Here is a 72,089-nt window from a genome sequence, read left to right as displayed (position 1 = left end):
TCTCCTGGTGCTTTCAATTGCTTTGAAATTGGCTCCCAAACTTCTCCCGGTGCTTTCAATTGCTTTCAAATTTGAATTATTTGACTTTGACTTCGAAATTGGTTGGTTCCCAAACTTCTCCTGGTGCTTTCAATTGCTTCGAAATTGGTTGGTTCCCAAACTTCTCCTGGTGCTTTCAATTGCTTCGAAATTGGCTCCCAAACTTCTCCTGGTGCTTTCAATTGCTTTGAAATTGGCTCACAAACTTCTCCTGGTGCTTTCAATTGCTTCGAAATTGGTGCTTCCAATTGCTTTGAAGTTGGCTCACTTCTCCTGATGCTTTCAATTGCTTTCCAATTTCATTTGCTTTCCAATTTGACTAATTTGAATTATTTGACTTCGAAATTGGCTCCCAGACTTCTCCTGGTATTGAATTTAATCTCAATTCAATTTGATCTCCATGTCTTCTTTGAATCGGTCCCTAATTTGAATTTGCATCCCATACTACAACTTCAATTGATTTCAATATCTCCATGTCTTCTTTGAATCGGTCCCTAATTTGAATTTGCATCCCATACTACAACTTCAATTGATTTCAATTTCTCTGAAACTGGCTCCCAATTCCTATGAAATCGGCTCCCTCCCAATTTCCACTTGTAATCAGCGCCCAACTCCATCAGATTTAATTAGATTTGGCTTCTCAAATTGTACCTTGTAAAATTGTTGATGATGAGATTTGAACTTGAGCCATTTCACATATTATATCAAGCATCATCCACTTCGTTCATACAACTATTGATTAAATCTCCAATCTTCTTTGATGTACTCCTTTCTTTCCATAGATGCTTGAGTTCCAAGTCAATTTCATGCATTCTTCCAATCTTAATTTTCTTCACGAAAATTCTTCTGGGATATTTCTTTAAGTAGTAGCGACGTGAATATTGTATCATTCATCTTCTTCTTCAATTTGTCATTTTCTCCAGACAAATTCTTGATTTTAGGCTTTATATCTTCTTCTTCTATTTTCATCCATCTTCCTCTGTTTTTCTCTTTTCCAATTTAAATAATTTCCTGATCATGGTCTAAGACTCTACTAGACCTAAGAAATAAAATTGGGGGATCTACAAATACATATTTGGCATATCAAAACCATTACACTTTATTCCTAACAATTTCAATCACAGGCCACGTGAGATTACATGTGAATGTAATAAATAGACTCGGATAACCAATCCTTCTGCAAATTTCCATTGAATCTTGATAAGTTTACACCATATATCTTGCTCCTCCGGTAAAACTCGATGGCAAAATGATACGCTTTCCTTGAGCTGTAGGATCTACTTCACCACGTGTTAACGCATCTGTCAAACATTTATATGATTCACATCGAAGAGACTTTTGATGAGTCCTAATTCTACTTGAGGGTGCGGTGACCACAGGTTTCCACTCTTCCCCTACTCGCCTTCGTAATTCGGTTTTCATAGACGTCAACTGGCCTGTACCTTTTCAACGAAGACTTCGAGGATTCGTCCGCCGACGACGACGTAGAGATTGTTGAGCCTTTACCAGAACCTGTCACCAATCCCTCGAACCCAGCCACTGACATGGCCGACCGTCGCGCTGCTCAACAAGCCCGCCTAAAGTCCCGAGTCTCCTCCTCTTCGGCCAACAAACGCAAACTCCCAACTGGCCCCAACTCTACTCCACCGGCTCTGACTCCACGCCCCAGTGTTTCCCCGGTAAGTGGATGAATGACTACTATTGTTAACCCAGTTGTCGCTAGCTGGACATCGCACTCGTCCACTTCCTTCGGCTCCAAGCGCCCTACGGAGCTGACAAAGGCCCTTCCCGCCAAGAAGATTCGGCTGGGTCTAGATGCCACCACTGACGACGCGGTCGTCAAGGGGAAGTTTCCAGTCTTCGACTGAATGGAGAAGGTCGTCTTCCCAAAGGATCTCCGAGCCATGGAGGAGGCTCTTGCCGACCGCCTGCCGCACCTGCTAGGTAAGCCTTTGCCTTGATTCCTTGTTTACTTGCTTGCATTCGTCAAACGTCGGGTTTCTTTTTACAATCGATCATGGCCTAGACGGAGCAGCGCTCCAAGCTCAAGCCTCTTTAGGCTAATTCCGACTTCCGAAGCCCTGCAGACGATCAAGGTTGATCACGCCAAGGAGTTGGGCGCAATGGACGTGAAGATTGCCCAATTGGAGTCCACTTTGGAGGCCGAACAGAAAAATACCGAGCATCTGATGCTTGAGATGGCGACTGCTCGTCGGGCTGCCTTGATAGAGTACAAAGGGCTGGTCATTTTTCAGGCGGACGAGATGGCAGAGGGTCGGGACCATCTCAAGGAACAGGCGCACGAGTGGTTGGCGACTCTGGAGGGCCAACGATACCTGCTAGATGTTGGGGATGATGACTACGACTCGGGCTCCCAGGACCAGCAACGGGAGATCTACGTTGTTCTGTTGGCTCAAGATCCCAAGTTTGTTCCTGAAGAGAGAGGCATCCCGAATTGGTTGCCTGACTTCGAAAGGAGGCCAGACGTTCTTGCCACCCCCGCACGTCAAAAGGGATCCGAGAACACTGAAAGAGTCACCTTAGAAGACACAGGTGGCATCGAGATCCTGATGGACCCGATATACTTGGGCTCGGCTGCCAACCTCGCTGCCTTAGCGAGATTGGACCGCGCCCCGATTCCTTCTGTCCCCGAGTATGAGCCGAGAGACGACTGTTAACCTGGACGAGGAGGAAGACAAGTCTGCCGCCCTTACACTGAATAGATCGCGACAGGAGCTTGTAGATCCCCCCTACTGGACCAACGGACGGTGGGGCGACTAAATTCCTTCTATCCGATGCTTAACCGGGCTGTCCCTTTTTTCTTTCCTGTTTTTGCCCTCTCCCTTTGTAATATCGATATGGCCCTTTTGAATTAAACGAAGTTGTTTTCTTTTCTTTCGTGCTTCTTGTTAACTGGCCAACGGCCCAACTGACTACCCTCACCCGGACAGACTTCCAAATACACCCTTAGCGGACACGGCTATGCCAACTGTTCGCAGCGGGTCGGTTTACCCTTAGTGATCCTCCCCAAGTTTCGAGGCCGTCGCACTGACTCGGCAAAACCTCCTCCCACCTTTTTAAACCTTAAATAATATCGCTCGGCCGCCCGACTATTCAAACAGCTGGTCGGACACCATACTTAGCTTTCGCCTCGACCATTCGAATGGTTGGTCAGCCACTTAACTTAGCTTTCGCATCAATCATTCGAATTGCATATCAGCCACCTGACTTAGCTTTCGCCTCAACCATTCGAATGGCTGTTTGGCCACCTGACTTAGCTTTCTCCTCGACACTTTGAATGACTGGTCGGCCACCTGACTTAGCTTTCGCCTCGACCATTCGAATAGCTGGTCGGCCACCTGACTTAGCTTTCGCCTCGACTATTCGAATGGCATGTCTGCCACCTAACTTAGTTTTCGCCTCGACCATTCGAATGGCTGGTCGTCCACCTGACTTAGCTTTCGCCTCGACCATTCAAATGGTTGGTCGACCACCTGACTTAGCTTTCGCCTAGAGCATTCGTACGGCTGGTTGTCCACCAAGGGCGGCTTTCACCTAGACCATTCATACAGCTGGTTGTCCACCAAGGTTTGCTTTCGCCCTTCACCGCTTAAAAACGAGGGTGGTCCACCTTGTGGGATTTTCAACCAGACTCCTTGTTGTCACCCGAACATAAACTTTTATTCCTTAGAGCTGGTGAAAGATAACTGACTAGTCGATCTTACAATCACTTGGGAAAAATTACAGGAAAAACTTCTTAAGGTGATGCGAGTTCCACATCCTATCCACTAACCAACCGCTCATGGTTTCCAATCGGTAAGTTCCTGGTCGAACCATGACCGCCACTCGGTAAGGACCTTCCCATTTTATAGCAAACTTTATTCCCTCTAAAGGTCGACTGGCCGTTCGATCCCTGAGAACTAGGTCTCCTTCATGAAACTCTGAAAGTATCGGGGTCTAGCCCGCTTATCCTGATATCTTTTGACAGACAACTTGTACTCGGCCATTCTACGTTGGGCGACATTCCTCCTTTCCACAAGGAAGTTCTTTTCTATCCGTAGACTTTCTTCATTTTCTTCGTTCGAGTATTGGAGTACTCGCTAGCTGGGTTCCAAGACCTCAATTGGCACCTTGGCCTCGAACCCATAGGCCAAGGAAAAGGGTGTTTCCCTGGTTGCTCTTCGTGGAGTCGTTTGGTAGGTCCACAGCACCCGATCCAACTCGTTCACCCAACTTCCTCCTAAATCACTCAATCTTTTGCAAATTCCACATGAGATGGTCCGATTAATGCTCTCCACTTGCCCATTCGTCAGGGAATATGATACTGAGACTTTGGTGTGTCGAATCCAGTATTGTTGGCAAAACATGACAAACGGTCAGCAGTTGAACTGTCGACCATACATAATCGAAACTGTCCCAGCGCTTAGGGTAAGGGTCCTAGCAGATCGATTCCCCATTTTGCAAAGGGGATCGCGGTCGTGATTGGGGTGTAGAAGGAAGCCGATCGAGTTCCTTTTCTAGCGAACGCTTGACAAACTGCACACTTGGCAACTCTTTCGAGGCAATCTCGAACCATATTCGACCAATTGTAGCCATGTATCACCCATTTTTGTGCGAGCGTGTGAGCACCCTAATGTGCCGAGTAAATCGCTTTTATGAGCTTCTTCCATCACTTGTTTGGCCTCTTATGGAAATAGATATTGTAGTAAGGGCCATCCAAAAGACCGCTTATATAGCAACCCTTTAACTATGACATAGGAGGGGGCCTGTCTCCTTATCTTTACCGCTTTCGCTAGATTTTCAGGTAACTCAGCCTTCTCTTTATATTGCCTGATGTCTTCCAGCCATGCAGCCTCCAGACTTGGCTTAGGGTTGGCTTCTCTATCTTTGGCTACGGCCTCGGGCGGTTTGCTGGTAACACTCGGTTGCTTGATTAACTCTTTCCAATAGACTCGAAGCAGGTGGTCGGGAATTCCGACCAATGCCACCTTGGACAAAACATCGGCTTCCAAATTCTAAGATCTAGGCACATGCTCAATCTCATAGGCCTCGAAGTTCGCTAAGAGTCCCTCAGTCGCTTGCTTGTATAGCTTGAGTGCCTCGCCCTTAGTTTCGTAACTTCCCATTAACTGACTTACGACTAAATTGTGTTAACTCCATTACCAATTTCACGAGCCGACCAGAAGAAGTCGGGTTCCTTAGTACTCCTACAAGGGGCTGGTCGGTTGAGACCTGAATGCGGTGGGCCTGGAAGTACAGCACGAGTTTCCTTGCAGTGATCACCAGGGCATACACTACTTTCTCGACCGGCGAGTATCGGATCTCGATTACTTTTAGGGTGCGACTAGCATAATAAATCGGTCGTTGCACCCGGTCCTCTTCACTTACAAGAATCAAACTTACTGCCTTTTGGGAGGCGACCAAATAAAGGAGCAACGCCTCACCCTCCTCAGGTTTGGATAATAATGGTGGGGAGCGCAAATACCATTTCAGGTCGTCGAATGCTGCCTGGCAATCGCCTGTCCATCTGAAGCCTTCACGCATTTTCAGCGCCTCAGATAATGGAAGGGATCGGTTGGTTAACTTAGAAAAGAACTGACTAAGTGCCGCTAGCCGCCCCGTGAGCTGTTTTAGATCCTTAACCGACCTGGGCGGCTGCATATCTATGATAGCTTTTACCTTCTCCAAGTTTGGCTCAATTCCCCGTCGAGTCACCATATAGCCCAAGAATTTTCCACCCTGAACGGCGAATGTACACATCTTCGAGTTTAATCTCAAGTCGTACTTCTTCATCACTTGGAAGCTGCAGCCAGATTGACTGCGTGTTGACCCTCTCCCGTGCTTTTGACCAGCATGTCGTTTACATAAGCAGCCCTGGACTTTCCTAAAAATCCTTGAATAGTCGGGATACCATCCAAGTGTAAGTAGCGCCGGTGTTTTTCAACCCAAACGACATGACTTGGTAACAATAGACTCCATCCGGCGTGATAAATAGGGTCTTTTCTTCGTCGGCTGAATGCATGAAGATTTGATGGTATCCCCAGAAGGCGTCCATGAAGCTCAAAAGGGTGCATCCGGCCGTCTCGTCTACCATCTGGTCGATTCGCGGGAAGGGGAACGGGTCTTTAGGAAAGGCTTTGATAAAGTCTGTATAATTGACACACATTCGCGGTATTGGGTACTAGCACCACGTTGGCCAGCCACTGAGGATATTCGACTTCACGAATGTGCCTGGCTGCCATCAGCATTTCGACTTCCTTCTTCACAAACTCCCTCCTTTCCGTGGGCAGATGTCTTTTCTTCTGCACGACTAGCTTGTAGGCAGGATCAACAACCAATCGGTGGGTGATTATCGCATGGTCAACTCCCGGCATGTCTTCCGGTCGCCAAGCAAAGAGGACTCGGTATTCTCTTAAGACTTATATCACCGCCTTTCTTACTTTTTCAAACAACCCGACTCCAATTCTCACCTGTCTTTCAGGGTGGTCATAGTCGATTTCAACTTCTTCCAACTCGATCGCTGGTTTAGGTAGCTCTATCAATATTTCCTCTTTCTTAGTCCGTCCAGTAATGGTGTGAACTCTTATATCAACTCGGCCGATCCTTCGGCACGCCTGAAGGTAACAGTCGCAGGCCGCCCGCTGGTCGCCCCGTACGACTCCAACTTCCCTCGGGGTTCTTAATTTCATACATAAATGCTGTAAGGAAATCAGCGCACGGAGATCTTCCAATCCGGGCCTCCCGAGTATCATGTTTTGTGAGCAGGAGAGATAGACCACCACAAATTTCATCTCTATCTTCCTAGTATGCGGGCGGGTGCCGAGCTCGACCATCAGTCTCACAGATCCCTCCGACTCAATAGAGTCGCCTATGAACCCGGTCAAGGGGGTTCTGACTAGCTTTAACACATCTGGTCACAAACTTAATTTGTTGAATGCTTCTAAGTACAAGAGGTTTACGTTGCTCCACGTGTCCACTAATACTCGTCGTACCACTATGCCATTCACATCCATAGTTATCACGAGTGCGTCTCGATGAGGGCCAGCTTCCAGGCGTAGATCTTCATCCGTAAATGTGATAGGCTCCCTCGAAATTTTCTTTGAGCTGCCTTCCTGGCTGTAGATTGCACCATGATTATGTTTTCCTCACACAACGCGTGGATTTGTGTAAAAAAAACAAATGGGATGAATCCCGGATCTTATCGTTCTCTCGGGATGACAAATTGGAGAAGCCTCATGTTGTCATTATAGAGAAAGAGGTTTGTGTGTGCTTGAGATAGTGTCATGCATTGATTTTGATTGTTGAAGTAGGATTAAGCAACAACTAACGCAAATTAAAAGAACAATAGAAGGAAAAGGGGTTGAATTGCTAGTGATGATTATGATGCACCTAGAATCATTAGACATAGGAAATGAACATTGCATATGCCAAAGTCTAGGGAGAGAGCTAATTTCCGTTCGTTCTTCAACTACTTGGATTTGACTAAGAGACACTAGAACTCCCCTTTGGGCTCTTGGAGTCTCTTAGACCATTCCTCGAACACCTTGCCTACACTACCTTTCCAACCTAGCCCTCGCGGGTTATTAGGCTAGAAAATGTCAAGGATAGAAGCTTCAAGTGATCTAGCAATCTCTTGCCTAGATCACTTGCTTAGCACAACCCTAGGAGGTGGTCTAGCTCCATAGGATGCTTACAAATCAATCCCTAACAACAAGACTTACAAACATAACAAGTATTCAATCCCAAATTCAAGAATTAAGTCACATAGGCATCATAATCAATCACTTCACAATTCAAACCCTAATTACTCTAGCCATGAAAAGCCATAGAAATCAACATTGGAATCATGAAGTAAAACCCTAATTAAGCAATTGAAATGTAAGAAATAGAAAGTACCAATGTAGATTACAAGTAGATGAAGTCTTGCCAAGATCACTTAATTGGGAGGTTGTTAATCCCCTTCTTCAATTGATATTCAAAAGAAAACTAGAGAGTAATCCTAAAATCTAAGAGTTTGAATGTTTCTCCTATTTCAGGTACACACACTCCTTAGTCAAGTGTGTGTTCGTCCTGTGTAGACGACAATACTTGCCCGACTCTACCCTTGGAGCCAACATCTCTGGTCGCTTGCCCGACCGAAGTGGCGGTGGTGGGGGTAAATTTCCTTAACCTCTTTGACTTCTTGATAGGGAGCCGGTCGGAAGGCATGCGCACCCAGTCTTTCAGGGTTCCTACCCGAGTCGTTCTACACAGCTCGCATCCGGTCGGACCTCTCTCCCCTTGGCTCGTCAACTCGCTGCTTTTGGAGTCTAGATAGGCCTTCCTGTTATCGCTTATGTTTGACTGCATCCTCCTTATTTGCGTGTCGGCTGGCTCGCTAGATGGTTTTAGCGTAAGATTCCAGCTACTCAGTGTGGAGGTTGGTGAACAGTTTGCCCAGCCTAAGCGACTTGATAAACAAAGCTAGGAGCGTTCTATCATCTAGATCCTCAACTGTTTGAGCTTCCTTCTGCCATTTGCTTAAATAGTCCGTTAGTGACTAGGTCATTCCCTACTTTACCCCATCCAGATTTAGGAAGTTCCTCTTGGGTCGGATGTTGGCCGCATAATTCGATAAAAAGAGCTCAGCTAACTCTTGGAAACTTTCAACTGACCGAGCCGGTAGGGCTAGGAACCATCTTGTGCTGAGCTGGTCAACGTAGGGAAGAATGTCCTGCATAACAGGGGTTCCTTTGTGCTGACTACTTGCATTCGAGCTTGGAAGTTGATCAGATGTTCTTTGGGATCACCCGTCCCATCATAAGCACCATGCTCGGGCATCTTAAACTTAGCCGGCACCTTATAAGCCAATATTTCAGGCGTAAAGGGCGAGCGGGTAATAGGCTACGCATGCCTGGCTTCTTTGCCTCTAGTTTCTCTCTCAAATCCCGAACCTCCTGGCGAGATCAGCTACCTCCACTCGGACTCATCCAGGCTCCACTGGAGATTCACCGCTACTATTCAACGTGGAGTGCGATTCTCTGCGCGCCGCCTCTGTGACAACCCAAAAATAATTTTTCTAAATTCTATTTTATAAATTTCAAAATAGCTATTTTCACTCTTCCAAAAATTTTTATTTCGAAAACGGTGTATGAATTAAATATTTTTAACCGAGTTTTTAAATTAATTCAACACCAATAATATCCTATTTCGAAAATCCTAAGTTTCAGGTACATTTATGTACCAAGTTTTGACCCAAAAGGCAATCTGAGTGAAACCTGAACCAAGTATTTTTAACTAGAAACAATTTCTAGAAAATCTATTTTTGACCCCAAGTTATCCAAAATCATTTTTGAGATCTTGGTCCATGATACAAGGTGAACCATGAAATTTTTCTACAAGCTTTGTCTGATCTTTTAAGAAGCAAGCCAAATTACTTCATTGCCCTCAACTAATCATTTGTGATCAACCTAGGGTTTTGCACCCATATAAATAGAACAATAACTCTATGTTTTCTCCTGATCCCTTTCATTTGCCTCTCCACTCTTTGAGCTCTGGAGAAGGAGGAAGAAATCACAGTAAAGAGCATGTTAGTAGATTTCATTGCCTAAAGTGCATAAATGACTCTAAGTAAAGCCTAATATCTATTTCTAAAACCTATATATATTTTGGAAAATCATTATATATTTGCATTGAGAAGATTGCATGATATTTGATTTCCAAAATTTGAGAAAGAGAAGTTGTTGAGAATTATGTACATAAGCTTGCATAAGTTAGAGTTGTTGTATGAGAAAGAAGTTGCATGAGATATATCTATATGCTATCTATTATGAGGAAAATAGTATTGTAACACCCCCGATTTTCACAACTTTTAAAAACCAATCAGAGCTTAAGAAAAGGGATAAAGACTACACAATAAGATAAGACAAAGCAGAAGCTACTTAAATAAATACGGGAGATGTTATGCCACACCTATACATCTATAGGTGCACAGGCTAAGTCTAAACAACACATCCAAGTCAAGCTTATAGAAAACCATGGCTCACAGGCCGAAAGTCTAACAGAAGCAGTCATAGGGAGCTACACTATCTAACAAACGGCTAACGCGCTCTCCAAAGTGCTACTCATAACCTGTAAAGCAACATAAAGATAGGGGATGACACCCAGTCAGCGAACATTGCTGGTAACCCATCAATACGCGTTAAATAGCATATATAGATAGTATAAGTCAAAATCATTTTCGAAACGAAATACAGTATATATCATTTCAAAAGTCGTAGAGAGAAGTCAACTTCAAAGACTCATTTTCACTCTCAAAAGAAAAAGGGGAAATCAACATCCCAAGACAACAACAAGACAAGATTACCAACTGTAACAAATATAACTCGATATGTATTCTACTGATCACAAAGTAGAATACATCAAGACATGCTCATTAGCAAAGATTACACATACACACATTGGCAACTACATGCCACAGTGACAACTACATGCCACAGTGACAACTACATGTCACAAGAACACAGTTCCAAGTTCCAACCTTATGTCATGTTCCAACCTTATGGCTACCCCCGACCTTATCACTAGTTCCAACCGTTACCTCCTAGTGCCACCCTGTACTTCTGAGTCCAACCTTATTTCGCCTAGGACCGTCGTCCCCCACCAATCAGAACCGTATTACCACCGATCTCATAGTACACGAGGGTACTGTAATGTAACAATATTACCACCGATCTCGTGAGCAAAGCTCAAATAACAAACCACCAATCTCAATCATGGCCACACGAGGACCGCATCAGTACCTTGAAGATTAAGGCTCGATAACCATAATCGTGCAGTCAAGGTACAACGATTACATACGTTTTCATCACAGGAATCAATCAATGGATCACAACAAAGATATGAAACCATACTCAACACAAAAGGATTACAATCCGACACCAAACGATGTTCAACACAAGTTGCCAATCTTAATAGGAAAGAACAAACCGCACACACTAGCATTTCAACATCAAACTAGCATGCTTATCAAACGGGTAAACCAAAAGTAGTTCCATAGAACATACAAGACTCATCATAGTCCAACAAATCACAAAGTTGGATACTTAGCACGATTTAAGACACCAAATCCTACATGCATTCCTAACATACCGTTCTAGACATACGAAACATCACGAAGACACTCAAATATCCCAATAAAACAACATCGGGAGGCCAAAACATCAATACCGAGTCAAAAGAATCATGGGGAACAAATCCCCGCAGACAACCAACAGTGTACCCCGCGGGTACAACCACCAACGAGGCACGTACCCCGCGGGTGGGGCGGCGGGTGGAGCTCTGCCCGCCGTTCCGCCCGCGGGTACACCCCTGTACACCAAGATATCCCTTCGGGGATTTTCAACAACAAGTCCAAATTCAAGTCCAAAACACCCAAAATCTCACACAATACAACAATATGACTTGAACCCAAGAAATAGCCAAGTAATGGCATACAAGAACCCTAATAACAAGCTCTAAACATGCATTGCCACAAGACAATGCATCAAATCTCACATTTCATCACAAAAATCACAAGTACAAGCCAAGAAATCATCATATAAGTAAGAAAATAGATTTTGTAAAGCATGGGTTACCTTTGTAGCCTAACACTTCACTTTCTCACTCTTAAAAGCTTCTCCTAAAGCTCTTCTTCAACACCAACTTCATAAACACACCAAAAGACAACAAAGAATCTATTTTTAGAAAAAGACATCTAAAAAGATACTAAAAACACCAAGAGATCAAGGATCTTACCCTCCCCTATGCTCAAGATTAGGAAAGTATGAATCTTGAAAGACAACTTGTAGGATTTAGGATGCCCAAATTTTGGCTTGAAGAAGAAGCTACCAAATTCTTAGAGAGAAGGTAGAGGTTTTGTGTTTAGAGTGTTGGTGGATGAAATGAAGAGATGATGCTAGGTTAGCTTGGAGCACAAATTTTAGGTAGAAAGACACCTTTGCCCTTACTAAAGTTAGAAGAATAAGGAGACAAGGGAACAACCCAACAAGCATAAGGTACAACCCTTTGACCTTGGTTGACTAGTCAAATTCTAGTCCTCCGACTATTGAATTTTCAGGATTTTAGGAATAAATTAACAATAATACTAGGATTAATTCTCTATTTAATCCTTAACTAGAATTTGGATTTACGGGGTGTCACAAGTATTTTGGAGGACCTTTGGGACTATGTCCTTTCGAAAGAAAAGAGAAAGAAAGAAAGTTTGAGAAAAGAAAGAAACAGTCGACAGATATTTATGAAGTAACTTGGTCGATATTCCCGGGTTACTAGGTTGGATACTATCCGCCGGGTTTGGAATCCTGGTTAGGGGGTGTGCACACTAACAAGTATGATACCTGATTTCACAGAGATTGAGATAAGAACCAAGAGAGTGGTTCTGTGAGCGAGATGAGTATTAGGCCAGCTAGATGCCGAACCCGGATAGGTTCGTTCACGATTCGTGAAGTTCCTACCTCGCTCACGAGTACAGAAAGAAAGCAAGAAAGTAAAGAAGAGAAAAGCGAGTCAAGAGACTCAAGAGAAAGAAGAGAAAAACGAGTCTATGTGACTCAACAGAAACCTCCATAGAAAAAGTATCTCTTTTTACATAAGAGTGAGAGTATATATATATATATATATATATATATATATATATATATATATATATATATATATATATATATATATATACTTATAGCATCATGTCATTTCTTGTTGCATGACTTGCATTTAGAGTATGAGAAGTACAGTACTTTGTTGTTGCTTATGAGTTGGCATGATAGCATGAGTTGCTTGTTGAGTTTTAGGTATCTCTTTATCTATCAGTTTGAGCATGAGTATTGCATGATGAGCTATGATTAGAGATATCTGTTTAAAGCATGAGAATTGTGTTTAAGTTGAGTATTTGAGAAGAACTTGTTTATATGAAGTATAGGATGAAAGCATGTAGAGTTGTTTATGAGCATGTATTGAGATTGTTGTTTAAGTGTTGCAAAGTACTTGAGATTACGTGTGATTGCCAAACGTTTTCCAAATTTATATCTATAGTACTTTACAGGGCTGAGTGGCTTTATACTTAGCACTAATTTGCTAACGGGTTTATTTTCTACTTGTTTTTATAACCCCTTTCAGGTGGGCCCAGTGTCTGAGAACGCACGAGTTAGATTAGTGCGTAGTTATGAGATGGTAGATTCTAGATTAGATTCTACTTTGGATATTTGATGTTAGATGTTGTTGACTGGTCTTTTTGTTGGTGCTTGGACGCCGGGGTTTGTTCCCCAAGTATTGATGTTGTTTTTGATGAGCTTGACTCTAGTTAGTTATCCTTTGTAGCCTGTGCAGTCATCGTGGGTGGTGGCTGTGGCGGTGACACCCGTATCTTTTGGATTAGTTGGCTTTTAAGTTAATTAATCTTACTTATCTTTCTTGTTTAAGTTAAAGTAATTGGGATTTAGATTATAGAAAAGTAGGGTGTTACAGCCTCCCTCCATTCTCGCTTATTTCTAGGCTCATGGAATTCTTCTTCTCTCGGCTCTACGCCAACCAGGATGACCTACGCCCCATTCGCCATGCTTATCCAAGGCCGAACGATGAGTCTCCGCAACGCCCAACATTGAGTGAACATGATCTGAATTACCCCTGGCCGAATTTGTTGCTGTTCGCTTCTGTGGAAAGGAGTGTTTGGTTGGCTATGCGGGAGAGATAGAATTCTCGAATCACACGAGTAAGGAGATTAGGACGAAGCTTAACGTCATGCACTTTCACAGCACAAAACTCACGGCTTCGGATGTAAACTCAATATAACACATGAGTTAGGAAAAGAACAAGTTGTTCTCTCTATTTCATTCATTCATTGATTGCCTTTGTAAAAGGAAATTGGAGGTTTATATATAACCTCTGTACATGAACGTGTGAAAAGTGAAGAAAACTACCTTACAATTTGTGAAGGAGATCATGGCACATGATCCACACTTCTAGCGATTTTGTAGGAGTATTCCTTTGGCCTTGGGGATTAAGTCTCCTTAATGAATAATTACAATCTATAATGCTGAATTAGCATAAGTTAAGGAATAGGGCCTTAATTAATACATTTTGACCCACCAAATAAAAAACATAAAATAAGAAATAATGAGATCATATCCCATTTGGGCCTAGATGGACTATTCATTTCTCCATAGCATGGATTGTTTGTTTCTTGTTGCAACATCCTGTCCATTGGGCTTCCCATAAAAAATAATGAGATTATATCTCAAAATGGGCTTCCAAATGCATTTAAGCATGTATCTCCTGGGCTTTAATTAATAAGAAAATTAAAGCTTTGGGTTTCTCCTTGACTAACCATGTCCAAGTTGTCTTCCTCATTTGGAGTTAAATAAAAAGGAGTCCAATCCACCGTTGCAAGCCACCCGCAAATAGCTTCTCGCAACCTTGCTGCCCGGGCCCTAGTTAAAGGCCTTCCTTGCTCTTGGAAAGGGTCGTTTGTTGGCTTTGGAATACTCGGATCTCCTATGTCCTCATCAGAACATAGGAGCAATGAGAATGCACCGATCGATCTCGATCCACCCGCTCGGGCTGAAGAGTGGAATCCCCGCGACCCGCTGAACAAGGGGAGGGGGGACACCCACTGGGGTCGTCCCCACTCGTAGGTTCAACTCTCATTCATAAAGATCTAATGCTCGATTCATTACCTCAGCAAAGGTGTAGCTAGCCGACGCTGGTGGCGGGACTAGTGACACATTGTCCGCCGATTCCTTGTGAGGCGGAGGATCATCGGGATGGGCGTTGAAAGTTGGTTTATGTTCGTGGGAGTTTTGACGGTTGAGCTGCTTCCGCAAGTCTCGTCCCTTCGATACTCGGTCTTGGCCGGCGGCAACTTGGGTTCTCCTCGTTCTTGCCATCTCCTAGCCTCAAACTCCTTGCTTGAATAGGGCGACACGGCCTTTGGTATCGATTCCCACGGACGGCGCCAATGTTGGTTTTATTAACCACTGGGCAGTCAAACGACGGGCCAACACCACTGGAAAAGTAAGTGCCTTGTATTTATTGTAGGTATGCGAAAAGCTTAACCCCTTTTCAGGGTTTACAAGGGTTTATTTATACTAGAATTAATGAGCTTAAACTAGGCAAGTTCTCATTGCCAAAATACATTTGATTTCCTTTTCTAAATTCAAATGATCCCCTTTCCTTATTATCTCCGCGTATTCCACGAAATCCGCTCATCAGATCGCTTAAGGGTCCTGCCACATCTCTGGTACTGATCCGAGTCCCTCAGGGAGTCGGTTACTCTATCTTTCGATAGACTACAATGCCTAGTCGCCGCCCGCGCCCCTTTTTTGACTGATCAGGATGCCCGCGCGCGCACTTCAAACGACTCCCACCTTTGCCCCTCCAGTCGGGTCTTCACCCCCGACTGCTCAACTACTCCTCCTACTACTCGACTACTCCTCCGACTGCTTGGCTACTCCTCCGACTACTTGGTTACTCCTCCGACTAATGATCTCTCCGGACTGCTGCCGACCGGCTACTAAGTAAGCCAAGAGGGCGCTTGAGGCGTTCATTCGGACATCCGAGCGGCTAAGCCCTTCTTACTGGTCCGGGACCTAGGAGTTCTTAGTTGATCCGACAGGCTACATAGTAAGTCTATTCGGTTCGCCCTCTTGCTGACCGACCTCTCCCACTTATACACGACTGTGATCAAGTTAGGTAGCCTCATCGGTCGTGTAACAACCCAAATTTTCATTTTATAAATCGGGTATTAAGAAATTTCAAAACGGCCATTTTCACTCCACTAATTTTTTTTTTTTTTTATGAACAATTGGTGTTTGAATAAATTATTTTTCGTCACATTTTAAATTAATTCGACACTAAAATGGATTTTATTCAAAAATTCCTAAGTTTTTGGGTACTTCGCATATCTAGATTTAAATCGAGAAATTTATCTGAGTGAAATCGGGAGAATTCAAAAAGATTTTAAACAAGTGTTCATGCAAATAGCTTTTTGAGAAAATTCATTTTCAACCCCAAAGTATTTTAAAGTTAGCATTTCTAGCCTTGGTCAATGATACAAGTATTTTGAGAAACCGGGAGAATTCAAAAAGATTTTAAACAAGTGTTCATCCAAATAGCTTTTTGAGAAAATTCATTTTCAACCCCAAAGTATTTTAAAGTTAGAATTTCTAGCCTTGGTCAACCCCAAAGTATTTTAAAGTTAGCATTTCTAGCCTTGGTCAATGATACAAGGTGAACCATTTCATTCCAAAAGACTTTGCTGAGAACACATTTTATGCAAGCTTTTTACCATTTTGCCCTCAACCAATCATTGGCCTTCTACCTAGGGTTTTGGACCCTATATAAACTCCACTATTCCATTTTGATTTCCTGATCTCTTTCTTTGCCTCTCCACACTTTTTGTCTGCCGCGAAAAAGGGAGAAAACAACATCACATTAAGCTCATCTCCTTCTTCAATTCTAGCCTTCATTTCTCTTCTAGTTTCTTTTAATCTTTGAGGTTCTAGGCTAAGGTTGTATGGTGTGTTTGGGAAGTATAGGTGGTGAAGGAGGCATTAGCTAGATAGAGAGGAAGAAGAGATCCAAGCTAGAAGAAAAACTACAAGAGGTATAACCCCATGGATTCCTCTTTGAAATTTGGCTCTGTGAAGCCTTATATTGAGTAGAAATGAGTAGAAACTATGAGATTTTGTTGTTTTTATGCTTAGAAGTGATTTAGAATTTTGTTTGTGAGTTGTTGAGATTGTTTTGGACTTGTTTGGTTGAGTTTTGCAGATGAGAAAACCTTCTGGTGCACCAGATCAGACTAACGACCCTAGCCGCGGCCCATCAGGAGGGCCGCCGGCTAGAGCCGTAGTTGCACGGGACTAGGGCACGGCCCTAGAGGAGGGCCGCCGCCTAGTCCCGGTGGAGTAGCGAGGTACATGGGGCGGACCATGAGGAGTCCCGCCCCAGGTCCCTGACTTTGATTCTGAGAAGAATCTGTGCAGTGGTCGGGCCCTTGTGGCTCAGCTACATGTCGTTTCAGGCCGAGTGTTACGGGCCCTTGTGGCTCGGCTCTTCGGGACCGTCTCGACGCACGTTTTGGCTTTGATTTCGTTAAATTTGGATTAAAAACGAGTATGTTATGAAGGAATTTGTGAAGAATTGCTACACAGAGTATATATTTGCTAAGTTACTGTGTATGAAGAATTATTTGACTATGTGATCTGATGATGTTTTTTATTGAGTAAAGAAGCATGATCATTTGAGAATATGATTTATTATGAAAGCATGACTAGATTGAGAGATTTGATCAATGAGAAATGAAGCATATTTTGTTGATAGAATGTATAGAATTTGTTGTGTTGAATACCGAGCATGACATTATATTCTTAAGTGTTTCATGTTATTTTATACATGATTTAGAAGCATGTTATAGAGCATTTTGGCATCTCCCATATGTCATGTTTCAAAAATGCATAAGGGGCCAACGTGAGCCCAAGAATACTTTCAAAAACCATAAGCATGTGGTACATCATTCTTTGATGCATTGAGAAGTAGTCGAGTTGTTGCATGCATGAGAGATATATTTATGTATTATCTATATTGGTGAGGTTTTGTAGGATACCGTTTGGACTATGTCCTCTCGGGAGATATTTATGGACATTGCGGTCCTAGTATATGTAACGCAACGTATTCCCACGTTACGAGGTTGGAAACTTCCCGCCAGGTTCGAATCCTGGTTAGGGGGTATGCACACTAATAGTTCGATACCTGATTCCATAGAGTTTGAACCACGAGATTGGTTTCATAACGGTAGGAGATATTGGGTCGGATTTATGCCATTCCCGATGGGGTAATTCATGCTTCGGTGAAACCCTAAGCCGTCAACGAGTATAGAGAAAGAAAGAGAGTCAAAAGAGACTCAAGAGAAAGAAAGAGAGTCAAAAGAGACTCAAGAGAAAGAAAGAGAGTCAAGAGAGACTCAAGAAAGTATGAAAGAGACCTCCACAGAAAGTACTTTATTTTATAAAGAGTGTATGAGTATTTATATACATAGTATTGCACGAGATTGCATATGAGTATGTTTATAGAATTGCACAAGCTTGCATATGTTTATAGTATTGCACGAGATTGCATATGAGTATGTTTATAGAATTGCACAAGCTTGCATATGTTTATAGTATTGCACGAGATTGCATATGAGTATGTTTATAGAATTGCACAAGCTTGCATATGTTTATAGTACTGCACGAGATTGCATATGAGTATGATGTATAAGTATTGCACGAGATTGCATATGAGTATGAGTATGTTGTTGCACGAGATTGCATATGAGTATGTTTATAGTATTACACGAGATTGCATATGAGTATGTTTATAGTATTGCACGAGATTGCATATGAGTATGAGTATGTTGTTGCACGAGATTGTATATGAGTATGTTTATAGTATTGCATGAGATTGCATATGAGTATGAGTATGTTGTTGCACGAGATTGCATATGAGTATGTTTATAGTATTGCACGAGATTCCATATGAGTATGAGTATGAGTATGTTGTTGCACGAGATTGCATATTAGTATGTTTATAGTATTGCACGAGATTGCACATGAGTATGTTTATAGTATTGCACGAGATTGCATATGAGTATGAGTGTATTGTTGCACGAGATTGCATGTGAGTAAAGTATCGCATGAGAGTGCATAATGAGAATGTTGATTTATAATCGTGTTGTTGTATTAGAAGTCTTGTTTATCAAATTATGAGATGAGAATATGAAAGCATGAGAATACCTGTTATATGGTTTATTAGCATGATCCTATCTGTAAACATGAATTGCTTGTTAAGTTATTTGAGAAGTTTATATGCTGATGAATTTAAGTGAACAATCTTATATATATGAGCATGCCAGCTGATATAATAGGGTGCAAGCATCTAGAAAGTATGTGTTAGATCTAAAGATGATTTGAGATGATTTATTGGTTATAAAGAAATCATATGTTTTCAAAGTAAATGCTAGAATGCTTTAGAGGGTTGAGTGTGGTTATACTTAGCTTCGTGCTAACGGGTGTTTTCCTATTTGTCTATGTGTTGCTTGCAAAACCCCTTTCAGGTGGGCCCAACAATGAGAAGAGATCGAGTTAGATTAGTCTCTTAGTTTGAGATGTCTAAACTCTAGTTTTATTGATGATCATGTTATGGATTCTAGACCTATTTTGACTCTATGTTTTTGAGGATGATGTAGATTATTGGGGTGACGTTTCCCCCCCTTATGTTTCCAATATTTTATTTGGATGCCAGATTTTATCTTATTTCTAGTTTTACCCCTTAGCCTGTGCAATCACCACGGAGTGGTGGTTGTGGCGGTGACACTCCCACTAATTATCTTGTTAGTTGTTATTTCCACTGCTTAGTTATGTTAATGACTGTTTAGAGTTGTAATTTAAGAATTAGAAAAGTGGGATGTTACAGGTCGGTTCCACCCGGCTGCCCTTGTTGCCTCCGCCCCGTAGCTCCTCCTATTCTTGTGCCTACCTTCGGTCTCCTTTATTGTGTGATCCGACCCGGAATATATTGGGCCCGTTTTAATCCCCCCCCCCCCCCCCCCCCTCACCATCTCTACGGATCAAGACTTGCTAGCAAAACTTATCCGAGTGATCACCACCTGACAGAAGTGGCGCATGTCAAACCTTGACATCATCGAAGAAGGTTTGAAACGCATGCGACCCGAGGAGAACATTTCACTCGAATGGCTAGGAACCTCCTCAATTCCTCTCACCACAAACATTGATGCGATTCATCGTGTGTATATGAAGAAAGTGGCCGAGAAGGAAACTGCCAAGGGAAAGGCTAAACTAACTGAAGAGGAAGTGCAAACACCTCTTTCAAAGTAACAGGAAAAGGCCTTTACAAAGGAGATGAGAAGGACCCAAGCCCCCGTTCGTAACTTATCAAGGCTCTTGTCTTGTTAGTTTGCACTTTCCGGAGAAACCTCGAATGACATCCCCTATACTTATATTTGGGAGTTGCCATTTGCCCCTCAAAAATGGCACCCCTTGCTTACCATTGATTTCAAATCTAATGGATGAATTTTTTTGATCTAATTTTTGATTTATTTTTTCATTTTAATTGTCCTCAATTTTTAAAGAAATAACAACTTTACCATTACTTTTTTGTCCTCCCCCTCTTTGCCTTGGTGTGATCTTTGTCTTCTTTTTTTCTCCATCATTCCAACACTCCATTCTTTTTTTTTTCTTAACATTTTTTTTTTTTTTTAGAAAACTACTACATTATTCTAGCTAATATCTCCATTCTCTCCCTCAAAATCAAATCTAATGTCCACCCGCATGTTCCTAATTCAGTTCTTGTATATCATGTTGGTGTCTAAATAACTTATTTATGTATTCTTATTTATTTTGTCATATAACAATTATTAAAAATTATATATATTATTATTTAAAAATTAGAACATACTCGTTTTAAAAATAAAAAATAAAAAATTAGAACATAATAATTGATTGTTGGGCATAACGTTTCGCGCAAAGCGTGTGCCCTCAACTAGTTAGTTTACTAATAGTTGTTGACACATATGATAAAAAGTTATTTGATCTAAATTTGTGTAGTTTGATTATGGTGTTCAAATTTTTTTTTTTTCTTCCATTGTAACCAAAAAAAAAAAAAAAAAAAAAAAACCTTTTTGCTAATAATTATATTTTAAATATTGCCCAAATAAGTTAAACATTCCCACTAATTAAATTTTTGACAATCTACCAGGACTACGTGGTCTAATGGTATCCGGGTTGGACTTCCAATTGGAAGATTATGAGTTCAAGCCTCAGTGGAAGCGTTATTGGTTCTTTGTGTTTCAGTAGGTTGAGAAAGTATATGAACAGATACTACAATGTAATAGAGCCAGTAACTTGACTCACTTATCTAAGTAGGATTAACAGAATTTGTTTGCAGTCTGCCAGTTTGGCTCCACTATCTGCTCCATGGCGCTGGACGCCGACAACGCCGACGACGAGTTCGTACTTCTCAGCTGCACCGAGCCGGACCAGACGATTTCGGAGGGAGATGGCCAAGAGATCATCGTATCAACGGATGCTATTATCGATTGGGACATGGCTTATATTCTCGCTCACCAAATCGTTAAAATCAAAGCCAACCGTCAAAGGTAATTTTATTTTTTCATCTTTTTAATCATCCCAAACTTAACTCTTTAAACTATTTCTATAATTTTTATATTAGTTTAAATTTTTATATCTGATAATGATTGATTCCGTTTTCTCTGTGCTCAGGCTCATTGAACAGTCTTCATATTTTCGTTGTCTCTTGAGTGGAAGCTTCAGGTATCATAATGTTTTAAATTAATTATTGATTGAAATTGTTTGTTTTTACTTTCATTTTCTCGTAATATATTTCTGGTACATCTGAGAGAATGATGATTGAGCTTGAGCCTACAGACGCAGAAGGCATTACATCTAGCTATATTCTGTTGCATTCCACCAAGCTATGATTATAAATTGTGATTATGGGTTATAACTTATAAGTTGATGTGTAATTAATCTGTTTGCTTAAATAAGCAAAAAAAAAAAATAATGTTACATAATCCATACTTATTCTTTTCGTTTAATGCTATTTACCAAACATGTTAAAGTGGATTATTTGATGTATTCTCTAAGCTGATATGTAAAACATGGACATTAAAAATTGCACCTTGCATGCTTATGCTTGCTTTGGTAGTTTGATAGAGCAGGGTTTGATAACTTTTTCATTTTTTATTTTCTACCTTTGGTAGGAGATAATTCAATGACATGAAATTTTTTTGTTGCAGTGAGTCATGCTTGGATTGTATATCCATCAATTGGAACATGGAATCATTTATAAATGTTTTAAGGTCTGTGTTTGGATGTTCCCTGGATATTACTCCAGAAAGTTTCATCTCTTTTTGTGAGGTGAGTTTACTCTTTTTTATTTTTATTTTTATTTTTATTTTTTTTTAATAATATTTTTTTTTTCTGTTTCTTTTATGAGTTTTATCTGAGATATATTAGTGGCTGAAAAAGTTTCCAAACTGTAAAAATAAATAGTTACCAAGTAATTGGTTGTTTTTTGTCCATACTTTTATTTTTATTGAAGGATGCATTTCATCTCAATTAAAAGTGTAAGCTGTTAAAGAATGGAAATTTATTGTTTTATATTTACATCAATGTGGCCCCTTAGATGTTTGTTGGATACTTTTTTTTATGGAAAAATATGGAGAAATACTTTTGATGACAGGTAGGCTGTAGGCAAGGGCCCTTGACCTTTTGTCCAATCTGATACCATATTTTATGATGTATTCTATTGGTGCAGAAATTGGTTTTACTTAAAAAACTTACAATTACTGATAGTAGTTTTTTACTTAAATTTAAGTCTTCTCATCTGTGACATCAGGCTGCACTATTTTTTGGAGTGGATTATCTCCTTTCGGAGTGTCAATGTTGGTTAAAGAGTGTGACTTCATACAAGGGGATTTTGCTACCTCAAATACAATTAGCTGATTTGATCAGCATCTGGAAATATGGTTTGGAGAATGGTAAGTGTACCTTTGATTATTAGATCTGTAAAAATGATTAGCACAACATAGTGATGATCATGCTTACTCCTTTGCTGTCCACATAACGGCTTGTGTCTTATAGATTAAAGTGCGATATGATGCAGCAATTGATTTTGTGCCACAACTATGTATATTCTATCTGGCCTGCAACTTTGTAAGTGCTTAAAATTTTACTTAGTCATTCGTAGCTTTTTCATTTTTTCTTTTCTTAAACTACATTTTATTATGGAACCCTCAATCCTCACTGTCAACTTATGATCAACTAAGCAAGATCTGGTTCCTTCTTTCTTCAGATGTGGGCAATTTCCTTTGATGCTTTCCATGATGTTCCTTATGAAATGTTATATTCATGTATAAAGAATCCTAATTTGACAGTAGACAGGTTGGTGAAGCCTTTAAGTTGCATCTTTGAACACACACACATCCACACTCTCTCTTATCTAATGCCAACCATAACTGCTGCATTCTTTCGCACAGTGAAAAGCATCTCTGTGATGCTATTCTAGCTTGGCTTACTTCCAACACCAAAGAGTATGGGGCTTCAAGTGCTTCAATAAATGATTACACTGACATTTTGGCAGAGGTAGGGATGTGATTCTGCAGTGCTTAAATATTTTAGTATTTCTTGTTTGCAGTGGAAGTTTCTCTCTCTACACTAGAGTGAGCCTGTGCATATGCGAAGTTCTTGGGGGGGGGGGGGGGGGGGGGAGGTGGTGGGTATGATTCAAAATGTGTTGATAAATTACATCTTCTTTTTTAATTTTATATTTCATGCTATAAACCAAGACCATGACATCAAATCTCGAGAAGTTTGTTTGTTGGTAAAAATACATTGCCCTATCTTTGTGAAATACTGATTGTGAATTTTAAGTAACTGAATTTCCCTAACATGAAACAGCAGTGTTCTAGGTATTTATTTATGTATGTTTCTTTTGGAGTCTTGCACTGGTATTGGGGGATGAAAGCCAATTCTCTATTTAGTAATATTAGCTGTTAAACGAGAAAACCCTACTTAAAGAATACCTCCTGTGATCACTATGTCATCAATGTACACGATTAACAAAATGCATCCGCGGTCAGTATGTTTAAAGAATACAGTATGATCACATGCACTTCGTTACATACCAAACCTGATAAAAGCACTACTAAACCTACCAAACCATGCACGACGGGACTGTTTCAGACCATATAAGGATTTTTTTAGCTTGCACACCTTACCAGACTCCGCTTGAGCAACAAACCCAGGCGGTTGCTCCATGTACACTTCCTCATTCAAATCACCAATTAAGAAAGCATTATTTACATCCAACTGATACAAAGGCCAATTGTTAGTATCAACCAAAGAAATAATGATATGCACAAAAGTTAACTTTGCTACCGGGGAAAACGTTTCTGTATAATCAACACCATACGTCTGGGCATAACCTTTAGCCACCAGGCGCGCCTTTAGCCTTGCAACTGAGCCATCAGGATTCATCTTGACCACATACACCCATTTACACCCAATAGCAACCTTACCCGTGGGACGAGCCACTAGATCCCAGGTCCGGTTCTCTTTGAGGGCTTCCATATCCTCTTCCATCGCACACCTCCAGTCATCATGAGACAATGCCTAACTCAAAGATTTTGGAATAGAAATCGAGTCTAACTGAGAGATAAAAGCACATGAAGATGGGGACAAATGACTGTATGACACAAGAAGATATAGGATGACAACAACTACGTTTACCTTTCCGGAGGGAAATAGGAAGATTCAAGTTTGATGATGAAGATTCTGGTAAGGAAGGACCCACTGGTGGCACTGCTTGTGTAACAACCTCCATTGGGCGCATTTGATAAACCTGTGCAACTGGGAGTCTACTCGCAGGTTCGGACAAGGTAGATGGAACAATAACAGTGTATATAAGAAAGTCATCATCCCCAGACACAGAGGTAGGACTAGAAAGACACCCACTAAACACAGTATCTCAAAGAAGGTAACATTTGCAGACACTAAATACCGCCCTAGATCTGGAGAGTAACACCTGTAACCTTTTTGAGTACTGGAATAGCCCAAGAAGATACAATTTAGAGATCTTGGGCCAAGTTGTCCCCTTTGAGATCGGACATCTTGAACAAAACAAGAACAACCGAATATTTTTGGAGAAAGATGAAAGGATGTATAAGAAGGGTAAACAAGATGACACGGTGTTTGATCCCCAAGAACTCGAGATGGCAAGCGATTGATTAAGAAAGCGGCTGTATGAACCACATTTGCCTAGTATAAGGTACACGACACTGCTTAGCTAGTTCACATGATTCATATTGTAAAATAGACAAAGAATTCATTAGGTATAACCAAGTATATCTAGAGAAGTCATCTACAAAGTTTACAAAGTATCTAAACCCAGTTTTCGATGTCACACGACATGGATCCCGAACATCAGAATGAATTAATTGAAACAAAGACTCAACTCTGTTATTAACCCTAGCAGGGTAAGGTACACAATACTGCTTAGCTAGTTCACAGGATTCACATTGTAAAATAGACTTAGAGTTTGTGAGGTGAGTCAATAAGGAAGAATTACCATAGATATGTTCAGAGGCACCTGAATCAAGGACCCATGGTCAGAGAGGTCCAGACTGAGAAATAAGAGCAGTATGAGGCTATACTGTTACCATGTTGAAGAAGTTGAAGGAGAAAATGCTATACTGTTATTTACACTTAAACAAACAAGTACACTGACTACAATATATAGGCAGTAGATGGAGGACTAAAAGAACCTGGGGATACTAACAGACACAAGAACATAAACAGACACAAGAAATAAATAAAACACAATAAAAGCACACAATGAATCTCAACAAGTTATATTTGCAAAAAAATGATTGTATATGGAATATAAATATATAATTATGAAAGCTTTAATTTTTGATGTTTTATCAGTGCATATCTATCTGATGTGGCCTTTCTTACAGTGATTTTGCAGTTTGTACTTTCAGAAATGTTGCTTGTACACCAGGATATTTGGAGATGTTGTCTTACTTGCATCTCTTGATTTTCATTTTTGACAAATTCTTTTGCACCAAGTGTAGTTGCAATTGAATGCAAAGAATACTCTCTGTGTGTTTGGTATTGATTTGATCATTTTTCTAGATTTCTATGCCTAGTTATTTGTTGTGATTCTTGTAGAATATGAACTGTGTATTTGAACTGAGAGCAGCTATTCTCTCAACCTCCCTCAATATCCTCTAACAATTCTCATTGCATTTGATCTTGAACAGATCCGTTTTGGCCTTTTGCCTTTATCATTTGCTGCAGGTATGACAATCTTCTAATGCTTACTTAAGGAAACCAAAATATTGATTCATTTATAGTGAGTTTCAATATAAATTGGTACTTGTTTCAGTGAAAAGAAGATGCAACTTCTTTTCAGAGTTTGCTGATAGAGGTATCAGTACCATTCTTACTTTAGCAAGTTATCCTTCTGCAAGCTCAACAAACATCCTTGATGATGAAGACTTTAGTCATCTTAGAATCCGGTTGACTAAATACACCAAGGTTACCCACTGCTAAATAATCCCTAATTGTATCTGATGGTCTTTTTAGTTTCATTTATAATTATTGTACTGGAGACAAGTGTCTGTTACACTCGTTGGGACTGTTTGATATCCTCTTGGCTTTGATTAATGTGGATTTCTTCTACTAGTTCATTCTGTCAAAACTAACAAACTTTGAATTTTGAACTTCGTCAAGGAAACCATTGCCTAATCAATGTTTTTGGATTCATATATCTGCTATGAAATAAGTCTTTGAGTATGTGTGATATTTACATCTCATGCACAATTTTAGATGTTAATAAGGATGTGTGGGTTTCAAAGGTCTTTGATAACTGTTGGGATTTGCTACTTTGCTCAACTAAGCCTTATTCCCAATTTGGTTGTGGGGTTAGATACACTCGTAGTATTGAACTGCTAAGAATTTGCTAAAATGTGTTTTCTACTTAGGAGGAGGTCTTTCATGCTGCAGTCTCTCCTAAAGGCTGTTCATCCACAACTATGAAAAGAGTTTTCTGGAGTTGCTTTAGTTTTTATTTTCCTCATTTAGGATGAATTGAAAAGAAGATAAAGGATGGTGAAAGCTTTCTTATTGTGCTCAGCCCTTTTATTTATTTTTTATTTTTTATTTACTTCAATTTGTTTTCATTTTTATTTTAGGAGATGTGCTGTTCAGTTGTATTCAAAATTTGTTCTGTGCCTGCTTGGAAAAGCTATTTTCATCTTTATTTATTTAGCCTTCTTTTATTGCATTATTTGAAATATAGTTGTAAAATTCAGTGCAGGATGCCAACAGCAATTTTCCTTGCTTATATTGCAATACAAATTCCTGTTCTAAACTGTTTATTCTTAAAATACTGCAGAAAGTGGACCTTTCAGGTTGCCCTCAGTTTAGTCCTGCTCTTCTCCTCTTATCAGTGCTTCATTCTTCACATAGCATGGATCCCATTTTGAAAAATAAAATTAAGCAGCAATTACTTGCTTTTGAGGATCCTATTGGGCCCAACTTTGAGATTTCCTGGCAAATATTTCCAATTTTGACTTTTGAAGGAGTGCAAGAAGTGGATATCTCAAATTGCCAAATGCCACTTCTTAAACCTGTTGTTGAATGCTTTTCCAGGTCTTTTCCATCATTAAAGACATTAAAGGCAGCTAATTATTTAAAGCTACCCACTGCAATGTTGTACCAATTGGTGCAAAGGTGCTGTCTACTCAATGATGTAGACCTGAGAGTGGACATTAGCCCAATTATACCAGCCAAAGTTTCTATAAAATTTTCACACCCAGATGTAGCACCACAAAGATCAAGACGCATCACTCCTATGGATGCTGTTTCATTCTCATACAATCTTGGACTGCAGCTGTCAAACATAACAAACCTCACATTAGAGGGTCGAACTGATATCTCAGGTAAGATATATTTGGTCCTGCAAGCTTGTCCATTCCAACCCTCCTTTCCTTGGCCCAACAACAATGTCATTTATCTCTTTGTATTTTATAATATTGTCTGCATTTTCTTATCAATATATACATGTATATAAAACTGTCTTCACTCATTTACTAACTTCCATTCCTTTTTTTTTTTTTTTTTTTTTTTTTTTTTTTAAATTTAACTTTATTTTTATTTATCTCAGACCGTCATCTCTTCTTTTTCGCGGAATTCTGTCCATCCTTGAGTTATGTTAACCTTCGAGGGTGCATATCTTTGACTGATGATGGAATATCAGTTGTACTGCTTAAATGTATAAAGCTGCACTCAATCTTGGTTTGTGATACTTACTTTGGACGGAATTCCGTTCTGGCTCTTTGCTATGGTGCATCAAAATTCGAGAATTCTGAAGCACCTAAATTTGAAGACTTCTCTCAGTCTTTGGCCTCTAGACTTCAAGTCCTGCATATGGGTGGCTGCAAGAGTAACTTATCCTTCTACGCTCCTTTATATTTATTAATGTTATTATTTAATTTGGATGTAGAACTATAGTTTCTTTTCGATACCAAAGATTGCTTAGCCTCCTTTTACACTACACAATCTTTTGTTGAAGAGTGTGCTATGCATATTAATTCATGATACTTTGGAGCTCCTATTTTGAAATTCTAGTCCTTTTGAACTCATAGAGCCAAAAGTGTTGAGTTATTGAATCATATTCTCACTCGATTCTTTAACATCATTGGTATTATTTGCCTGATAAATTTGACAATTTAAGTACTATTTTTTTTTTGAAAAGAACAATTTAAGTACTTGGTAAACATAATATTTTTGTTTGAACCTTTTCTTGTTTATTTGTTGATGATAAAGGCTTAAAGATTTTTTAGCATGCAGGCTTGATTATTTGGTTGTTTTCTCGGTAACCTTTGTTAAACAATAAACTCAAGTGTATATTTCTATATGTTCTGTATGTCAATGTACAAGGAAGTATAGAGCTATTTATACTAGACAAGAACTAATCCTAGCCATAGGTTTCAAATACCTAAAACTAAGGCTAAGAGAGATCCTCTCAACTAACACCCTATTTCTCTAACACTCCCCCTCAAGTTGGAGCACCCAACTTGTTACATACGTATCACATGAACCATAGGACCTAGACTCATAACTTCCAAGGCTAACGCCCAAGTCTTGAACCACTCGAACAACCTTCGAACCACGCTGTGCCAAACCAGTCCACAACGCACCTTGTCGCACCAGCAACACTTCTACGGAGCCAACAAAAAAACTAGGCCAATCACCACAGTGCCGCACCTGCCTCTCACTCCCCACACCCTTGTCACCGCTGCCTAACACCACAGCGTACCTGCCTCTCACTCCACAAACCCTTGGCGTTGCTAGACCACAGTGCACCTGTCCCTCTCACCATGCACCCTTATCAACGCTGCCTAACACTACAGTGCTTCCCTGGTGCATGCACGTAAACTAATTCACTCTGAATCATTCTTCAGCCGTCGGCCTTCCCCGCGGCATATGCCAGGTCCGCCCCACTCCTGGCACCTGTGCTGCCCACTCCTGCAGCACCCCTGTTTACGCACACTGAACAAGCTGCACTTGACTCCACTCAGACCCTAGAATTGCTCCCATACCAAATCAATTTAGAGCGACAAACTATGATAAACAAAATACAAAGGTCAAGACTTATTAATACGAACACGATAAACAAAAGAAAACTACTGCCTAATTATTTCTCAGCTTCGTGGACCTCAGACCACCCAGCTTCATGGACCTCAGACCACCCAGCTCCGTGGACCTCCCCTACCATCTCTCTCGGTTGTCTCTCTTTCTCGGCTGACACCAGACTGGTGAACAAACAAATCCTCGCTACCATCATCGGGGGTTATGAACCCAAACCCCTCACTGAACCACTCGAGGCAGCCCTCCATCCTCTGCTCACTCTCCTCAGCCATAATAGACAAAACAGACCAACCTGAAAACGCAGCAGTCCAAAACGTAGCAGTCCAAAACACAGTAGCCTTTCGCAACACCAGAGTACACCACCACTGCAGACGTGTTGGGTGTTCAGAGACGAGCCCAACGGTACCGGCCGCGATCGGAGAACTGCCCACGCGCCGGCGCGTGGCGTCGGAACCCTAGGACTGCGCCGGCGCGTGGCGGCGCGTGAGGACTCCGGTGGCCGCTCCGCCTCTCCCGCCGGCGTCGCCTCCTCTTTTCGACCAACACCCACTACCCAGTCACCTCAATCTCGTTCTGATACCATGTTAAACAATAAACTCAAGTGTATATTTCTATATGTTCTGTATGTCAATGTACAAGGAAGTATAGAGCTATTTATACTAGACAAGAACTAATCCTAGCCATAGGTTTCAAATACCTAAAACTAAGGCTAAGAGAGATCCTCTCAACTAACACCCTATTTCTCTAACAACCTTTATGTGTGAATCTTAAACTCCAGTTACTGATGCATTAAGATTAAAATATTGAAATGAAATGCTATAATGGCAATTCCTCCTTTAAGTGGTGCTGAACACAACTAGGGGGTCTTTTCCGTTACGATATTCTCTTATGCTACAATATTAAAATTAGTCTCAATTAACACATTGTTCTATCTTCTTGGCAGGTGTTACTGAAGCATTTCTTTCGGAGCTTATATCTCAAACACCTATGTTGAAAAGTCTTTGCCTAAGGGAGACTGAACTTGTGGATCATGCACTAGACAAATTTTCAGGATCTTGCTTGGAGATGCTTGATGTCTCGAATACTAAGGTGTCTCTATGTAGCCAGTTTCCTTAGCTTCAAATCATTCAAATTGTCTGTTATCCAGTAAATGTGTCATGTTTCCTGTAGATGAAGTTTTAATCTAAGTGGCAGTCAAATACTAGGTCACTGTCTAAGTGGCCAGTGAAGGAAAATTATCACAGTAATGTATGGATCCATTTACCTTTATAAAAGATGCATCTTTGTTTAACTTGGTAGAATGCCATATTTTCCTTACACGGTTAGAGGCACCAAGGCATTGACTTTGACGTTTTTGGGAAACTTAATAAGGTGATGGATTCAACCTCATTTATGGATAGAAAATCATCTTATGAATGATGCATTTTTTGAATTTCAGGTTTCTGGCTCTGCTGTGGCTCAAGTGATCCGGAGAAATCTGGGTCTAAAGTGTTTCATTGCCAGAGATTGTAGAAATTTTATACAAGAGGAAAGCAAAAGTGTGACAGAGAAGTCCAATGCTTTCTCATATCATTACAGTGAGTTATACTATGAACTTGGCAAATCCTGCCAATTGGAGGAAATTGCAGTTGGATGGGGATTTTCATTCTTTTCTTTAGAGGTTCTGAGGCCAGCAATTAGAATGTTAAGGACAATAATTATAGGGTTGGGTGGATCTATGGGCGAAGATGGGCTGAAGATGTTGCCAACTCTCTGTCCCTGGTTGGAGACTTTGATTCTTTATTTCCAGGTAATCTATGACTGTTACCAGATGTTGAAAGGCATAGGTTAAAATGAGGTTTTTCAACTTGTTTAAGTCCCATAATTTGTTTGTTTTCTATATTGGTAACAGTAAGTTATAATTTTATGATAGCAGGAAAATAAATATTTTGTGGATATTGAGAAAACATCCACTGTATATATATTTATAATAAAAAAATTAACAGTCAATTTGATTTTGTTATCGTAATAACTACAAATAATGATTGCCCCAAAAGGGAAGCTGTTGGAGTTTGCCTGAAGGTTTGAGTTTTCAACATTGATTCTTTCACTTCTAAATCCAATTCTTCATTTTTCTGGCACACATCTCATCACCAGCACCTTCTTTGCAAGTCACATATCTAATTGTTGTAACCATTTTTGAGCCACAAAATGAAAAGACAAAAAGAGAAGTATATATGGTAAACAAAATCTATTGGATTCCTTCTCTCTACCTCTCCTATTTTTCTGTTATCTCCTTTAGGTTGGGGCATATAAGTGTTAGAAGATGTTGAGGGAGGTTGAGAGAATAGGTCTCGACTACTCAATTTGAATTTGAAATGAGTGGTTGAGAGCTTGTCTAACCCTACTACTAGCTTGTATAAATAGTATTCTTGTACAGTTCCTTTTCATGAGTTTAATAAACACAGTTCACATTCTACAGTAAGTTTGTGCTCAGCTCCCAAATGCATTGCCTTAGCCAGTGGGATCACGTCATGAAATATATGCCTGTCCCAAACACCACACAGTATTTCCAGCATGGCCTGCCTTAGACTCATTCTAGTTTTACCTTTTCAAACATTGTTTAGTATATTATGTTATTTCTTTCTACATTTGTTATGTATTGGAACCCTTTCAAATGATGACTTAAGAAGCTTATGATGGATATAGAAATAGGTTGGTTTTTATACTTAAGCTGTCCTTTATTTGACTAAAACACTTTTTAGGTTGTAGTACAATGCTTTAATCTTGGAGTTTAGAGTGTAGCTTGATGGTAACTCAAAACCCCTTTCCAAGTTGTACACATTGGTTCAAATTGTATCACCCTCATCCCCCATAAGATGTACCCAAAAAAAAAAAAAAGAACCAAAAAAAAAAAAGAAAAAAAAAAGAGAAAACAATGGCTTTTATCTCTCTGGCTTTGTGGGCAAAGATTTAGTGGCATCTATTAGTAAAATGTGCTGAATGTAAGTAAGCAAAGGAGAAAATACATAATCTTATATTCATTTACATTCACAAATTGTTGTTACTTGTACTTGGAAGTCGTTCCAAATGCTTTTTGCTTGTATTCTATTATCTATAACTGGAGTTTTATCTGATTGTAGCAGGTAATATCTGACTCCATCATGCTAAAAATTTTAAAGGCTTTAAAAAACTTGCAAGTTTTGGCTCTTTGCTATTGTATTGGTGAGATTTCATCATCAATCTTTAAGTTCAGCATGCCAAATTTGAGAAAATTGAAACTTGAAAGAGTGACTGCATGGATGACCAATGATGATCTGCTTATTCTGACTCAGAATTGTGTGAACTTGATCGAACTTTCATTGGCAGGATGCTCACTTCTTAATTCAGGTTTGTTACTATTACCCAACCAAAAAAATTTGGGTTTGCGACTCTTCCAGGAAGCATCCTGTAGGACACATGAAGAAATTCCGCATGCATGTAGTTCTTAAATTATCCCATCTTTAGATTCTTCTTGCCTGTAAATATTAGAGTGAATTTTTTGTTACTCATTGATTATTTTTTCCAATATATAATACTGACATGAAAATGCTGATAAAAATGAAGGATGTAATCATTTAACTCTTTGTTTTGACTGTTTTTTCTTTTTTTTTTTTTCTTTTTTGGCAGAGTCCCAACATATTATTTCACTTGGTTGGCCTGGATTGATATCAGTCCATCTAGAGGTTTGCCATTGTTATTATCACTCCCCAGTCCCTATATTTGAGAAATTTCTTTCCTTGGTAGAATTTGAAAATTTTAGTTTGGTAGCTATGCAAGAATAATTGATTCATTTAAAACTGTTGAATAGGAAGAAAACATGGTATTTAAGTTTATTTTATGAACAAATGAGAGCATCTACATGTTACCCACACTAGCTAGATGAGTGCACTTCAAATGATGGTTGGATGGTTACAATCAAACACTTAGTCTAACTCAACATATGAACACTCTCCTTCAAGCTGGAGCATATATATATATATAGTAAGCTCTAAGCTTGTTAGAAATGTATTTGATCCTAGGCCTTCTAAAGAGATTTAGTAAATATATATACTAACTGGTCATTAACTCATTCGGCCAACAAATGAGGCAATGATTTCTCTTGAAGTTACCTTCTCTCAAACAAAATGACAGTCAATTTCATTGCGTTTTATTCTCTCATGGAAAATTGGGCCGAATGCAATATGTAATGGTATTAATGACCGTTTTGGTTCCTCGACTATGCCGTAATTACCAAATTGGTCCTCAACTATTAATTTTGACCAATTAAATCCTCAACTTCTGATTTTGTAACCGATTTGGTCCTCCGTCAAATTGATCGAGAATCAATTTGGTAATTATGGAGGACCAAATCGGTTACGAAATCAATAGTTGAAGATTTATTTGTGGCATAGTCGATGGACCAAAACGGTCATTAATTCATATTGTTAAAAGTCTAGGAAGCTTTTTTATTCATACTTCTAACTCAGGTTACAAAACAATATATAGACCTACAAGAGTATTGGGAGGAGACATAATAAATAAGGAAGGAAACTACACTTCTCCCTAAGACTTTAATTACTAAAGCAAAAGGTGTGCTGCTCAAGATACTTTCAATATTTCCAACACTCCCCCTCAAGCTGGCACGTATAAATCAAAAGTTCCCAGCTTGCTACAAATGTATTCAATCCTAGGTCTACGGAGAGATTTGGTGAGAACATCAGCAAGTTGATCATTTGACCCAACAAATGCGGTAATAATGTCTCCAGATGTGACCTTCTCTCATATAAAGTGGCAATCAACCTCAATATGTTTAGTTCTTTCATGGTAGATAGGATTAGATGCAATGTGCTGCGCTGCTTGATTATCACAAATTAATTTCATAGGACTAGGCTTATAGAAATTGAGTTTTGTAAGAAGTTGTTTGACCCAAATTAGCTCACATATTCCAAGTGCCATTGCTCGGTATTCTGCTTCAGTGTTTGAGCGTGTAACCACATTTTGTTTCTTACTTTTCCAAGAGACAAGATTATGAATAAGCAAAGTATGAGCTGTTTCAACAAGATGACGGATTTTTGGTTCCTCTGTTGAGGAGTTCTAGCACATGAAGATTCATGAAGTATTCCATGTTAGGATAAGAAAGAAGTGAAAGAATCAGAAAAATACTCTCTTGCAGTGACTCTTGCATTATTACTGCGTAAGATTTTGAGAGATACGCCAAATTGATTCACAATTTCATTGTAGAATTTTTGAAACACATCAAATAATTCAAAACGGTTCTTCATTAGAAAGACCCAAGTACACCGAGTGAAATCATTAATGAAGACAACAAAATATGAGAAACTCAAAGTGGATGAAACTCGACATAGTCCCCAAACATCGGAGTGAACTAAAGAAAATGGGTTATTGACCCTCCTATTCACTCTACCAGGATGTGAAGCTCTTGAGTGTTTCCTAAGTTGACACTGTTGAAAGGTAAACTAAAAGGAACCTGAACTATCTTCTTGTTATTCCATCTTAGAAAGAACAACACATTACAAGACATTATATAGGAAGATAACAAGTATTGGGAAGGGACATAAAAGGTCTAAAACTATTCCACTCCCCAAAGACTTAAAAGCATAATAAAAGCATAATAATAAGAGTAGGCTGCTCATATTCTAACACTGCTCATATTCCAACACTCCCCCTCAAGCTGGAGCGTATAAATCAAAAGCTCCCAGCTTGCCACAAATATATTCAATTCTAGGTCCACGAAGAGATTTGGTGAGAACATCAGCGAGTTGATCGTTTGACCCAACAAATGTGGTAACAATGACTCCGGATGCAACCTTCTCGCGTATAAAGTGGCAGTCAACCTCGATATGTTTGGTCCTTTCATGGTAGACAGGATTGGAGGCAATATGTAGAGCTGCCTGATTGTCACAAACTAGTTTCATAGGCCCAAGCTTGCGGAAATCGAGTTCTGTGAGAAGTTGCTTAACCCAAATTAGTTCACAAATCCCTAGTGCCATTGCTCGGTATTCTGCCTCTTGATCGTGCAACCACATCTTGTTTCTTGCTTTTCCAAGAAACCAAATTCCCTCCGAATAGGACACAATATCCTGATGTCGATCTCCTATCCCAAGGACATCCAGCCCAATCTGCATCTGTGTAACTGACAATTTCTGACAATTTCTGTATTTCCATGATCTTTATAAAGTAATCCTGTACCTGGGGATCTTTTCAGATATCTCAATATTCTGATGGCTGCATCCCAATGACTGACATGGTTCTTGCAAAAATTGGCTAACTACACTTACAGCAAATGAGATATCTGGTCGAGTGATAGTCAAGTACAGTAGCTTGCCAACTAACCTCCGATACTTACTTGGACTGGATAGGAGCTCCCCCTGTCTTGGAAGAAGTTTGACATTTGGATCCATGGGTGTGTCAACTGGTTTGGAATTTGTCATTCCTGTTTCTTCAAGAATATCCAAAATATATTTTCGTTGAGACACATAGATACCTTGTTTGGATTGAGCAACTTCAATACCAAGAAAATACTTCAATTTTCCAAGATCTTTTGTCTCGAAATGCTGAAACAAATGTTTCTTAAGCTGATTTATTCCTTCACTATCATTGCCTGTAATGACGATATCATCAACATAAACCACAAGATATATGCTTTTTCCATGTAGATGTTTATAGAAGACAGAGTGGTCAGCCTTGCTTTGAATCATGCCAAATTGTTGTACCACATCTCTAAATCTCCCAAACCAGGCACGTGGAGATTGCTTCAATCCATAGAGAGAGCGTTTAAGACGACAAACAAGACTAGCTCCTGTCTTAGCCACAAGTCCAGGGGGCTGCTCCATATATACTTCCTCATTCAAATCACCATGTAAGAAGGCATTCTTTATATCCAACTGATACAGTGGCCAGTGGCGATTAGCTGCCATTGAGAGTAAGAGGCGGATAGAAGTGATCTTGGCTACCGGTGAGAAGGTGTCCGTGTAGTCAATGCCAAAAACCTGCATGTATCCTTTAGCAACAAGTCGAACTTTGAATCTATCAACCTGTCCATCTGGCCCAACCTTCACATTATACACCCATCTACAACCAACCACGGTTTTACCAGGAGGTAAAGGAACTAACTCCCAAGTCCCAGAAGAATGGAGTGCTTCCATTTCATCAACCATTGCTTGAGTCCACCCTGGATGAGTTAATGCCTCCTTGACATTGTTTGGAACAAAAACAGTTGACAAACTAGAAATGAAGGCACAATATGATGGAGATAGACGTTTCTGTGAAAGGAAATTATAGATAGGGTAAGGATTTCGAGTGGATCTTTTACCTACTCGGCTAGCAATGGGAGAGTGTGTTGTGGTGTTTTGGACTGTATCATTGGGTAACAGTGATGTAGGACATGACTCAACTGGGTGTCTACCCTCTTGGGAATCTTGATGATTGCGTCGTTGGTAGGTGTACAACAATGGTGGAACATGCCCTTCCTCTTGGATGTTTAGAGTTGGTATAATTCTTTCAGGAATAGGTATGGTCCTTTCAGGAACAGTGGGAGATACAGGTTCTGAGAAAGTAGGAACAGGGAGAACTTCTGTGATTTCAATGGGTTCCCCTAAAAAATCAGACTCAACGGAGTTGGATGAGAAAAAGGGTGTTGTTTCAAAAAATGTAACATCGAAGGAGGTATAAAAACGGTGTGTTTTAGGACAGTAACACTTAAAGCCTTTTTGGAGGCGAGAATATCCAAGAAAAACACACTTTATTGCCTTGGCATCAAGTTTATCACGTCCTGGAGAAGTATCATGAACAAAGCAAGTACACCCAAAAATTCGCAACGGGAGCTTATGGAGAGGTTCCTGTGGGAGCAAGATATGAAGAGGAATTTTTCTTTGTAAAACAGAAGAAGGCATTCTATTTATGAGATAACATGAGTGAAGTATAGCATGCCCCCAGAAATTCTTAGGAACCTTATTATGAATAAGCAAGGTACGAGCTGTTTCAACAAGATGACGAATTTTTCGTTCAGCGACTCCATTTTGTTGAGGAGTTCTAGCACATGAAGATTCATGAAGTATTCCATGTGAGGAAAAGAAAGATGTGAAAGGGTCAGAAAAATACTCTCTTGCATTATCACTCCGTAAGATTTTGAGAGAAACCCCAAATTGATTCACAATTTCATTGTAGAATTTTTGAAACACATTGAATAACTCAAAACGGTTTTTTTATTAAAAAGACCCAAGTGCACCGAGAAAAATCATCAATGAAGACAACAAAATATGAGAAACCCAAAGTGGATGAAACTCGACATGGTCCCCAAACATCGGAGTGAACTAAAGAAAATGGGGTATTGGCCCTCCTATTCACTCTACTAGGATATGAGGCTCTTGAGTGTTTCCCAAGTTGACATGATTCACACTCTATGGTTTTTAAATTTGACAAACCAGGAACAAGTTGTTTTAATTTATTCAGATCAGGGTGTCCTAAGCGACAATGGTTAAGGAGATGTGAAGTAGTAGCAGTGCAAGCTATTTTGGTATTGGTAGAACAAAAAAGGTGATAGAGACCTCGTGATTCATATCCTTTACCAATTGTTTCCTTTGTTTGACGATCTTGAATGATCACAGAATCAGAAGAAAAGGTAACAAGGCATTTAAGAGACTGGGTAAGTTGATTAATTGAAATCAAATTGAAGGGACACCCGGGAATGTAAAGAACATTGGATAAAGATAAAGAATGAATAGTAACTTTTCCAATTCCTATAGCCTTTCCTTTTGACCCATCGCCAAAAGTGACAGCAGGAAGAGAGTCTGAGAAATCAATATGGGAGAAAAAAGAAAGGTTACCAGATATGTGATCAGTTGCTCCAGAATCCAAGACCCAAACTGAGTCTGACTTTAATGCAAGAGCATGAGTCTGATTTTTGGTGACCCAGGCAGACTTCCCGGCTGGTACACTGCTGGAAATTCTATGTTCTGCCATAGTTGTCATAAAAATATGAGAAAAACACCGTAGTGTTGCAGGTACACTGCTGGAAATTCTATGTTCTGCCATAGTTGTCATAAAAATATGAGAAAAACACCGTAGTGTTGCAGGAACAAGGCGAGATGATCTGGAAATTTTGGCCGGAAAAAGCTGCTGGAAAAGGCCGGAAAAAGCTGCCAGAAAAGGCAGCCACCGTGACCGGAAAAGAGTGAGCAGTGTCGCCGGAGCTTCTTTTGAAGGAATGTGGCACCAAATCAGTGAATAAAGCTCTTAGTTTGAGATAGTGTAGAAAAGTGATGATGAACACTGTTTTTCACGGTGAGTTCATCTGGAAATTTTCAGGCCCTTCAAACTTGGCTCTGATACCATGTTGAAAGGTAAACTAAAAGGAACCTGAACTATCTTCTTGTTATTCCATCTTAGAAAGAACAACACATTACAAGACATTATATAGGAAGATAACAAGTATTGGGAAGGGACATAAAAGGTCTAAAACTATTCCACTCTCCAAAGACTTAAAAGCATAATAAAAGCATAATAATAAGAGTAGGCTGCTCATATTCTAACACTGCTCATATTCCAACAGACACTATTCACACTCTATGGGTTTTAAATTTGACAATCCAGGAACAAGTTGTTTTAATTCATTGAGGTTGGGTTGTCCTAGCACATTCTTAGGAACCTTGTTATGAATAAGCAAAGTACGAGCTATTTCAACAAGATGACGAATTTTTCGTTCAGCAACTCCATTCTGTTGAGGAGTTCTAGCACATGAAGATTCATGTGCACCGAGAGAAATCATCAATGAAGACAACAAAATATGAGAAACCCAAAGTGGATGAAACTCGTCATGGTCCCCAAACATCGGAGTGAACTAAGGAAAATGGGCTATTGGCCCTCCTATTCGCTCTATTAGGATATGAAGCTCTTGAGTATTTCCCAAGTTGACACGATTCACACTCTGGTTTTTAAATTTGACAATCCAGGAACAAGTTGTTTTAATTTATTGAGGTTGGGGTGTCCTAAACGACAATGGTTAAGAAGAGGTGAAACAGAAGCAGTGCAAGCTGTTTTGGTATTAGTGGAACATCTGAAAGATGGTATAGACCTCATGATTCATATCATACACTAATTGTTCCTTTTGTTTGACAGTCCTGAATAACCACAGAAACAGAAGAAAAGGTGACAAGGCAATTAAGAGAGTGAGTAAGTTGATTAATTGAAATCAAATTGAAATGACAACCAGGAATGTATAGGATGTGAATAATATATTTAGAATATTATTATTTCCTATTGTAATAAGTTAATATATGTGTGGTATAGGAATAGTCAGCGTAGTACAGTCTATTTGTCAGGAGACTTTTACGTGTAACAGATCTCTCTAGTAATAGTCTCTATCTCTGTAACTGTTTGGATAATTCAATTTCAGTTCAATTACATTCATCTGGTATCAGCTAAGCCGTAGGTTAGATCCTCCTTCTTTTCCTCTCTCCCTATCGTCGATACTCCTCGACCCACGGCCATCCGATGTCCGATGTCGACAAATTCGTCGGAGAGAACTATTACCGCCGGCACAACGGCGTCAGCCACCACCCCAAACACTTTAGCCACAGGTCACCATTTCGTTTCTATTGAACTCACCGCTAGGAACTACTTGTTCTGGCGCACACAGTTCGTTCCCTTCCTCCGTGGACAAGGCTTGCTCGGTTATGTGGACGGCGACACACCATGTCCGCCGCCAATGATCAACACACCGTCCGGTGACTCGGCTTCCGGCGCCACCACCACCGTACCGGAAGTTAATCCAGCACACCGGGTCTGGACGCAACAAGACCAGTCCATCCTTTCTCTCATCTCATCTCTGTCGGAGGAAGTGATGTACTTGTCAGTCGGTCGTAACACCTCGCGGGAAGTATGGCAATCCATTACTGCCGCCCTCGGTTATTCCACACGTGCGCGCTACTTGAACTTGCTTGGTCAATTCCAATCGTTGCGGCAAGGAAACAGCTCGCCGGCCGAGTACTTGGGACGAGCGCAACTCGTGGTAGAAGATCTTGCACTCCCCGGCCGCCCGGTCTCCTTAGACGAACAAAATTTGTTCGTTTTCCGGGGCCTTCGCCGGGAGTTTCGGGCCATGGCTGCCTCCTTGACGGTATCAGGTAATCCGATCACCATCCCGCAGCTGTCTGATTTTCTACAGGCGCAAGAGTTTATTCTTGCTGATGATTTCCCGTCGCCGGGTGCTAGAGCGGCGTCCGGCTCTCATGCTGGTTTCTATGCTGGTCGTGGTCGAAACCAAAACAACGAGAACCATTCTCGTGGCGGGCGTGGACGTGGAGGCCGCGGTGGTAACGGGCGTGGTGGTCGCAATGGCCGTGGCAACCCTCCGAGGTGCCAGATTTGTTGCGCCATCGGACACACTGCAGTACACTGTTTTAAGCGCTATAATATCCAGCGACCTGACCGTGGCCGGAGACGAGTTTGCATCCAGTTTGGTGAGCAGCTGGTTTCCCGACACAGGCGCCTCTGCCCATGCTACGCCCGACGCGTCAATGATGTCTCAATTTGATGAGTACAATGGCAACGATGTCCTGCGTGTCGGGTAATAGCGCGGGTTTGGTTATTTCGCGCGTTGGTTCTGCATCTATTCCTTCCTTGTCAAAGTCTCTTAAGTTATCTAATGTGTTGCATGTGCCCGACTTATCTGTTCCATTACTTTCTGTTCAAAGATTTACTACGGAAAACAATGTGTTCGTTGAATTTCACAAAAATTGTTTTTTGTGAAGGATTCAATAACCAGGGCCATTCTGCTTAGGGGACCCAGGTCGGGAGGGCTATACACACTTCCATTGTTTCGGTCACGTTTCGCATATTTAAGTTCACGAACCACTCTAGTCATGTGGCATCGCAAGCTGGGTCATCCTCATAATCGTGTCTTGAATAAAATTCTACAGAACTGTCCGGTTGAAAATAAATCGGAACCAATGGGCGACTGCACCTCGTGACATCTCGGAAAATCATGTCGATTTCCGCTAGATAGAGTTAATTCCACTAGTACGCATGTATTAGACTTATTGTATACGGACGTTTGGGGTCCATCCCCCGTTCTTTCTAGTAGTGGTTATTGCTATTTCCTTCTATTTGTAGATGATTATTCCCGCTTTACCTGGTTTTATCCTTCACGGGTAAACACGGACGTATATAAATGTTTCGAGTCGTTTCGTGTCATGGTAGAACGACAATTTTCGCGTTCTATCAAATCCATACAATCTGATCTAGGGGTGAATACCGCAAACTGCATAACACCTTTCAAACACTTGGTATAAACCATAGACAATCATGTGCTTACACGCACGAACAAAATGGAAGGGTAGAGCGTCGGAATAGGCACATTGTCGAAACCGGGTTAGCTCTACTCGCTGAAAGCTCAGTTCCCCTACAATATTGGGACTTTGCCTTCGAAACAACCACCACCTTAATAAATTACTTACCATCTTCTGTCCTACAATTTCAAAGCCCATATTCACGCCTCTAATGTGTCACCCCCGTACACCTTTTTACGGGTATTCGAGTGCCGTTGCTATCCCTATCTTAGGCCTTATAATCGCCACAAGATAGAGTATCGCTCGGCCCCATGTGTTTTCTTAGGTTACCCACCGTCCTATAGGGGATATAGATGTATGGACTTAACAACTGGAAAAATCTATATCTGCCGCCATGTCTGGTTTAACGAGACTGTTTTCCCTTTTTCAGAATCGGTTGACCAGGGCACGGCACGGTCCGCAACTCCCTCGGCCCCGTGGGCGGTTGGACCATTGGTGCCGCAACTCACAACACCACCAGTTATGCCCATGCCCACCGCCGAGCCAGAGACTGTACCATTGGCTCATGAACCCGCACCTCTTGCTATACAAGCACCAGCAAATACAGGCAGGAGGCGTCGCGCCAAAGCTCCTGCCCAAGGACCTGCACATGTCATGCAAGACGAAGAGTTTCATGCTCTAAGTGCTACTCCTGATCCTAGTTGCTACTCCCAAGCTGTTGGGCACCCACATTGGCTTGACGCCATGGATCAGGAGTTTAATGCACTTCTGCACAACAACACTTGGCAACTGGTTCCAGCAGAACCACACATGAATGTCATTGGATGCAAATGGGTTTTTAGAACCAAGCGCAACGCTGATGGCTCCGTTGAGCGATATAAGGCACGTCTAGTTGCCAAAGGGTTTAACTAGGTTGCCGGTGATAACTTCTTTGATACTTTTAGTCCGGTTGTGAAGCCCACTACAGTTCAACTATTGTTTTCTCTGGCAGTGTCGCATAATTGGACGTTACGTCAACTAGACGTCCATAATGCGTTTCTAAACGGTCACTTAGCAGAAACAGTTTATATGAAACAGCCACCTGGGTATGAAGACCCCACACATCCAGGACATGTCTGTCATCTACAACGTTCTCTATATGGTCTCAAACAAGCACCCCGTGCTTGGTTTAAGAGACTCCACGACTTTTTAATCTCAACAGGGTTCAACTCTTCGAAGACGGATGTATCCCTTTTTCACTATAGCACTGGGCAATCAAGGGTTTTTCTATTAGTTTATGTTGATGACATAATCATGCTGGGTAATGATGCCGTGCTTATTGACACTTTACTCAAACAGTTGTCCATGACGTTCAAAATACGGGACTTTGGGGAACCTGGATTCTTTTTGGGCATTGAAACTCTTAAGGTACACGGTGGTATGCTTCTCACACAACGCCGTTATATGGGTGATATACTCACGCGTGCAGGTATGGTAGATTGCAAGCCGCTTGCCACTCCTGCCGCTGTCACTCAAGCTATCTCTCCGTCCACGCAACCTTATGAGAACCCACTCAATACCGGCGTATTGTGGGGGCCTTACAGTACTTAACTATTACCCGTCCTGATCTGTCCTATGCAGTTAACCGGCTCTGTCAGTTCATGCACTCACCGACTGACGACCATTGGGGTTTATTGAAGCGTGTTCTGCGGTATATCAAAGGCACCTTGGATTATGGGTTGCGTCTAGCACCGTCTTCTTCTACAGCCTTGCATGCCTTCTCAGATTCAGACTGGGCTGGGTGGGTATGCTGTGTTCTTAGGCTCCAATCTTATTTCGTGGTTATCGAGGAAGCAGCGGACAGTCGCACGGTCTCCTACCGAGGCTGAGTACAAAGCTCTTGCTGATGTTTCTGCGGAGGTTACTTGGGTTGTTTCTCTGCTTCGGGAACTTGGGTTACACACTGGTCAGCCGTCCACTCTGTGGTGTGACAATTTGGGAGCCACGTATCTCCGTGCTAATCCGGTATTCCATGCCCGCACGATACATGTTGAAATTGATTATCATTTCGTTCGGGACAAGGTGGCATCTGGTGACTCCGTTGTTAATTTTGTCTCTACAAAAGACCAGCTAGCAGATATCTTCACCAAGCCACTTCCAGGACCACGTTTTCAAGCTCTGCGTGACAAGCTCAACGTTGTATCGCACCAACCTTGTGCTTGAGGGGTGTGTGAATAATATATTTAGAATATTATTATTTCCTATTGTAATAACTAATAAGTTAATATATGTGTGGTATAGGAATAGTCAGCGTAGTACAGTCTATTTGTGAGGAGACTTTTACGTGTAACAGATCTCTCTAGTATTAGTCTCTATCTCTGTAACTGTTTGGATAATTCAATTTCAGTTTGATTACATTCATCTAGGACATTGGATAAAGACAGAGAATGAATGGTGACTTTTCCAATTCCTATAACCTTTCCTTTTCCATCACCAAATGTAACAACGGGAAGAGATCACCAAATGTGACAACGGGAAGAGAGTCTGAGAACTCAATATTAGAGAAAAATGAGAAGTTACCAAAAATGTGATCAATATTAGAGAAAAATGAGAGGTTACCAGAAATGTGATCAGTGGCTCCAGAATCTAGAATCCAAGTTGAATAAGGTTTTAATGCAAGAGCAGTATGAGATATGGTGGTCTTGGCAACTTTCAGTGCGCTTTTAAAACTTTCGTGTTTTGCCATAGCTTTCAGAAAAATATGAGAAAATCACAGTAGAACCGCAGACAAGAGATGGATTGATTTGGAAAATTTGGCCGGAAAACGTCGCCGGAAAAAGGATCACGTGTCGGCGCGTGGTGTTGGAGCTGCTTCGTTGCGGTGGCGCGTGTGGAGGTTCCTTGTGGCCGGAAATGGATGGGCAAGGTCGCCGGAGCTTCTTCTGATAGTCTATTGCACTAGTTTCATGAAGTGAGCTTCCAATATTGAAGAAAGATGAAAAGGGATGATGAACCGTGCTCATCACCTCTGCCACTGTTCATCCGGTGTTTGAAAGAAATCTCAGGCCCCAAAAAGGTGGCTCTGATACCATATTAAAAGTCTAGGAAGTTTTCTTATTCATACTTCTAACTCAGGTTACAAAACAATATAGACCTACAAGAGTATTGGGAAGAGACATAATAAATAAAGAAGTAAACTACTCCTCTCCGCAAGACTTTAATTACTAAAGTAAAATGTGGGCTGCTCAAGATACTTTCAATATTTCCAACACATATGTAATGCTACCTGATTGTCTTGATATAAGCTCCATAGATTCAAGCTCACAAAACTATAATTTTGTATGAAGATGCTTCAACTTTATCAGTTCACATGTCATAAACATTGGTTGATATTCAACCTCTGCACTTGAATGTGCTACCACATCCTACTTCTTAGTTTTTCTTACCAGGACGTCTAAGGTACTGTTAAAGAGAACATAGTATCTTGATGTTGACTTCCTATCCCTAAAACACCCGACATGAGAACTGACTAACAACACTCATTGCAAATGAAATATAAATATAGGGCAACTGTCACATAGAGCAACTTCCCAACTAACTTTTGGTATCTACTAGGATTAGATAGGGGCCTTTTTTTTTTTTTTTCTTCAGTAAAAGCTTAATCTTGGGATTCATGGTTGTCATGGTGTAAGTGTGTTAATTGGCATGTAGTCCAACATACCTGTCTCCTCAAGTGTATCTCTAGACTTCTATGCAGATGAATTGGAATATTGGATGTCCGATCTTAATTGTCTGAACTGACCTTCCAACTTCCTGTAAGGAACTTTGGATCTCATTATACCAAGAAACTGAAAATACGGGATCTAATTCAGTTCTTGTGTTCATGTCTTGTCAATATCAGACTTTGGGTTTTTTTTTTTTCAGGACTGTGGTCAAGTGACAAGTTGTGGTGTGACATCACTTTTAGAATGTCATGCCCTTGAAGATATTATCTTACGACATAATGTGAGTCTTCTAATCTTTGTTATTTTTTTATCTGATGTTTGTTCTTTTTATGGAGATTAAATAAAAGTGTTCACAATGCATGGGAAGACTTGCATCTTTTTGTGAATCTGTAGATGTTGTCTTCCATGACTGTTTTAGGGATATATATACTTGGAGAACGTGATTTATTATTATAGGAATATTTTTACAGTGCCGGATAATATTAATAGTAAGGCATGTTGTACATTCTTTAATTTGACAAAATTAAAGGAATGAGTTCAATTTTGCAAAATTACAAAATGTATCTCATCCCTTTTTAATATTCGGCTTTGTTAGAAATGGCATAGGAGTGGCTCCCTATTATTATAATGATAATAAATTTTTTGTAGTAATTAGTCATGTTTATTTGACTTTAAAAACGCAGGGTACTGGAATGCAGAGGGATATTATTTCTCACATTGCTTCAAAGGTAACAAATTAACAGAGGCATTTGAATGCTTGATGCCTTAACCATAATTTACTCCACCAAGTAGCTTAAATCTATATTTTGTTTTATGATTTTGGATCAGATGCCAATGCTTCGAAAGATATCCCTTGATGTATGTGATGCAATGGATCGTGACTTTGACATCCCAAATGTAAGAAAATGCGGCATCATTGATGTTTGTGTTACTGTTCTTGCGTCATTTGGATTATATGGTAGTGGTGGAAACATTTTATAACAACTTTTATAATCAGAGCATATGGACCTGTTATGGAATATAGAATATATATTTGATATATAGAATCTCTATATATTAAGCAGTTTAGAGTTTTACGTAGGTAGGATATATGGAAACTTGTTTCCTATTCGTAGTCTTCTAATACTTATTTATAGGGCTGTATATTCTCTATTCTAAATGACAGTTTGAGACAATATATGACAACACATTAGAAACTCTCTCTCTTCATTTTTGTAACATGGTATCAGAGCCTTTAAGATAAAGGGATTTTTTTTTTTCGCTCCTTTGCCGTCACCACCCATCTAGGAAGCTTCGTCGGCGACCGCGCCTGTAGATTTCAACACCGATCTGGGCAGCGCGTGGGGCCTCACGCGCCGCCGCAACTTGCCGCCACTCGCCCCACGCGCCGGCACATGAGGGTTTTCCGGCCACCGGAAAATTTTTTCGTCGCCTGTTTCTGGGTTGCCTAAGTCCCCTCCCCTCGGTTCTAGACTTAGTTTGGACCAATGCCTTTTGCTTTCCGGTCAGGTTGTTTCGTATCCCTTCAGGCTTCATTTTTTGTGTAGTTTTTTGATCTGTTTTGGTGGGTATGACTGAGTATAATTGTGTTGCTGCTGCTGCCTTGGAATCTTGTGACGAAGAGGGTTATTGGTGATGGGCTTGCGTCTAGGGGTCTTTATGTTCATGACCTCTAGAAGGATGGAGTCCGTTTTGTGTTTTCGTGCTGTCTCGTTTCGTGTTTTAGTGCTGTCTCGTTTCGTATTTTTGTGTTGTCTCGTTTTGTGTGTTTTGGTGCTGTCTTGTTTTGGTCCTCTCTTTCGTTTTGGTGTTGCCTCGATTTAGTGTTATCTCTCTTTCGTTTTGGTGTTGTCTCCTTTTTGATGCTCGTTGATTGGGCGCTCGTTGATTGGGCCATGCTTCCCTTTTGTTAGTCAAGATACTTCCCTTTTGATCCTCCAGTTTGGAGTTTGTCTTTTTTACCTTGTGTGTTCATGCTTGTTCGGTCCACTTTGTTTTCACCCAGAGTTGTGATATTAGTGGCGTCTAAGCTCTTCCGGTTTAGGGGAGGGTCCAATGCTAAGCTGGTTCGGTCCACCACGTTGAGTTCACCCAACTGTCCGTAGGTATTCGTGGCGTTCAAGGCTTTCGTTGGAGGGGGAGTATGAGTATCCAATCTCAAGTTTGTTCGGTCACTTTGTGTTCACCCGTTGTTCGTGGGATTCGAGACGTTCGAAGCTTTCGTTTCAAAGGAGTGTCCTAAATGGACTTGAGTTATTTGTTATTTAATTATTTTGGGTTATCACTCATTTGTATAACAAGTTGGGTATTATTAAAATATATATGCTCCAACTTGAGGGGGTGTTATGGAATATAGAATATATATTTGATATATAGAATCTCTATATATTAGGCCGTTTAGAGTATTAGGTAGGTAGGACATATGTAAACTTGTTTCTTATTCGTAGTCTTCTAGTACTTATTTATAGGGCTTTGTATTCTCTATTTTAAATGACAGTTTGAGACAATATACAACAGCACATTAGAAATTCTCTCTCTTCACTTTTGTAACAGACCAAATCACACTAAAAGACTAAATTCAATTAATTAGCTAGTCTAACACATAACCTTATAAACCAATTGTTATACCATTGATCAGGGTTCATATTGCATTGTGAATCTTGGTCCAAAAATGATGACACATTCTGTACCTGCCGTGAATAATTTGTGTACCTGTAATTACATGTAATTACATACACATAAATTGTAATTGCAGATACAAAATATGTGTTACAGACATATAGGATGTGCAGTTAACCGGTACAAAATATGTTAACTACAGACACATGAGATGCTGGTTAACATGTTATGTGTTTGCAGTTAACTGTTTATGTAGGTATTGAATCTGAATGTTATTTTTGGATCAGGATCCACAATGCAAGGTAGATTCTGGTTTATGGTATAATTTTCCCTTATAAACTCATATTTTCTCTCTTATAGTTTCGATATGTAACTCTTGACAACCATTCTCAATCTCCGGTAAATTGACATGTGGTGTTGCGTGAGATGGTTCTTGATAATTCATATACACGCTGCTATTATACTACTACTGCATCTCGTATAGGTCTATACTATCCTCTGAGAAGCTAGTCAGCCATATATCTATAGTTGTTGCATTGTGTGTATATATCTTTGAACTTTCTACTAATAATAACTCTCTACTTGTACTCAATGTGACCCATACAGTTCACCAACAGGTATCCATTAAGTATTGTAAAGATAGCAAGATGCAAGCAGAAAAAATGCAGTCTAGAGCTGATGGACAGGAAGTACGAAGGTCGGACAAACCCAGTTCACGTAGAGACATTAGTGATGGTGTGGAACAGTAAGGAACTCACAACAGCGGTTGTCAAGGAAAGATTGTAAACACGGTCATTTCAGTTTTACGTACATACATAATCATAATATATTATTTATTATAAATGCATCTAAATACTCATTCAACAATTACACAAGTAATCAGAGTGTATCTGAATATTGTACCGGAATTACACTTGTAATCTTCTATTTCAAAATTATTGCATATTTAATTAAAAATGTCAAAAATATTTACAAATATGTAATTTTGTAAAATGTTCATGGCAAAAGTATTTTGAACTAATAGTGGTCACGGGATGAGGGTAAAAATGTATTTTCTATCTCTTCCTTTCTGTTATGATCGTTGGGTATAAGACAACCCTCCTGTTCTCTACTGTTAGTAAGAACACTTGTTTCACCACAGTAATGAAGATATTTTCCAGTCGTTTGTAGTAATTTCCTCATGGTATCAGAGCGATCAACGAGGAGTTACCCCGCTACCGTCTTCGGCGACGGTAACACAAGTCAAGGAGCAGACACTGCTATGTCAATCGTTCAATCATCAGTTCACGCCACTTCCATAGTAGCTCCGCAGCAAAGCCTATTCACTCAAAGAAATCAAAACATATATAACCTGGATAATCCTCTATTTCTCAGCATAAATGAGAATCCCTGCGCTGTTCTAGTCTCTTCTCCTCTAATCGGTAGTACAAACTATGGATCATGGAGCATATCCATGAGAATCGCGCTCGAGGTGAAGAACAAGTGCGGCGTGGTAGACGGATCCATCATCGCACCGGCTAGAGGTCTGCCAGAGTTCGCAGCATGGAGGAGATGTAATCTCATCGTCTGTTCGTGGATTTTCAAAACTGTTAACCCATCCATTGCTCAGAGCATTATGCACATCAATAAGGTTGTTCTCTCAAAGTGATCCTCATCGCATATCTGTCCTACAGAACGAGATTTACACCTTGAAACATGGTAATGCGTCTGTGGGTGAGTATTACACAAAGTGTAGAACATTGTGGGAAGAAATGAACAATTTGAGGCCTCTTCCCATGCGTAAGTGCAATCCAAAATGCTCTTGTGATGTGATTGATGAAATAATAAGAGAGCGTGAGACTGATCAGATAATAAGATTCTTCCAAGGTCTGCACGAAGATAACTACAGCTTGAAATCCAATGTGTTAGTGTTAGATCATCTACATGAGGTCTATAAAGTTTTTGTCATGGTGGAGAAGCTTGAAAGACAGATAAATTTTGAGAAGTTGAGTCTGAACAATCTGGATGTTAGCCACGCCAATGCAATTCAGAACACACAAATGCAGTCAGATGATGTAATAGCAGCCATCAATACCTACAATACTAGATGAAATGTAGGTAACAATAACTCAAAAAATGCCAAATGTATATTTTGTGGAATGACAGGACTCACTACTGACAAGTGCTACAAAAAACATGGATATCCACCTGAATGGATACTACGATACAAATCTAAGAACAAACAAAAAGGGATGCCACTGCTAGCAGTACGGGTGACCTTGGAGACACCTCAGAGCAGTTCCAGAAGATCATGAGCATGATTCAATCACAAATGCAAGGTAGCAACAATCCCAGTACTAATACTGCAGTCACACTAGTACCAAATTTTAAGGAGACAGAGTCGGGAAGTGAAGACAAGTTCATCATCTCTCACATTAACTTTCTTTCATTATGTGCATCTACTTGGATCCTTGATTCGAGAGCTACCGATCATATAGTTTATTCTCTCGATTTCTTTAATGATTATCACACTGTTGAGGGGGCAGAAGTGAATTTGCCTACTAGAAAACGAGTTGAGGTTAGGCACACAGGGAATGTCAAATTTGGTGATAGTCTGTGGCTAAGAGATGCTATGCATAATCTACCATCACACAGTAGATTATCACCCGATATGCATAACACAAGGGAATAAAGACACAACCATTGACAACACATGCCTTTGTGACAACACACGTCACAAATAGAGAATCACACACAACACGGCTACACAAGCCTTCGTGACATCACCCATCACGAATTGAGATGCCTTCCTTATGCCCGGCTCCAACCTTATGGCTAGCCCCAACCTTATGTCTAGTTCCAACCATTACCTCCAGGACCCCTGTACATCCAAGTCCAACCTTTTCCCTCCTGGGACCGTCGTCCCCCACCAACGACCACCAACAAGACCACCGATTTCATAGTACACGAGGGTACCGATCACACACACGGCAACACATGCCACCCAAGAAATACGTGAACCTTACACAAAGGTCACAAACTCCATAATCGCGTCATGGCCACCACGAGGACCACTGCTGTACCTTGGTGACTAATGTCCTATACCATTAATCGTGCAATCCAGGTACAACCACACACACCAGACCACAACAGGAATCAATCAACGGATCACAACGAAGATATAAAACCATACTCAATCAAGGGATGGATCACAGTCCAACAACAACGATGATTAACATAAGTCATCATCAACAATAGGAAAGGACAAACAACACACACGCTAGCATTTAAACACCGAACTAGCATGCTTATCAAACGGGTAAACCAAACGTAGTTCCGAAGAACGTACAAGACTCATCACGGTTCAACGAATCACAATGTTGAACACTTAGCACGATTCAAGACAACAAAACCTACAAGGATTCCTACCATATAGTTCTAGACATACGAAACATCAAGAAGACGCTCAAATAATTCCACAAAAGAACATCGGGAAGTCAAAAGACCAAATACCGAGTCAAAAGAATCACGGGGAACAAATCCCCCAACAACCACATAACGATCCCCGCGGGTGGGGCCACGGGTGGACCACCACTCGTGGTTCCACCCGCGGGAACCCTTTGTCCCATGAGTGTGTACCCCGCGGGTGGGGTGGCGGGTGGAGCTCTACCCGCCGTTCCGCCCGCGGGTACCTACCCGCACAACAAATAATCCCTTCGAGGATTTTCAACACCAAGCTCAAATTCAAGTCCAAAACATGCCAAATCTCACCAAATACAACAAAATGACTTGAATCAAAGGAATAGCCAAGCAATGGCATACAAGAACCCTAATAACAAGCTCTAGATATGCATTTTCACAAGACAATGCATAAACACTAACATTTCATAGCAAAATCACATGTAGAATCCAAGAAATCATCATATAGGTAAGCAAAATAGATTTTGTAGAGCATGGGTTACCTCTTGTAGACAAAAACCATCACTAAACACTTCACCAAGCTCCTAGTAAGGTTCACCTTCCACCCCCACTTCAAGAACACACCAAAATATCATAAAGATTCTATCTTTAAGGAAAGACACCTTAGAAAGCACTAAAAACACAAGATAAACATAGATCTTACCCTCCTAGATGCTCAAAGGTAGGAAAGGTGGAATCTTGAAGGCAAACTTTGAGAATTTGGTAAAGCCCCAACTTGGCTTGGAAGAAAAGCTATCTATCTTTTAGAGAGATGGAGGAGCTCAAGTTTAGAAAGTGTAAGGGGAAAGAGTGAGGAGTGCCCTCTAGGTTAACTTGCAATTCTAACTTAGGGTGAAATGTCTTTATTACCCTTACTAAAATGAAGAGGTGTAAGGGAACAAGGGAACTACTCACAAAGCTTTAGGTACAACATTTGACTTTGGGTTGACTAGTCAATTACTAGTCCCCGACTATTGAATTTTCAGGAATTTAAGGAATTAAATTATCAATTGGATTAGGATTAATTACTTAATTAATCCCTTAATTGAATTTGGATTACGGGGTGTCACAGTTCAGCCCGCCCGATTAGCCCGACATTCCGAAGTTTAGGGTTAGGGCCAAACCGAACCTGAGAATAAAATATTAATAAATCGATTAGCCCGAACTGATTACCCCGACAACCCGACAGGGCTAGCCCGAAACCGAGTGGGCTGGCCCGATTGACATCCCTAGCCTCTGCTACGCCTCCACCTTGTTGCATTCTAGGCACAAGTTGGCGCCTCGAAGCTGGAAGTGTGTATTCATGGGAATGCCAGCAAACATCAAAGGATACATACTTTTTGATCTTCTTGAGAAATCTATTTTTGTATCCCGAGATGTAACTTTCTATGAGGATCAATTCCCCTTGGAAAATGTGCAGTGTGTTGATGAGCCAAGGGTAGAGGAGTTTTCTCCTTCCTTGCTGAATGTCACTACTTACACTCCCATGATCCCAGAACAAATGGGTGTGCCACAACTATCTGTTTGTCCATCTAACAGTGAAGCATGCTGGTCACCTCTCAATAGTGAGCTAGTCATAGAGCCAAGTGCCCCCTTGCCTGCAGATGATGTAGTGCATAATCCAAGTGAGTCTAATAATGAGCAAACAGAGGACACACATGAGCCAGTTGTGCAGCTTAGACGTTCAAATAAATTTCGAAATGCTCCATGACATTTGCAAGATTACTATTGTGATGCAGTTACAACTCTTGGCTCTTCACCTTATCATCTATCCAAAGTATTGTCTCACAGTCATCTCAATCCTACCCATAGACCCCCCAACCCCTTTTCTAACTTTATAAGCCAAGACCCAACGTTAAGTAAAGTGAATGTATGGCAAGGACCGCTCTCCGCCAATTGACTTAGTTGGACACTCTTTTTTCTCATCCCCCTAGAATCATTACCAGGCGACCCGACATCACATGGAGCTCCATGCTTTTTCGAAGGTCAGTGCAATGGGTACCCAGTTTCCAGCAGGGTGGCGTCCCTCCTCTCTCTCTCTTCACATCTCCTAGGACACCACCATTGGGGCAACCGACTTCACGTAGAGCTCTACGTTTTTTCGAAGACAGTGCAATGGAATTACCCCAAGCCCAAGCGAGATGGCTCACCTCATTTCTTATCTCAAGGAGTGGCCATTATTTTTGGTCTTTGAATTTTTCACTTTCTTCATTTCACTACAACTTCAGTTCCCTCAGGCCTTTTTTTTTTCTAGGGATTCGAGATTTACTCTCTATGCTCACAAAAAAGGCTCACATTTTGCCCCATGCCAAACAGTGATTTAGTTCAATTCTGGGTCTCGCTACCTTATATTTCTAGGTTGGGATGTACACACTCCCACTTCGAGAGATTGTTTACTAAGGCCCAAGAAAAATAAAAGGTGAATACCATAGAAACATGCAAAAATTTAAACCTAATTGGTTTTTATTCACGCTCATAAGGTGTAAAGAGTTAATTTTTCAAGAACATCTCAAAGGTTAAAATTTTCACACATCATTTGAGCACATTTCCTAGATAATATGAACAATGGCATACATTTCATCCATATATGAGCCTCAATCAATCACCATTCAAGAATTAAGACAAATCAAGCACGAAGTGCGTCCTTTCCACACTTTAAAACGAACATCGTCCTCGATGTTCACTCATGTGGACGCAGGGGTGGGAAAATGAGTGGGTGGGTGATTCATGGTTCCCCTTTCCACACTTTAGAAGTGTGATGTGGGGTGTGGTGGGAAATGGGGTAGAAAGAATAAAGCAATCAAGCATACATGCGATCGGTATAACACAAATAATGAAACCAAGCCCTTTCCACACTTTAGAAGTGCAAATAGGGTGTGGTTTCCACACTTTAGAAGCAAACAATACGAGGCACAACTTCTAACAAAACAAGAGTAGAGGGAAGGTTTTACAAAAAAAAAAAAAGAGTAGAGGGAAGGTTTTACCAAAAAAGAAAGAGTAGAGGGAAGGTAAAAGGAACTCCCTTATGAAGCACAATATCCCTCTTTTTGCCAATCAAGCACCTTTGCCCCAACCGATCACATCAACCCCTATTCAAGTGTTTTCAACAAATAATACCTATAATTCTTTCAAGAGGATTAGTAAGGCAATTCACAGATAAAGACCATTAAACACGCAGTCAAATAAAAGTAGAAGGTTGGCAGGAATAGTCAAAGAAAAATAAAGTAGGCACCCCACGCTTAGGGTACCTAATGTTCAATAAGAAACCAAAAACAACAAGTGGCAGGAGTCACGGAAACCAAGTCAGATGGGATGGGATATCAAAAACGGGCGGCATCGTGTGAAATTCTTTTGAACCAGAATCAATTGGGACTGTCAGTGCTGTCCCTGTCCTCATCACAGACTTGTTGTGGGCTATTGGTCGGGTGGCGGCACTACTACGACTGGTGGTCCCAGGGGAAAACCCATTGATCTTTCGTCGAACGGTTCCGGTTCTACTGGGCAATTTCCTCTTGAGCTCCCGACCTGGGATTTATCATGTATTGTCTGTTTCGATGTTTCCCTTGTTTTCACCATTATACTCCTGCAAATTCAAATCTTAAATATTTGGCAAACATAAGTCTACTCCATATTTCTCAAAACAATTAGCATCATACTCTTGTCTAACAAATGTAAAAAATCATCAATCCTAGTATGCATTCTATGCCTTTGTCTAGTAGAACAAGTATTACAAATAAATTTGCAATTGATCAATCAAATTTCCACAATTCTTTCTTCAAGAATAAACTCATTCTCGCTCAATTTAAAGACAATTCAAACACTTGATAAATGCAAGTTCACAAGGTAATACAAACAATTTGCCAAAACAATTCCTCCCAACCTTCATGCATATTTCGAAATCAACATAACTCATTCTAGCCTTGCTCTCTCACATTTCTATTGGAAAGCAAACAATTCCTATGACATGATAAATAATTGTGTGCACACAATGCATGGTCAACTCTAGTTTAAATTTTGCATGCACAAAGTAAAAATTCCCAATTCTTGGCATTCTTGAAAATGAAATTGGACAATGTAGATGATGCAAATTCAAGATAATGGCATATATTGGACATATTACCATTTAATTTCATTTTGCACTCATCAATTTCATCATTCAATAGCAATTTTCACAAAACCCAAATGCATTTCACTTTACACAACTAGGGTTCATATTCAAAAATTAAATTCAACAATATACCATGTTATAGCCAAAATTTCAACCATAGAAATGTTCCTTAGAACTCATAGAAGCATTCTATAACACCATAAATGCAAATAATCTAACAAGAATCATTCTTCCATGAAAATTTTAAGAGGGAGAAAACTTGATAAAGATGACAACAATGGAGGTTGTAGAGAGTTACTTTTGTGATGAGCTAGAGTATTCTTGAAGCTACTAAACAAAATGTAGAGAAAATGGTGATTATGGAGTAAACCTTGCGTGGTGGAGTTGCTTCTTGCGTAAGTGGGGAGTAATGGCGAATGAAGATGACTAGGTCTTCTTGTAGTGATTCTCGTGGAGGTCTGCTGCTGAAGGCATTCGGCACCACATTCACGGGTGTAGTCACGGCGTGACAGCCGCGTGAATGGGTCACCGAACCCATTCACGGGCGTGTTCATGCGTGTGAATTGGACCCAATGTGTCTTTTTTCGCTCCTTCCTCGTTCTTTCGTCCCGAATTTCTCCTCGTGACTTCTTGTACCATGTTAGTTCTTGGAAAAATTTATTCAAAATTAAAATTGCAAATTAACAATAAAAAGAAAAACGAAAAGAAAGCTTGGGTTGCCTCCCAAGTAGCGCTGCTTATAACGTCTTTAGCCCGACGTACCCTTTTTATCATGCGTCAAAGCAAACCAGAAGGGGGACCGGGCCATGTGTCTCGTCTGCCTTACTTTGGTGGTATGCCCCTACGTTTCGGGCATCCACGAGTTCTCTCAAGCACACATACCACTCATTACCTTCATAAATTTTTCAAGCTTGGTTATGAGGAATGCGGTATCTTCTTCCCTGACTCCTCCCTTGTTGTTTTCATCATTTAGCTCGTTTAACTCACCGATCACCACATGATTTTCACTTTCTTTTCCGTGCCCTCTTCTTTCATGAAAACATTCCTCCCCAAGTAGTACGAAATTCACCTCTACCATTGGTCTATGGAGCATTATAAATTCCTTCGTGGTCTTTGCATATTGTGGCATTTGTTTCGGGCATCCGAAAGGTATGTTGAGATACCATTGCTTCAATGATTGGAGGAATTTGTCCTTTGGTGTACATCCTTCCTTGCCTGTACGTCTTTGAGAGAGTGGGACTTGAGGTTTGGAGATGGGCACATTGAATTGGGCCTTAGCCATGTCTTCCTTGTTAATTCTTAGTGCATCCTTGACCCCATCCTTTAAAACAACCTCATTACTAGCCATAGGACCCAGGGGCATATTCTCATTTTTCAACATGATGGTTTGGGTTTCCTCCCGGGACCTTTCCCAAGCCTCTTTAAGTTTGGCCAATTGGTCCTCCACCCCTTTGCACGAATCGCATATTGCCTGCTTCGTGATGGCTACCTCATCTCGGAAGCCTTGCGTGATATCTTGCTCAAGCTTAGCCATGTCGTGTATGTTTTCCTCCGTTGGGATCAACATTCTTTCATTTAAGGGATGCACATGGTAATCATAAATTTGGTCCTCACAACCATGGTGCATCTCCTCATGGAAGGGACCATGATTTGAATGCACATGATTATGACCATAAGACCCATTGTGGTTTTCTAGTGGATCATTCCTGGCTAGTGTAGCCTCCATTATTCTTAATGGTTGTAGAGTTTCTTCTCGACAGGCAGCCATTTCTTCCTTTATTTCCTTATTTATCGAAGTTCTAAGGTCTGCTATGACCTATTTGGCTTCTTGTATAAATTCATCAACTCTTATATCGTGGTAATCATACTCTTCTGTGGACACAAACGATGGTTGAATAGCATAGCTCGATTCATTCCAGCAAGCATAATCACTTGAGGGGTCAATGGTATTACCCTCATATTGCCAAGGTGCGTCTAGGTGAGGTTGGCTCTCAGTTGGGTAAGCCAGTTGGGGTGTATATGAATAGGTAGTAGGTACCCTTCCGAATTGGTGGTGAGGGGACGGAATATAGCCTTGATGCTCATGAAGGTATGATGGCGGTGGGGTGTAATGGTAGTCTTGATAGTAGGGGTCATAGGAAAAGTCATTTTGAGAGTACGGTTGAGGTGGTGGGGTGTAGTCATGTGAAAATGGTAGGGTGTATGTTTGGTGGGAGAAATGGGAAGGATTCCCAAAATCATAATATTGAGAGTTCATCATTTCAAGTCTCCTAAAATCACAAGATTGGGAAAAACATTTTGCAACCACACGAAGTTGCTCACAAGTATATGAAAACGAGAAAAATTAAAAGCAAATAAACACAAAAGAAAACTCAACTCAAGATTCAAAGCGTCAAAGTTCCTCAATATATTACAAACTCAACAAGCTTCCATTTACGACTACCCGGCAATGGCGCCATTTTGACAAACGCTTTTTTGTTACGGTTCTCTTTTATATAGCGTCGTCAAAAGTGTAGGTGTGCAAGGGTCATGAAGATGAATGAAGGGATGTAAAACGAGAGTGAGAACCACCCCGAGTGTCGTACTCAAGGAGTGATAACATGGAAGTGTTGAGTGAGTGAGGATTTTTGGGCTTATAGATTCTTGGTCAAAGGGTTTCATTAACAATGTAGGAGTTGCAAGGGAAAATAAGAAAGGCACAAGTGAAAATAAATCAAAAGAAAGAAAAGCAGATTAGGATTGTGTGTGCTAATTGCAATGTGTGATTAGCTAATCCCGTAATATGGGTGGTAGTGGTGATTGCATGTTGTGGCACAAGTCAAGAAGAATAGCTTGCTAGTGCATAGCCATTTCAGTCTTATACGCCTCTCGTAGGAATTCTCATCCTCTACGAGGCATTGAAAGAGAAGGAGTCTAGGATTATGTCTCAATTTCTTGACAATATAATCCTTACTAAACCTACAAGCATGTGGTGCACTCACATACAAGAGTCATTATAAACATTCATCTTCCAACAAGACATTCAAGCCAACAAAATTCAATCACCACAATATCACAAATCAAGTCATGATAATCATCACAAATACAATCTACACAACAATCCTAATCCCTAAAAATTTAGCTACTCATATTCAAGTTCATTAATCTCAACATACACAAAATAGGCATAATCATCATATTAGGCAAGTTAAGAATAGATCTAAAGAAATTACCCACTTTGTAATGTCAAAACTACAAAACAATCAAGTGAAGATGAAGATCCACCAAGATGAGCTTGAAGATCCCCTTCTTCTTCTTACAAAATGGAGAGTATTTGAGAGCTAATTTCTAGAGAGAAGCTAGAGAGAATTCTAACCTAATCTAACCTAAAAACCTAGTGAGAGAAAGTTAAAAGGTGAATAATGAATTGTCTCCTTCAAATATGAATTTTTCAGCCTTAAAAAGCCGCCACTAGCCTGTTATTTCCTATTTACTATGGCGTTGTTGTGTAACACCTCGCGTAAATGGAAATCCTGACATGGTTATTGCTAATTTTGACTGCCTAGACGTCAGAATCGGCGTTTGTCGTCTTCATGAAAGTTATAGATCTTTTCGATGCTGATCCATGGCTATCTGAATCACCTTGATTGGACACTCCTAGCTCCAAATATGATTATTCTTCCTAACTGTCGCCGAAATGAGCTAAAATTGTCCATATTTTGCTATTTACAACAAATGTAACCAAAACTAGTCCTTATGCCTAACTTTAGTCAAATTAAGCTATTCTAAGCACATAATAGACATAAAGGACTGTAATTAAGCAAAATAGGACTCTCAATTTACCCATAAAAGTGACACATTTTAGCACTTATCACAAGTTTCCACACTTTAAGCTTGTTTGTCCTCAAGCAAAATGTGGATCAAGAAAGAACATAGGTGTTAAAATCTGTCTCACAAAATACTTAACACTCAAACGGCAAATTAATGTGAGGGTAGGCATAGGAATCAAATGCATGGCATCCTTCCTATTGTAAACGAAATGTGGCAAACAATATGTGACACAACCATTTCAATTTAGGAGATGTTTGAGAAAAGAAAGGACCTTAGAAGTTTTAAAAATAATCTCAAAAGGGGTCACACCTCTCACACAAATCAAGCATGCATCTCAAAGTTGGATTCACCTTCGAGTTTGCAAAGGCCTATAGCCGAGCCACACTAGTGGGAACGATGTGAGTATATTCTTGTGTTTTGATGTGCCATCCTTCTACTCTTAGTTTCTTGTTGATGTTTGTGTATTTTTCTTTGAAAATATGATGTGTTCTGTCTGATCTTGCATCCTGTGTCAAAGTCTGAGAGCTACTATATGTGTGCTATGTTTTGACCTATGGGGAGGGGGGGGGGGGGGGGGGAGACTTACGGGGCTGGATTGGTGGAATATGAGCCTCGGCTCCATTTACATTGGTGGAATATGAGCTACAGCTCTAATTGCATAGGTGGAAGAGACCTTTGGTTTCATTTGCATCGGTGGAAGAGAGCTTCGGCTCCATTTTCATCGGTGGAAGAGAGCTTCGGCTCCACTTTGGTGGATAAGGTTGGACTAGTATTTCAGATGGACTGGTGTTTCGGATGGACTGGTGTTACAGTTGGATATTGTACTATTATTATGAACTTTGAATATTGATATATATAATTCCTCTCCTTGTCTTCCTAAACCAAATACATACACTATCTATATCTATTACCTTATCCTAGAAATTTCTATACAAACAAAGTTGTCTTGGATTTTCCCTCACTCCACTCTCCTCACACTCTCACGCCACTTCCATCATTCCTCACCAAAGAAATTTTCTTCCATCTTCTACAAGAGAAAACTTATCAAGACTTGTCTTTTCTTCTTCTACACCACACAAATCGGTAAAATACTTATTGCATTCTCATTTTCCTCCATCTTTTCATCATCTTTAAGCATGCATTTACTATTCTATTTTTGGGGTTTTGGGTATTTAGAAGAGAAAGGTGTTGAAGAGTTGCTAGGGTGATAAAGCTTGGGAATTTGAGGCTGGATTTGCTAGCTAAGAGGTAAGTTCCTTTCCCACTAAAATCTATTTTAAATCCAATATGGTATTGAATCATTTCTTGAGGTTATTGAGCATGTATTCTTGTTGTTCTTGGGATATTTCTTTCCTACTGTATTCTTGAAGCTATTGAACATGTTCTTGTTGTTGTTCATGAGCTATTTCCTTGATTTGAGAATATTTTTGTGTAGTCTTGATACCATAATTCTTGTTCTTGGATTCCATGTTGACGTCGATAGTGTCTTAGCTTGTTCTTGAGTGTTCTTGGTGATTTTTGACTTCAGTTTAATCCCTTGTGCGTTACTGATGAGTTGAGATTGCTTCTGAGTATTCTTCTAAGAAAGGCCACTATTTTGGCCATTTTATTTGTGCTTGCAGGTGGAACTCAGGGTTGGTTGGTGCCTGTGAGCCCAGCCCGCAAGAAGGGAGCAGGAGGTGGTGGCGGGTGGCTAGTGCCTGCCATACCCTCCCGTGCTTGTAACTCGGAGAGAGGGCGGGTACTTGGTACCCGTCACACTCACCCGTAATTTGCTGAGAGTTGTCTTCCAGAATGCTATTTTTTCCTTTGTGCATTGCTGGTCTTTCTTTGAGCGTAGGGTCTTTGGTCGATAAGGTTGGACTGGTGTACAGGGTGGTTGTTGGTCCCAAAAGAGGTATGGTAAAATTCAAGAGAGGGGGGGGGGGGGGGGGTGAATAGACTTTTAAACCGTTTTCACAAATTACAACAATTGCTAAGGCATCAGAGAAACCAAAACTCTTAACTTGATTGTTAGAGTCTTGTGCACAGCGAAATAGTAAAATAGGTGTTGTGTGATTGTGTCAAGTATATCCTCGTGAGAGAAAGTAAGAAGCAGTAAGTAAATAAAGTAGTAAAGAACACAAGGCAATTATAGTGGTTCGAAGGTGGTGTAATCCTCCTACTCCACTTGCTCTTATCTCCAAGAGAAATTCACTATATCCACCATTTCTTGGTTCCAAGATACAATGAATTTCGTGATCTAGTGCTTTGATCACCAAGCCCGCACTAATCACGCCCTTTCCTAGTGCCAACAACACTGCTACAGGATTTCACGACTCTGCGTTACTTTCCTCCCATTTCTACGCTCCGGTAGAACTACAATTCGGATTTCACAACTCCGTGCTACTTTCCAGGATTTCACAACTCCGTGTTACTTTTCCCCCGACTTCTACGCTCCGGTAGAACTACACTTCGGATTTCACAACTCCGTGGTACTTTCCCTTCTCCAAGACATCACATTCCTTGTGACAGTCTTCTTCCTACACTCCCGTAGGGACTTCACCTGTTTGTAGAAAAACAAATTTTCTTGCTTCCAACTTTGAGACTCTGTAGACGATCTTCAATATGCTGCAAGTCTCTTGTGATGAAGATTTAAACTCTTGAATGATTTCTCTTGAGCTCTGTATCTCTGAGTGTTTTTATCCCACTGAATATTTGCATATAACACTTGTTTTGGAAAGCTCTCTTGTAATTTTTGTATACTTTGTTAAAAGTGCTTCGGGTTGCTTTCCTCTGCTTTAATCTTCAACCTTATATAGCTGGTTTGAGAATCTGTCCGTTGGAAAAACACGATCTCAATTTGAATTATTGTAGCTTTTGTCAGAGATCTTATCTTATCTTCTGACAATGTGTCAGAAAATATTCTAGCCGTTGTTGAGCTTCAAATTCATGCAAATAGGCTCTCAAACATCATCTGGTGTTGTTCTCGCTTACTAGGAATCTTTGAGCTTCATTTTCATGAAATGTGGCTTCTCTGACTTTGTTGTAAAGCACGTCTCTTTGGGATTTTAATACTTCAAAAGTATTCTTCATTTTAATCCCATACTAGTTACGACTAGTATTTTCCTTATGTGAATTTCTGCTTGTGATATCTCCATTTTCACGCTTATTGTCTTTAGAATTCACTTAGATTTTGTAACACCCCGTGTTACGCCCTTTAAACTCGGATTAATTATTTAATTAATTCCGTTAAAGAATAGTTAAAAGGATTTAATTTAGTTAGGATCCCCTAATTAATTAATGTGGTCCACGGAGGATCGTGGACCCTTGTCTATAATAAAGCCTTAAGCCTGTAAGAAATAAAGAAAGAGAGCCCATTATTAATCAGATTCTAATTGGGAATCCTTAACCTCTTACCTATTCAGATTCTAACTAGGAATCCTAAATCTATTTAAAGGGGATTAGAAAGCATTTAGAACCCTGTTCACCCATTCCTATTTCCCTCACCCGAACATCCCTCCCTGAAAGATAGTCAAAGAATTCCCCATCACCAAGCCTAGGGAAGATCGATTTGGGAAAGGACATAGAGGAAAGATCTTAGGAGTCGTGAGAAGTTTAATTAAGCTAAAAGGTAACCCGTGTCTTACAAAACCTATTTTCAATGCTATCTTTTATTGATTGCCTCCTTTGAATGATTGTATGCACGAATTTGTGGATAGGCCTTGATAGAGCTTGTCTTTAGGATTTATGTTGTGATTCTTGATATTCTTGATATCCTTGATGATCTTGTGTGGTGGTTTGCATGTTCTTGTATTTAATTATGTTTAGAGCTTGTCCTTAAGGTTTATATTGCGAATCTTGTTGTTCTTAGTGTTTATGGCATTCTTGGGTGGATATATGCATGTTCGGGCGTTATTCGAGGGGCTTGTCTTTAGGGCTTTATATGTTGATTTCTTGATGATCTTAGGGTTCTTGATGCTCTTAAACCATTATGTGTTTATCCTTGAGTCTTGGCATGTTTAGATTTTGCGTTTAGGGACCAATTGTGTTGTTTCTTGACATATTCTATGTGTTCAAATCCCTAATGTTGTTGCTATGTGTTCGGGCTTGTTGGGGACTTGATTTTGGGTAAAATTGGGGAATTCCCGAGTGGGGAAAAATGCCAGCGAGTTGTCGGTAGGGGGACGCCGGGACGGGGGTGGTGTTCCAGCGGGAGGACAGGAGGGTAGACGGCCACCCGCCGATCCACCCGCTGGAACATAGGGTGCCGCCGGCGGGAGGTCGGCGGTTTGTGGTCCACCCGCTGGTACGGGCCGGCGCGGGGTCGTTCGGCCTCCGTTGGGTCGAACTCCGTGCCCCGAGGTGTCTTCTTTGATTTTTTTTTGGGTCTAGTATGATGTCTTAAGTACCGTAACGTGAATTGTGAGTCATGTCTTTGCATGTGGCCCATACTCGTAGCGTGTGGTGCCCGAGTATGGTCTCTGTTGGTCTTTATGTGTCGTGTGGTCGCCAGGAGGGCAATGGTTGTTGAGAGTCAATGTGCATGATCTGCCCTTCCCCACTTATCCCCTTATGGAGTCATTGTCGAGTCTTGCTTGTGTGTGGTTGTCCATGACGGAAAGAAAAGATATGTGATTGGTGGAAAATATATGATTGGTGGTTGATGCACTGTGTGTATTTGTGTGTGATGATACTGTGGTACCGGTGTAACACCCCACTTTTCTTAAACCTTATTAACACACTTAACCTTGAAAGCTAAACAAAAACAGTGGAATAAACTTTACTAAACAAACTCAAAGGAGGTGTCACCGCCACAATTACCCTTCACAGTAATTGCACAGGCAAAGGTAGAATAACTAAAACATCAAACTTTTACTAAAATTAAATAACTAGGGGATAAAACCCTGGTGTCCCGCACCATCAAAACAGAAGGTGAGTCAACTAACAACCTCAAAACAGGCACAAAATTTTGGGAAATATTTAGGGTTGCCAGCGTTTGTGGGGAGGAATAAGCGGGCGGTGTTTGCTTATGTGGAGGATAAAGTGAGACAGAGAATAGGTTCTTGGAATAAGAAACTTTTGTCCCGAGCAGGTAAAGAGATTTTGTTAAAATCAGTGGCGCAGGCAATGCCAACGTTTACTATGAGTGTGTTTTTGTTACCTGACTCACTATGCATGAGCCTGGAGCGTGTTATGAACAGATTCTGGTGGCGAGATGGGAAGGATGGGGGAGGTATACATTGGCTCGCCTGGGATAAGATGAGTATACCAAAGAAGTATGGGGGCTTAGGTTTTAAAGATTTGAGAGCTTTTAATGTGGCTATGCTGGGAAAGCAGGGCTGGAGATTTATTACAGACCCTCACTCTTTAGTGGCAAGAATATATAAAGCTAGATATTATCCAAACACGGATTTTTTGAATGCCTTAGTTGGAAATAATCCAAGCTTCCCATGGAGAAGTATAATGGCTGCCCAGGGACTCATTGTTCGGAATATCAGGCGGAGGATTGGAAATGGTGACTCAACTCTAGTTTGGGGTGATCTGTGGCTGCCAAGTGAATCTGAACCAAGAATTTTGACACAAAAACTGCCCCACCTTGGGGAAGTAAAAGTTTCTGGCCTAATTGACCCGATAACATTAACCTGGGACATACCTTTGCTTAATGAGCTGTTTTCTGCGGAGGAGGTGGAGCGGATTTCGGCTATTCCAATTAGTCCTGCCTATGATGATTTGTGGTATTGGCATGGGGACCCCAAAGGAGTTTATACAGTTAAAGCGGCCTATCGTAATTTAATGGGAACCATTATTGCCCCTCCGAATAGTTTCACATCTTGGAACAAAATTTGGAACCTTAAGGTTCCCCCGAAGTGGAAAGTGTTTTTATGGAGAGCTGTGAGGGGAGTGCTTCCCACCACCATGAATTTATATAATAGGAGGGTAGATGTCCCTTTAGCATGCCCTTTGTGTGCCCTAGGTTCTGAAAATATTTTGCACTCTTTAGTACAATGCGAATTTTCTAAATGTGTGTGGAATATTTCGGGCTTTGTTATGCAGAGTGCGGCGGATGATGATTTTGGTGTATGGCTTGAATCGTTGCTACGAAAGGCTGATGAAAAACAATTTACTACTATGGTGGCCATTATGTACAATATTTGGGCTCAACGGAATACGCCGGTGTGGGAACGTAAGGTGGGTAGGCTACGGATCGTGTACGAAAGGGCGTTGGCAACATTGTCGGCGTGGTCCTCGGCAACGGGCCGTACGGAGAGTCAGCAGCCACTGCCTGCCGCTACTGCCGCCACTAGGCAGATCGGCACGCTGCCACACTGCTACATTGATGCAGCGTTCTCAGCCACAACACGGAAGGCGGCGTACGGTTTATTCCTCCAGGATGCAAACGGAAATTTTATGGCAGCCAAGAATGGTCCATTACCGCTTTGTCAGGGACCCTTTATGGCGGAGGCATATGCATGTAAGGAGGCCCTGTCCTGGCTTAGGGATCGTGGGATCACGGAGGTGGAGTTACGATCAGATTGTTCAGAACTGTGTCACGTTCTTGGTAATTCAGCGACAGAGTTTCGCACTTATGAAGGTTTAGCTGTTTCAGCATGTCGGGATTTAATGAGTCTTTTTGTTTCCTGCTCTGTTGTTTATATTTCTCGCACTTTAAATTTTTTAGCGCATTCGTTAGCTCAGTCAGCCTCTACACAGGCATACTCTATGTTATGGGAGGACACCCCTCCTGCCTTTATTTCGGCTTTGATTGATTAATATATACAGCAGTTTACTTTCAAAAAAAAAACAACAACCTCAAAACAGTCAACAACAGAGTTTAGACTATAAAAGTAACTATGCTAGTCTAGTCTAACTCGTACTCTCTCACGAACTGGGCCCACCTGAAAGGGGTTAACAACAAGCAAATAGAAAACAAACCCGTTAGCATGAAGCTAAGTATAACGCCACTCAACCCTGTAAAGTACTATAGATATACTGTTGGAAAACAGTTTTCACAAACACTTACATCAAATAGACCTAAGCACTTCATCAACACTTAAACAAATCAAAAGTACTTCTATATGCTTGCAATCCTAAGTATAACATAGTACTTCTATATGCTTGCAATCCTAAGTATAACATATGCATGCTTTCTCAATCGATTAACTCAATCAATACACATAATAAATAAACTCATACTTTCACATGTCTCAATAAACAATCACATGCTATCACATAAACTCGCGAATGACACTATCACATAAACTCACGAATGACAAAACATGCTCATGCTTCTTATCTTACTCTCATGCAACACGTGCAATTGAGTTAATCATACAATAGTGAAACATGATGCTTTAGTATAGGTATAGATAGATATACGTAAACACTCTTTCTTTGGTAATAAGGAACACTTGTTCTAAGGAGGTTTCTCTTGAGTCTCTTGACTCACTTTCTTTCTCTTGAGTCTCTTGACTCGCTTTCTTTCTTTACTCGCAGGCGAGGCAGGAACTTCACCACGTGTGAATGAACCTGTCCGGGCTCGGCATCTAGCAGGCCTAATACTCATATCGCCCACAAAACCAATCTCGTGGTTCTTTTCTCAAACTCTGCGGAATTAGGCATCGAACTATCAGTGTGCACACCCCCAGACCAGGATTCCAAGCTTGGCAGGAAGTTTCCAACCTAGTAAGTGGGAATACGCCTCGTTACTTCATATCGGATCGCAATGTCCATTTACTTTCTCTTGTCATAGTTTTGTCGGTTCTATCCGATCTTCTCTTTTGTTCCGAAAGGACATAGTCCTAACGGGCCTCCAGAACATTAGTAAACTCACACTTGATACATATATAACTCATGCAACAACTTTACTTATGCAATCTCGTGCACACAACTTCTCAACAAGTCAACTTTTCTCATGAAATAGAAATCAAATATCATGCGACTTCTCAATGCAACTAGATAATGATTTCAAAATAGATATAGGTTTTTGAAAGTATACTTAGGCTTTTACTAAGCCACTTATGCACTTTAAAACATGATATGCTCAAATATGCACTTTTCTACAAGAATTACTTCAATTTCACTTTCACTGTGAACTCTCAACAAAAGCCAAAACATGCTTCTAGCTCAATACTTAGCAATTCTTCTTGAAAAACACTTAGGAAGTATTTAGCATGCTCTTGAACTCAAAATACTTAACATAAACCCAATCTTTGCAACTTAGCATTCAATAAAACATGCTCTGTACACTTTCATATTTCTAACACTTGACAAGTAAGCTCAACAAATCATAAAAGACATTTAGGCATGCTTATCTAGCAAAACTTATCAAATAATGAACAAACTCTTAGTTAGCAATTTAGCAATTGTCATGATCTTTAAACAAGTAGCCAAAGCTGAAACTTCAAAATCCCTTCACTGTAAGTATACACAGAGTAATATACATATCCTTCAATTTCGCAATTTCTCTTGTAAAAAGCTCAATTCTACTCGAAATTCAACGAAAAAAATTTCCACGCGTGCGTCGTGACGGTCTAGGGTGTTCGAGCGTCAAGAGCTCGTGAGTCCTAGTCCGAACGACACGTAGATGAGCCACAGAGGGCCCGACTACTACACAGGTCTCGCATGGCGGAGCTTGCAGCGGGGCTTGAGATGCCTCGCTGCTTGGGCTCCGCCCGGCTACGGCCTTGGGCAACCGCTCTTCCCAAAAGCCGTGCCCATAGGCCCGTTCACCACGGAATAGTCTATGGTCCTTGTCTAGGACCGTGGCTAGCTCCGTAAGTCTGACTAGTGCACACTACCGTGCACCAGTGTCCACCACGTTTTTATCTGCAACAAACATTTGGACAACCCAACACTCCCAAATCCTCAACAACACCACAAATATCATCAGTAGATCACTTAATAGCTCAAACACAACAATAAACTAGCATTTCTAAGCATTAACACAACAATAACAGGCTTCACAGAGTCTTTAAAGCTTAGTTGGAGTCCATGGGGTTGTACCTTTGTAGCTTCCTCTTTTTGCTTGGACCTCAGCCTCCTCTCTACTCAAACTCCACCACTACTAAAACTATTAACTGAACTTTAAAGCTTAACGATTTACCTTGATCAAAGAGAGCCGGATAACGACTTCTCATATCTTCTTCGGTCTCCCAAGTGGCCTCCTTCAATAACTGGTTGGACCACAAGACTTTGACTAGTTTCACCTTTTTTCCTTCTTGTATCTCTCGTCTTATGATTGAGGATCCGTACTGGCCTTTCCTTGTTAGTTAGAGATTCATCGATCTCTACTTCTTCGGGTTAGATTACGTGAGTACTATCCGTATTGTACTTCTTGAGTTGTGAGACATGGAACACATCGTGTACCTACAGCTCAATTTCAAGGTCACTCCTGAGAAAAGTTACTATAGAACTCATATCCAACTTGAGGGATAAAATTTTACCTTTTCCAACTCCATGGGCAAGGCTAAACGGTAAGCCGCCGTTCCAATCTTCTCTACTATATCATAAGGTCCGATAAAACGAGGACTTAGCTTTCCCTTCCTTCCAAATCTCATCACTCCCTTAGTGGGAGACACTTTTAGCAACACCTAGCGTCAACACAAGGTTAAAATTGCAAAAACTTAACGTTGACTCGTTTACAAGTTCAAAAGTTAGGAAATTACCTTATCTCTCACTTGGAACTCGGTTGGTCTCCTCCCTAGATCGGCATACGATCTTTGCCTATCTTGGGCAGCTTTCATTCTTTCTCGTATTAGCTTGACTTTCTCCACCGTTTCTTGCAAATACGAGGCCCTAGCACCACATTCTCGACCGCATCTTCCCAACACAAAGGATGTAACACCCTCATTTTTCAATAAGCAAAATAACTTATAAAAAAATGAATTTATATGATTAAAATCATTTTTAGTTGCGGAAGCTAAACAAAACAAAAGGAAAAAGGGATGTTACCGCCACGTTTAGATAACAACATATATCCAAACGCACAGGCTAAACACATCACTACTAAAAACAACCCATAATTTATACTATTACAATGAATTAAATACAATTGTCTAAATTGTCTAATAAATCATAAAACTCCAAAGATTAATCTAAAAGGGTGAAAATCGGTCTCATGCTCCAAATGCTCATGCAACATTACCTGCACAATAACTAAAGAGGGGACAAATTCAGCATACAACAGTTGGTAAGACTTACTCCACCCCGTAAAACATTTTACACATAACACATAACACCTTGGAGCACATAATTCCACATTAACCCCTTCTTCACATTATACTTGCAATATTCCCTCCTACCATTTCTTCACATTTAATTACCAATTACCAAGTCAACCACATAATAAGTATAAATTATAATTTCATAAAATATTCCAGAATTTACCATCCATATCATCAATTAATTTACATAAAATACCTTAACTTTCACGTTTGACCACTTTTCTCAATATTAGGATTTAATCCTTTATTTACCACCAAGTCAATGAGGAGGAAAAATACAAGGCAAGAGCCATTACTTCGGCCCAGTGACCAAAACCAACCAACCAGAGACCAACCCAGTTGGCTCGAGATCAATCCCTTAAGTATGCATACCCCCATTGAAAGACCAACCCCAATGGGTAGAACGAACTCGATTGTGAGAGACCAACCCCACAAGATATATAATAATAATCCAGAGCCAAATGTGAGAGACCAACCCCACACTAGTATCCATAATCAAATGTGAGAGACTAACCTCACGAGAAAAATCGAACTATAAATCCTCCATGACCAAAATGAATTAAATATAAGTTTTATACCAAATAATTTGTACTCTCCACCATAATCAAATATATATAAATATATGTATAACAATACATCGATTACACCATTTATCATCCCATCTACTAAGTACTCATACCATGTACTAATATGTATTACTATAATATATAACCTACGCACAAACTAATTGATATGCTTGAAATGTACATATAAACAAGTAATATATGTTGTAACACCCCCTAAAACAGGGTAATTAAAAACCTTAAAACATGTAGATAACACAACTAAACAACAAACACAGCGGAAGACTAAAAGATAACAGGATAAATAAAAATCCAAGTCATGGGGTGTTATGCCACGTTCACTAACAAAGATGAACGCTACGGCAGAATCTGCATTGTTTACAACTATCCAAAATTCACCAAAGTCTATAACTAAAGCGGCACACAGGCCATAAAACCAACGGGAGAAGCTATGCTATAGGCACTAGACTGCGCACTCGCCTAAACATCACCTGAAAGAACACAATAAAACATGGGACGACGCCCGGTCAGCGAATAATGCTGGTAACCCACCAATACATGTGAAATAACATACATAAGTAAGATATAAGTTGTAAAGCCATTTTAGAAACGGAATACATAAGTATATAAGTACAAAACCAAGAGCAATAGTCAACACAAGACTCAACACTCTCAACAACAACACGGGAACACATCCCAAGACCACAAGGAACAACATGACTCACAAAAGAGTCAAGGCATGATCTATCATCACTCAATAGATCAAGACCCGACAAGCACAACGCAAAAGAATAAGACTCACCCAACGGCAACACATGCCTTTGTGACTACACACGTCACAAGAGAAGAACTCACCACAATGACTACACAAGCCCTCGTGACATCACCCATCACGAGTTGATATGCCTTCTTTATGCCCAGTTCCAACCTTATGGCTACCCCCAACCTTGTATCTTCTTTCTAACCATTACCTCCAGGACCCCTGTACTTCTTAGTCCAACCTTTTCCCTCCTAGAACCGTCTTCCCCCACCAACGACCACCAACGAGACCACCAATTTCATATTACACGAGGGTACTGTACACACACACGGCAACACACGCCACCCAAGAATCACGTGAACCTTACACAAAGGCCACAACTCCATAATCACGTCACGGCTACCACGAGGACTGCTGCAATACCTTGGTGACTAGTGTCCCCTACCACTAATCGTGCAATCCAGGTAAAGCCACACACATATCACACCACAACAGGAATCAATTAACGGATCACAACAAAGGTATGAAACCATACTCAATCAAGAAATGGGTCACAGCCCAACAACAACAAAGTTGAATAACACAAGTTATCATCAACCATTAAGAAGGTACAAACAACACACATGCTAGCATTTAAACACCGAACTAACATGCTTATCAAATGGGTAAACCAAAGATAGTTCCGAAGAACACACAAGACCCATCACGGTTCAACGAAACACAATGTTGAACACTTAGCACGATTCAAGACACCAAAACATACATGGATTCCTACCACATAGTTCTAGACATACGAAACATCAAGAAGTCACTCAAATAGTTCCACAAAAGAACATCGGGAAGTCAAAAGACCAAATACCGAGTCAAAAGAATCACGAGGAACAAATCCCCAAACAACCAACATTACGTACCCGCGGGTGGGCCCACGGGTAGGCCCCTACCCGTGGTCCTGCCCGCGGGTACAGGCCTCCTTACAATACGTACCCCGCGGGTGGGCGGTGGGTGGGCTTCCTACCCATCGTTCCGCCCGCGGGTACCACCTGTACCACAAAACAACACTTCGCCGATTTTTCATCTCCAACTCAAATTCAAGTCCAAAACATGCCAAATCTCACCAAATACAACAAAATGACTTGAATCAAAGGAAATGCCAAGCAATGGCACACAAGAACCCTAAACACAAGCTTTAGATATGCATTTTCACAAGATCATGCATCAACACTCACATTTCATAGCAAAACACATGTAGAATCCAAGAAATCACATAT

General features: G+C 40.6%; 1 protein-coding gene and 1 long non-coding RNA gene across 5 annotated transcripts; one reads left to right on the top strand and one right to left on the bottom strand.

Annotated features, from left to right (window-relative positions):
- Positions 1 to 19,416: 19,416 nt before the first annotated feature.
- Positions 19,417 to 35,243, bottom strand: LOC109155221. The gene is made up of 3 exons (XR_002049877.1): positions 35,135 to 35,243; positions 28,208 to 28,215; positions 19,417 to 19,427 (listed from the first exon to the last, which is right to left on the bottom strand). It is a non-coding gene; the product is annotated as an uncharacterized LOC109155221 (long non-coding RNA).
- Positions 20,981 to 48,842, top strand: LOC109155220 (BTB/POZ domain-containing protein FBL11). 4 transcript variants are annotated; one of them, XM_019302938.1, is made up of 19 exons: positions 20,981 to 21,223; positions 21,348 to 21,398; positions 21,884 to 22,004; positions 22,486 to 22,627; positions 22,753 to 22,802; positions 22,942 to 23,030; positions 23,126 to 23,231; positions 25,913 to 25,949; positions 26,038 to 26,189; positions 27,049 to 27,595; positions 27,820 to 28,098; positions 30,250 to 30,395; positions 30,745 to 31,095; positions 32,621 to 32,675; positions 32,955 to 33,010; positions 45,518 to 45,598; positions 46,002 to 46,046; positions 46,147 to 46,215; positions 48,544 to 48,842. In XM_019302938.1, the coding sequence occupies exons 1-19, from the start codon at positions 21,042 to 21,044 to the stop codon at positions 48,721 to 48,723; spliced, it is 2,739 nt and encodes a 912-aa protein (XP_019158483.1). In that variant the 5' UTR covers positions 20,981 to 21,041; the 3' UTR covers positions 48,724 to 48,842. The 4 variants fall into 4 exon arrangements, with proteins under 4 accessions (XP_019158483.1, XP_019158482.1, XP_019158481.1 ...); XM_019302937.1 differs by having other exon boundaries at positions 32,432 to 32,675; XM_019302936.1 differs by having other exon boundaries at positions 32,429 to 32,675.
- Positions 48,843 to 72,089: the final 23,247 nt, after the last annotated feature.

The sequence above is a fragment of the Ipomoea nil genome, unplaced genomic scaffold (genome assembly GCF_001879475.1).
Source record: "Ipomoea nil cultivar Tokyo-kokei standard unplaced genomic scaffold, Asagao_1.1 scaffold2694, whole genome shotgun sequence".
Taxonomy (NCBI): domain Eukaryota; kingdom Viridiplantae; phylum Streptophyta; class Magnoliopsida; order Solanales; family Convolvulaceae; genus Ipomoea; species Ipomoea nil.
Note: the sequence above shows the minus strand (reverse complement) of the source record. Positions and strands in the feature narration are given on the sequence as shown.

Bases quoted from the DNA above. Each gene is read 5' to 3' on its own strand.
- LOC109155220 (XM_019302936.1), top strand. From the start codon at position 21,042: ATGGCGCTGGACGCCGACAACGCCGACGACGAGTTCGTACTTCTCAGC. The intron at 26,190-27,048 runs GTTACCCACTGC...AAAATACTGCAG, and splicing joins GGTTGACTAAATACACCAAG to AAAGTGGACCTTTCAGGTTG. The intron at 27,596-27,819 runs GTAAGATATATT...TATTTATCTCAG, and splicing joins GGGTCGAACTGATATCTCAG to ACCGTCATCTCTTCTTTTTC.